A 72,089-nucleotide genomic window follows, 5' to 3' on the forward strand; every position below is an offset into this window, starting at 1 on the left:
TAGTGTATTCTCTCCATTGGGCATGGAGTCGCTTGATTCAATTTCATAAAAATTAAAACAGAAATACATGAAGAATTGAAAGTACTATTGATATTTTAATAGCTCACTGGTATGTACAATGGGTGAAAAATGAACCTCCTAGTGCTGGAAGTAAAGCTTGAGGAACTACCCATTCACAGGAAGCTCAGACACTTCACCTTCCAATTTTTCCAGCAAGAAATTTTTGTTTCCCTTCACCTCTGCAATCTTCAAGGGTCCAAACCATAAGGGATCAAATTTTCCATGCTCGCCTTTTTCGTCTCTTCTCACATCCCACCTAAGCACTATGTCTCCAGGCTATAGCAATCTATCCTTGGCTCTTCTGTCAAAAATACCTTTCATCTTTTCTTGGTATCTGATCAAGTTTTAAGTCACTTCTCCCTTGGTTTCGTGAAGATCCACAAGATGATTGATTCTCTTAGTTAGGGAATTGGGCTCTTCTTCAACTTCTTGTAGTAATTTAGACACTAGAATTACTAGTTGTATGGGAAAAATAGTAGCTTTCCCATACACTATTTCAAATGGGGATTCACTAGTCAACCTCTTAGTTGTGACTATGTTTTCCCACAAGGAAAAATTCAGTTGTGAGTTCTAATTTTTCTGATTCTCTAATATGGTCTTTTTCTAGATTCTTACAAGATTTTTGTTGGAGGATTATGCCAAGTCATTCCCTTGTGGATAATAGGTAGTAGAGTGGCCTACAAGAATGTTGTATTGCTAACAAAAGCTCAAAATCTTGGTAGATTTGAACACTTGGGAATTATTTGTGATTATCTTCCTTAGACACCCAAATCTAGCCAGGATGATTCTTCCATAAATATTATTACAACTACATTAGTTGCATTCTTGGATGGGATAGCCTCCACCCACTTAGTGAAATATTTGGTTGCAGTGAGAATCCATTTGTGTTGATCGATGGATGGTGGATGTACCTCTCCAATAAATTCCAAACCCCATTGTCTAAATGGTTCCTCCACAAAGGCAATGATCAAGGGAAAAGGTTCCAATTTCTATTTTTCAGCGAACCTTTGGCACTCATCATAGGCCCTAACGTAAGAATACACCTCACTAAAAATATTGGGCCAATAAAAACCTGTCTTGAGGATTTTATGTTTAGTAGCTTTCCAACCATAGTTCCCTCCAAAAATGCAACCATGAAATTCATCCATTACTTTGTTCACTTCCTCTTCAACCAAGAACAGTAGCAAAAATACCAAAGGGTCCTTCTAGTACAACTGGTCACTTGAAATGAAAAATATATGGACATGCAGTCTCACAGTACGATATTTACCTTTGTCAAAATTCATTGGGCATCTTAGGAAAAGCAAGTAGTGAACTATATTTTTGTACCAGTGAGATAGGGTAAACTTCATCTGAATCTCCTGAGTTGGGCTCTCGACCCCTCGTTGCTCCTTTTCACCTGTGTCTTTCTTTTCTCCTTCTAATAATAGATTAATTTCCAAATCTATGCAATTATATTCAGACATCATCTTGGCCAGCCCTTGTCCCTTTATCAGCTTAGTGGGCTTGATTTCGAAGTCATTTTCCTGAATCTTTGCAATCCATCTTCCCCTCCTACCTTCACTATCTCCTTGCACAAGAATATATTTCATTAAGGTCGTGGGGACATAGAATAATACTCTTTACTACAATACATACACTCAAAAAGCTTTCAAGGCTTTGACAAGGGCTTAAGATTTTTTTTCCAATATATCATATTTGAGTTTAGCTTCCCTTAGCACTTGGCTAAAAAATGCCACAGGTTCTCATGTCCTTCATTGTTCTTCTGTAACATCACAACTGCCACTGTGTCACGGAACATAAAAGAAAATATAAAAAAGGGTGTTATATAGTATGGACTAACTAACATAGGCACTTCAGCTAAGGCATTTTTGATTCTGACGAATTATTATTAGGCTTTTGCAGTACATTTTACCTCATTTTTCTTCTTCAGCATCTCAATGATCTCCTTAAATATCTCAGCATAGTTTGGCACAAACCTTCTTAGGAAATTTATCTTGCCCAAGAACACTTCGATCTCTTTCTTATTTCGAGGTGATGAGATGTTGTGAATGGCCTGCACTCTTTTAGGGTCAATATTATCTCCCTCCTTTGCCACTATGTTTCCAATAAGATTTCCTTTGCTTAGAGAAACCAGAGACTTTTTGGGGTTCAAAGACAACCCATACTTCCTGCATTTCTCAAAGGTATGCCTTAGGTGCTCAAGGTGTTCTTCATCTGTCTTTGAGAAAAAGGTAATATCGTCTAAATATATAGCCACAAACTTATCATGTTCTCCCACAAAAGAAAAGTACATAGCTTTCTAAAAATGGCTCCAGCATTAATTAAACCAAAGGGAATTCTTTCATACATGAATGTTCCCCACGGGGTGGTAAAGGTTGTTTTCTTCTAATCATTTGGTTGTACCAAGAGAAACCATCCATCATAGGCATTCTTATTGACCCGAACACCTTCTATAAAATGTGGTCCACCTTGGGTAAGGGGCAGTTGTCTTTCAAGGAAGCCTTGTTGAGGTTCCTGAAATCAATACAGAGCCTTATTTCTACGTTCTTCTTTCTGACTGGGACCAAATTGGCCACCCAATGTGATTACCTCAGAGGTACAATGATTTTAACCTATAATAAGTTCTTCATCTCTTTTTCAATAGAAGGAAGAATCAAAGTAATAATCTGCCTGAGATTTTGTTTATTAGGCTTCACACCTCGTTTTAAAGGTATCTTGTGTTGGATGATGGTGGTATCAAACGTTTTTAGGTCCCAATAAGAACAAGCAAATACATCCATGTAATTCTTAAACAAGTCAAGGTATTTCTGCTTATACTCACCAAGGATTCCTTTTGCCAGCTTTATCACCCTTGGGTCTTGGTCTATGCCAATGTTGTGGTCTTCTACTTTTTCATCAAATTCTTGCTTGGTTGATTTGGCTGCTACATCATTTGAGTTGAAAATTATCTCCAGCGGAATCAGCCCCCTAGGGATGGTGTTTCCTTTCAGTTGTAGGATTTTTTGCCCACCAATGGTTTCCTCCCACTTCTTCGGTTGTTCCTCTATCACCTCCTCATCTTCTTGGTCGATTACAGAATTGGAAAACTCTCCTGCCACTTCCATGAAGAGTTTGATTTTTTCTTCATCCTCAAACACTTTCCAATGTTTGATGTTGTTGGTACTAAAGGTTTGTACCAAAATTCAACTTCATACAACAGTGGTGGATTTGGGGGAAGCTTAAAGTTACTTTCAACCAGAGCCAAAGTGTCAACCATCCTATTTCCCTCTTGGGGCATAAATTGAATATTAAAAGCCAAGAAAGTTTTTTCAATTAGATACCTACCTCTTTTCAATAAGTCCTCAGTCATGGATGTTTGGCCTCGCATTGATTTTTGATCTACCTAACCACCAATTTTGAGTCTCCAAATACACTTAGGCACCCAATGCTTAAATTCCTTGTTTCCTGTAGTCCCAACAGCAAAGCTTCATATTCAGAAACATTATTTGTGGCTTCATATTCTAGTTTGAAATAAAGATGAATTAGGCTACCTTCAGGAGACATTAATAATACCCCTGCCCCATTTCCTTCCATGGAGCAAGCTCCATCAAAATACAATTTCCAAATATTATCACATTCCATAGGTTCTTTATCTAGCTATACAAAGCATTTGACCTATGTCTCTTCCAAAATCAAATCATTCTCCTCTAATAACAGGCAAGATTGTTCTATATCTTTTCCATACAGGGGTGTATTTTTAGAACCTTCATATTTTGTAACAGTCTTCACAAACCTTGATTCTCTGTACCGCATATGCTCTTATCCACCAAAAACAGGGTTAGAGGCATAAGTCAAATCTAATTTAATGGATCCTCCAATTTTATACCCCCATGATCTAGATAAAATCATCCCAAACCTTGCAGGAATTTTTGCAACCATGATATCCATCACTACACTCTTAGACGAGATCTATGCCAAATTCACCACAAAATATTTGATCAATAACAATCATTTCACCCTTTTGGAGTCAAACAAGTAAAGATCCTTGTATGGCTGCATTATTTGCAACCCCAAGTGTTCCATTACTGATAGCGACATCAAATTATGGGAGGCCCCTAAATCAAGCATGCAATTTTGTAGGAACAACTGATGGATCACCAAAGTCACATAAAAATGGCTTGTAGAAGAGTCTTTCTCTTCAACATGGGGTCCAAAAACTACCATGGGTCTTTCTTATTGCATATTTAGGATGTCTTGTATAGGATTTGTGGTAGGTGGGTCAATACACTGAGACACTTGTGCTTTGTATTTTAGCTGTCTTAATAGCTCATAAAAGGGAACAACAATTTTAACCTTTTCTAACTCCTTTTGCAGGTCAAACATAGAAGGACCCTTATCATCATGGACAATGTCAATAGGTTCTTTCATTATTTCTGAGTGGTTGGGATGATGGAAAGGTTTAACCTGATTTAGACACTTTAGGATTATGTGGGAGAGAGGTAGATGACTCCTTCTTGTTAAGTGTAGGTTGATCTAGGGACTTATTTTCTTTTTCTAGTGGCTTGGCAGGGTTAGAGGTAGAAAACTCTTCCCCTTGGTCTTGTCCTCTAGATCTCTTCCTAGAAGACCTAAGGTCATATTTCTTATGAAGTTGAGCTTGCATGAAGTCTGCAAATTTTCTACAATAGTCATCAATCTCTTCATTATACAAAGGAGCATTCAATTCCCCTTCCTCCTCCTCGAGTGCTTCAACTTTGTACTCCTCTTCTGAGACAGAAGAGAAGTGATTATCCTTAGTTTCCACATATTCTTCCATCTGCTCCTATGGGTCATCCTCCAAATATAATGGAGGCTAAATGTGATCTTGTTGTTCCTTTCTTTCTCTCTGCAAGAGTTGTAGTGGAGGCCTCCTATATTGAGGATTGAAATTCCTATTTGGGGCTGAGAGGGTTTGTCTGGGTGAATTTTTATTTTCCAACTCCAATTTCACAAGCTTGTTGGACAAGCTCTTGATCAACTTTTTCATCTCTTCCAGCTTTTGTTCTTGAGTTTCCTTCCCTTGACCTGAAGAGCTAGCCTCCTCTTTTCCTCTCCTCCTATCAACATAATCAAGTTTTCCTCTTGATTTTCCAGTGGAGGTGAAGTTAGCTTCTACCTCAAGTGCATCAATCCAGCTTTGATCAAGGGTGTGAGATTTTCTCTCCCTGAGAGTGAAACCAAATTCGAACTCAAAACCCTTGCAAAAAATACCTTGGCAGCAACTTTTGGTGGTTTAATTTCTACAAGCAAGCTGTTATAAACTTTGTTAAACCTCTTGATGAATTCAACAACGTCCTCATTATGTGTCTTCCTCATAGCATTAATTTTGTGAGTAGATTCATAATCTCTTCTCTCACCCCATTTCTACATGAACACATTTTCAATTTCCTCCCATGTAGTAATTGAGGCATTAGGTAGGGACTTGAACCACTTCCTAGCCTCTCCATCTAAAGATTGGAAAAAATTCTCAAAATCACTTCTAAGTGCTCTACATTTTGATTCTCTACAAAGGGGAAAAAAGTGTTTATAAGTTTTTGAGCAGAGATTTCATCCTCTCCTGTAAATTTTGGCAGGTTTTTGAGGTAGTCTTGAGGCATGGCATTCATAGCTTGTGGTAGATCAAGAGGAGAATACCTATTAAGAAGAAAACTAGGGTTAACCATATTTTGCAATGGGGGATGTAAAATATTTATCACAAATCTTTGTTGTAGGATTAATTGAGTCATGACTATTTGAGGCCAAACTAGGAAGCTATTAAAACTTGGTGTTGGACTACCTTCAATTATTTCTTTAATTTCTTCAAGCTCTTAGAAAATGAGAGAGGTATATGAGGGAGGGCTAGGAGGGGCCCCTTGTTATAGACTTTTTTGGGCACTGCAACCCCAATCATAAATGTCTATAAACCAAGGGCTATCTAAGTTCCTAAAGGTATTGTTCCAACCCCTAAAAGAACAACGTCAACTGATTACAACATCTCCCATAAGTTCTCCATGAAAAACTACTCAGAACTGGTCAAAACTGGACCATTTCACCTGCTCCATAGTCAAAGTGCGTTGCATCCCACCCGAATACACACAGTAGGTGCGATGCATGTTGAAAAACCCTTCTATGGGGTGTGATGGGCGAGAGTGGACAAATAGCAGGGTCAATCCGCAAGGTGGAGAAGCATGGAATCTTCCAGAAACTTCTCCTGTGACACTTGCCTCTCTGCATTCGACCAGGGATGAGTAAGAGATCATCAATCTCCAAGTGGAATCAAGAACTATCAGAGAGAGGACACTAATCAAATCTCAAAAGCTGACTCATTCCCCTTGCAAACATCTATATATGGATCCCTCATCCCAGAGATTCGGAGGCTGGAATTTTGTATCTTGTAAGGAAGTGTTGTTGGTTTCTTGGTGCAACATCATAGTGTTGGGTGATCTAAGCTTTTCATGAGGTGAAGAAGGGCTTTCTTGCTGAGAGGATGATGCTAGGTCAGAACAATTGGTTGTAATCCTCTTTTCTCTTTCTTGATTATCAATAAAGCTATTCAAGTTTTCCTCCATATTCTTGTATGATTGATGATTTATGCATTTGTGTGGTCAATGTACATCTGGTCCTATATTGTTTATGATAATAGATTTATGTTCTTGGATAGTGTTATGCTACTTTGATTCTACAGGTACTCTTTGAAGCTGGGTAGACAAGGAAGTGAGTGGCAAAGACCTACCGGAAGAGAGAGGAATCGAGCAAGGAACCAAGCGCAAGACAGAGGTTGGTCTCCTTATTCTTCTCTTATCTATTTCTCATAAAGGAAAATGAAAGTAGTTTTTAGTTTGTTTGTTTCTAAGGTAGCTACCAGCCTTAGTGGGACTGGCAGCTCTGCATAGACACTAGTTTTCTCAATAACAAAAGGGCGACTCCACTGGGGAGCGAATAGATTGTTTGTTCATCTACATTTGTTTACTTTATAAACTTACAGATGGAGCCTAAAGTCAAGCCAGCTAGCCTTCGAACTGCATTTGCTATGCAAGTGCAAAGTAGATCAACATTGCTTCAGTCTATCTCTGGGTTTTGTTTATGAATTAAATGATTGATTTACAAGCTCTCTAATTTCCCTCGTGGTGGCTCTAGTAACCTCCTTAGATCTACCCTTGTGATTGATTTACTGATCACCAATTGCTCGGCCTAAATCCCTGAACTGAACTGCAAACTGTGACCCGGAATCCAATCAAAGTCTCGTCCCTGGTCCAGCGCACTGTTTGTTCTGTGAACTTCAAATTCATCGCACTTCCCGAGTGTAGTAGGTGCGTTTCATTTCAGTTTCACTATGTTACAGGTGCGCTGATCAGACAAGGCTTTGTTCCTAAATTTTGGTTTCTGTGTTCACTCTTTTCAGCTCTATTCAGGAGTTTTGCTGCTTGTAGTCAGTACACCTCTATTGAAACCCCTTTCCTTGCTGTTATTTCGCCTCCATTGTGCAAAGAACTGTAAATGTTTTTATGTATTTTTGAGTCATTTTCAGTTCTCCTTTACAAAGAAGTAGCGTAATTGTACTGTCGTTTCTTGATTTGAAAGTGTCGCAAGTGTCGTTTTCAGTTATAGAAGAGAATTTGATTGTTCTTGATAGTCGATTACACTGTTACTCTTGTATTTGATTTGAGTTAGTAGTTTTTCAAGTGTCGAAAGCAAGTTTTCAATTCAAAATAACAAAGTGTTGTCATTGTCCTCATTTTGTTTTGAAAAGAAACTTGTTAGTAGTTGTCGCTTTGAAAAATAATTCAGATTTGCGCTTAGCTTTCTTTTTATCATTCACACATTAAGAAGGCTGAAAACAAATACATGCATGTGCATTTGCATTTAGACTGCTTGTTGGTTTGATTTAGGACAGTGCATATAGTGTGTGCTCTCTGCTCTTTGTTGAAATAACACCATCTCTCTTTCCTTAGTAGCTAGGATTTTCATTGCAAAAACAAGATTAAACAACTGCTTATCACCTTAGATTGCATTTTAGGAATTGTACATCTACATCACGCGGTGAACCTGAAAGGAAAATTTCTTAAGCAAGATCAACTATAAAATAAATTTAATGAATCTAAAAACACTTTGGAACCTAACGCACAACATTTAGAAGTCTAGGCTAGAGACGTATTCCGGCATCGTAAAGCCTGGTAACTGTTGTTTTCACTGTTGGTTGGGTGATTCCTCCACTTTGAGACGATAAGTGCCAGTACGGACTTGTGCTCCCACGTACCGTTAAGTATATTTTGGGAGACCATAATAGGCTTAATCCTTTATCCATAGGAAGTCGTGTCTGTTGCCCTATCGATCGCAATGCACTGAACACAGCATTCGGGAAGATTGACTGCCGTACCGTAAAAAGTATTTTGCAGTTTTGCGATTGGTTTGGTAATCCCTCTGTCTAGATTTCCAAAGCAGTCCCTTTCGTTCCTTTCAGACTCCTTAATGAAAAGGTCCATCTGAGCACTTGTCACTTCAGGGTCATTAAAAATCGAAGGCGACTAGAGTCATCTTTTGTTTTTTCTCGACTCTTCAAAATTGAAAAAACAAGTTGTTTCAAAGCATCTAAAATTCATCTAATTCAAAAACATAATTCCCCTTGATTTTTAGTTGATTTAGTAATCCGCAATCGTGGAAGAAAGTCAATTGAAACCCCGTCATTCACGGAGGCTTACGAGTCAACCGTCTTTATCTCCAGAGTCGAAACTGTTATGGACAAAGCAAACTTGTTTAACCGGTTCCAAATCCCCTGGTAAAGTTAGAACAAGTGTTCCAACACCATCAGAGACTCCGGTTACTCCAAACATTTATGGGATCCCTACCTTTACAGAAGAATTTCAGCAGCCACCAAAGGACAGTAGAACTGATCCTAATGTGAAGGTAAACACTTGTGTTACTGAGCCAGCTCCATCTACAGCTGATTCAGAAGGTGTTATTCCCCAAACATCTATCGCTGCAGATTTTATACCTTCTTTGGCACCAGAAATATTTTACGGACCTGACGGTCTACCTCTTCCACCTGGTCTGATTGCTATAGAAGAGATTGTGGAGGATCCTCCATCTAGTACTCCATTGCGATTTGGAGTCGGGATCACTCTATATCCTTCTTCATCAGAAATTAGTCTACCGCCATCGGAAGCTCCTGTAGAATCGCTAGGAAATCTTTTGGATAGACTAGAAATGTCTTAACAACCGTCGACATCTAGGACTGTGTCATCTCACACAGAGACGGCAGAACTTCCTACCGTCACTCCAACAATGTTCGTCGGCATACCATCTATCCCAACTAGCTCTCAATCGCTAGATGGGGCCCACTCAGGGGCTATTTCGACAGTATGGTCCGTTCCTGTTTGTTCATCTGGAATAGTATCCGGGAACTCTTATGTTGAGTCTCAGCAAATTGATCCTTCAGGGTGTCAATTTGGGCAGTCCGGTCCTCAAGGGCAAACAATTCCTTTAAGTACCGGATTACCGCCGTATGGGGGGCAGTATACCCTTTCAATGACTCCTCCGGGAGGACAACCATACGAGAGTTCACAACAAAATTCAGGTTATGCTGGAATTACATCTAGCAGTTGGGTACCAATACTACCTCAACAACCAAGAGTTGTATATTCGATGCAACACTGTTTACCTATGTCAAATATACCAACTACGCCAGCTATTGTGACGGTGTCACAAGTACAAGCGCTGCCCGTTGTATGCCAACCTCAGGTTTCTCAGGTTGTAATGCAACAGCCTCTTGTCCCTGCGACACAACCACAATCGCCAACTAGTGGAATGACACAGGCCCAAACGGGTACAATTACCCCTCATCTTGGTCAAACAGTCAGTATTGGACAACAGCACATGGCTTCGCAACCATGGCTGGTGCAATACCAACAACCGCAATTCCAACAAGTATACCAAGGATCTGAGCAACAAATATTTGCAAATAGTGGGCAGTTGTACATTCAAAACGGTCAAAATCAACCATTCTACAATGGTTATGCCCATCAACCTTACCAAAGTTACCAGCATCAAATGCATTATGCTGGTATGCAAAGACCAACTGCTCAGGCAATACCATCTTATCCTGGGTATGCTTCGCCAAACCTGAATCAACAGTTACCCTTCGTGGCAACTTTGGAGTTACCGGATCTAAATAGGTTAACAAACAACCCAATTGCTTACGCCCCTTGGTGGCCAACGATTCCGCATAAACTTCCGTCAGATATTCCTAAATTTAATGGAAATCCGGGTGAAGACCCATCGAATCATGTGATGACATTTCATCTGTGGTGTTCATCAAACACCCTAAACGATGATTCGATTAGGCTTCGCCTTTTCCAGAGGACATTAACTGGTCTGGTAGAAAAATGGTATATCGATTTACCCAGAGCTTCGTTTAACAACTTCAGTACCCTAGCCACAACCTTTTTAACCCATTTTCAGTTACCGATAAGGTACGAAATGGGAACAGAACTTCTTACCAATTTCAAGCAAACAACGGCCACTCACATATCCGATCATATTCATGAGTGGCGACGTCGTCGTAGAATGGTAAAAACGTATGTTCCTGATCAGCTTTTAGCTGAATGGTTTATTAAGTCATTATTACCTTCCATTACAGAAGATGTGGCAAAAGGAGGAGTTGTCACTGAAGAGAAAGTTATTGCTCGTGCACAATATTTAGACTTGATTTATACTCAGTCTGGCACGCTCTACGATAAAATCCCTGACGCTCCCAGACCGGAATTTTCCGTCCCCCCTCCTCCTAAATTGAACAATGACTCTCATGTCGATGATGGCATGCTTGGTACGACAGACATGAAATTGACAAAGGCTACATCTAAAAAGGCCCGTAAGATTTCCACTTAAAATGCAAAAGAAGAACTTCTCACCTCGGAAGTAAATGCCATCTCGACAGATAAAGGCAAAGAAACCAAGCAACCGGGAGGCAAGAAGAAAAACAAAGGGAAGAAGAAGAAACAGGAGGAATCATCACCTGAAAAATCTTCTGCAAACCCTCCTGGAGATAGGAAACCAAAAAATCCATGCATAATATGTGATGAGGATCATTGGACAAGAGATTGTCCACATAAGGCTGAGCTTAAAATATTCTTCAAGAATTCAAAAACCTCGGCAGTATTGACTGATCCGTTTCCAAATCCAGGAACAAATCTGGTTGCTAGTGAAAATGCTTCCCCGTCCCAAGTACTGATGTTGTCGGTTTCGAAACAGCAAAATGATGCTTTGATATCGACAAGGAATAAAGATTACGGGAATCCACAGCTGTCAAACAACAAGGATAAATATCAACCTAGTAGTTCGACAACAACTTCGACAGAAGTTGAGCCACCCATCATTCTAGAGCTAACAATAAAACCGCCAAAGGGAGTAGGACACAAGTCGACATTTAATCCTCGTGCCAGAGCAGCACAGCATTATAATATAGTGGAAGATCTGGCCCAATCGCCATCCGCTATGTCGACACTTGAGATACTGCAAAATTGCCCATCCCAAAAGCAGGCTTTATTATCAGCTATCGGTGGAATAGACCCAAAGGATTCTAATCTTGTGTCCTTTAATCATAAAGGATATGATCCTCAGTTACCAGCTCAACTAGCTTTCCTCATTCAAGTGAAAGCCCTCAACAAAACTGTTCATCGAACAATTATTGATGAGGGGGCATCTACATGTATTATGTCGATGAGTTGTTGGAAAACTTTAGGATCTCCAACCTTGTCGCGATCTTCGACAACATTAAAAGCATTTGACGGACGAACGTATACCCCATATGGTATTCTAAGTAACTTGCAATTTGAACTAGGAGGGAAAACAGTAGAAATAGTTGTCGAAGTAATCGATGGAAACCTCGATTACAACATCCTACTGGGAAGACCATGGATATATGCTATGGCTGTAGTTGTGTCGACCTACTTTAGAAAGATTGCATTTCCTTTTCAAGGAGGAATTACGATCGTCGACCAACAAACATTTCTCCCGAATAGTTCCCAAGTTACGGGAAGCATTCCGATGATCCATGGAAGCCCCCATACGCTTCAAAATATTGGGGTAGGCCTACTAAAAGACCCTATATTAATGGGGACTTTTGCCCTTCCGCCTCCAATCAATCTGGCGGAAGTAGCAACGGTAGGAACCTTCAATATGATATCTTCGATTCAAAAGATCTCAGAAAACGATATAAACATGGATCATACGCAGGTATTGCCTCCAAACCTAATAGAAATATTGTAGCAATCAATGTTTGCAGCATGGGAGGCAGACCCGAATCAACGCTCATCAATGGTTTGGATAGATAGGTCTAAGGAATATGACACCCCTTCAGATCCTTGGTCGCAAGTGCATTACACCAACGAAGGAATTGTTCAATCAATGGTAATTGAAGGGGCGCCATGGGAAGATTACCACCATCGTTCCCATCTTCCGGATTGTAAAGAAGATACTCCTGATGACCTTCATCATCCTTCAGTTTTTTATTTCCTATCAAATATTGTAAACACGGTGGATTCCCAGCGAAACTTGTCCAACATTGAAGAGACTACCGCCATAAATATCTCGACCAAAACAGATGTTGTAGAGAATATTTATGTTGGCAAATGTTGTTCTCCTTCAGAACTAGAAATATACAACGCTCTTTTTCGCGAATTCAGAGATGTCTTTGCTTGGTCATATGACGAAATGCCAGGCATTGACTCGAGTATAGTTGAACACGAAATCAAGATGTATCCAGATGTCAAACCAGTACGACAACGGCTACGGCAGGTGCACCCCAAGAAATCTGCTGCCATCAAGGCAGAAGTTGAAAAGCTTCTCCATGCTGGTTTCATTTACCCGGTTCCTCTAACTGATTGGGTATCGAACATTGTTCCTGTGATGAAAAAACAAGGAACGATTAGAGTGTGCGTCGATTATAGGGATGTAAAACAAGCTTGTCCAAAAGACAACTACCCTACACCCTTTATTGACCAGATAATTGATGAATGCGCCAGATGCGAAATCTTTTCATTCATGGATGGATTCTCCGATTATAATCAAATAAATATCCGCCCACAGGACCAGTCAAAGACTGCATTTATTTGTCCGTGGGGCACATTTGCATATCGCAAATTACCCTTCGGTTTAAAGAACGCAGGGGAAACATTTCAGAGGGCAATGAATTATGCCTTCCATGACATCAAAAACATCGTTCAACCATATCTTGACGAACTTCCAGCTCATTCACGAAAGTGGACCGATCATCCGCAGCATTTGAGAGCGATATTTATACGTTTCCGGCACTACAAAATACGACTCAATCCACACAAATGTGTGTTCTGTGTCAGTTCTGGTCGTTTACTTGGCTTTGTAGTCTCAAAGGACGGGATTTGTCTCGACCCATGTAAGGTTCAGGCAATCATAAATTTGCCTCCACCTTCAAATTTGATTCAGATTCAGAAACTCCAAGGGAAAGCAAACTTTCTCAGGAGGTTCATTCCAAATTAAGCCGAACTTGCTAAAGGTTATACATGTCTATTGAAAAAGGAAGTGCCCTTCGTCTGGGATCAAGTCGCGCAAGCCTCTTTTGATGCTTTAAAAGAATCCCTAATGAAAGCATCATTAATGTATTCTCCTGATTATCAAAAAGACTTTAACCTATATCTGGCTACAACAGATACAACCATCGCAATGGTTTTAGTTCAAGTAGACAACGGAATTGAACATCCTATAAATTATTTTAGGAACTTAAATGATACAGAAAGCAAATATTCCTATGTTGAAAAGCTGGCGCTCGTAGCTGTTCAAGCGATACAGAGATTTCGACACTATGTCCTCTTTTGAAAAACTACCATTCTGTCAGATTGCAACCCCATGACTTATATATTGTTGCGACAGTTGCTGGGGGGAAAATATTCAAAATGGATAGCAATTCTACAAGAGTTTGATCTGGAATTTGTAAAATCCAAGTCAAAGAAAGCCCTGGTTTTCGCGGAATTACTATGCGATCTTCCATCGTCGTCCAATGATGAAACATCAGATGAAACAATCGTGGATGAATCTTTGTTTCTGATATCTTCAAGAAATCCGTGGTATGGAGATATAATCATCTATCTCCAAACCCAAAAATATAGGCCTAATACCTCCCGCTCCGAACAAAAACGTATTCTATACCAATCAAAAGACTACATGATCGTCGGTGATACGCTTTACCGTCGTGGCGTCAATATAGTTCTGAGGAGGTGCCTCACCCATGAGGAAGCCGAAAAAGTCCTGAATGATTGCCATTCAGGCACGTGTGGGGGGCATCAATATGGTTACCCTACGACGCAAAAATTTTTATGAGCAGGATACTTCTGGCCAACAATGTTCAAAGATTGCATAACTGCAGTCAGAAGTTGCCATGCCTGTTAAATTTTTGATAGCAAAACCAGAAGACCACCCGCACCTTTGCAGCCAATAGTTGTTGTTGGGCCATTCGCCAAATGGGGCATTGATTTCATGACATGTAACCCCACCTCGACCGGGGGGCATGGGTATATCATAGTCGCAGTGGACTATTTTACGAAATGGGCCGAGGCGATGCCTACATTAGATAACACTGGTGAAACAATTGCCCTTTTCTTTTTCAATCATGTAGTCACCAGATTCGACGTTCCACAAGCTATAGTCACAAATCATGGATCACATTTTCGCAATCACATGATGGCCGAATTAGCTGCCAAATTAGGGTTGTCTCACGACAGCTCTACTCCATACTACTCGCAGGCCAACGGACAAGTTGAAGCAATCAACAAAGTCCTGAAGCAAAGGATGATTGGAGTCCAAAAAAGGAGTTGGCACCTGATCTTGTACTCGGCCTTGTGGGCATACCAAACATCGGTAAGGAATGCAACCGGGTTTACACCCTTCCAACTGGTGTATGGCCTAGAAGCAATCTTACCAGTTCAGTGTGAAATCTCGTCCCTCAAACTCGCAATCGACCTTCTCCCCGAAACTTCAAAAGAGGAGGCTCGTTTCTTGGAACTAATCCAATTGGATGAAACCCATCATGATGTCGCTTTGGCTAACAAAGCCCATAAGAAACGAGCCAAGGCGCAGTTCGACAAGAATGTCAAACCCCGTGTCTTCTCAGAAGGTGACTTGGTCTTACTTTATGACCAAGAATCCGATAAATTGGGAGCAGGTAAATTCAAGTCTTTATGGATGGGCCCCTATATTGTTAAACGTGTATTAGCAAAAGGAGCCTACGAGTTAATGGATTACGGCGGAATTCCACTGGCGCAACCCCGTAACGGGTTGTACCTTAAGCATTACTATGCATGATTCAGTATGGTAACCCATATGCTTTTGTTACATTTTTGTTTTCGCTAAGGGTAATCGTTTTGTTCAAGTAAATCCACTTTTTACATTTGTCGCAGATGTCAACCTATTGGAATCTTTTGTTGGATATGTCGACGGAGCAAGTCGTAGTTCGCAGAACCTATCTTCTGCGGCCTGGGCCATTTTTGATCCAAGCGGCGAGTTAGTAAGTTTCAAAGGGGTATGTATTGGTCGATCAATGAATAACATCGATGAATATAGCGCGTTGATAGAACTTCTCTCTGATGCCATCACGCATGGCATACGCCGACTTGTCATCAGGCTAGACTCACAGCTCGTCATACTACAACTCACTGGTATCTACTCCGTCCGAAATCCAGCTATCTATCGCATGTTCCTAAGGGTCAAGATTTTGGAAAGACAATTTGATTTTATTCAATATCAGCATATTTCCATAAGCTTAAACACATTAAGTGACTCATTGGCAAATTATGTGTTAGATAGACATTTGCAACATTTATAAAAAGAAGCATTTCATCAATATTTGCATTCGGATCATGTAACTTAACGAAAATAAAACTCTGAAAATTAAAAATATATATATATATATATATATATATATATATATATATATATATATATATAACTATTTATGGTTTACACATAATGTTCTGTAACCAAGACAAAATTGGTCAAATGACCCAAAACTCAAAACGCTAGGGGGCACCCTAGTCTAATGATGCTGGTGATAACAAGTCACCGCCTGTGCAATCATGCATAAAAGCCTAGTCCATTGACTTGGCACGCCAGTAGTATGTCGATGCAACCTCAGAGGCAGCTCGTCAGTCCTCACATCTGGAATACCGAGAGTGAGGCCCTCGACCTGATCCTGTAATACTGTAAGAGTCTCGGCCACATCAAGGTCGCGAAGGAGATCCCTTCCCACAGCCTCTCTTGCTGGAGCGGCAACTGGCACTCTCAAGCGTACTACTGGCTAAACGGGACCAACATCTGCATGAGCACATGAGTTCTGATTAGTCTTGACAGAATAAAGCACAAGGACATTATAAAGAGAAACGATAAACAAAAATATGGTCAAAGAATTTACCAATGGCACCCCACTGCTCGCCAGCCGGCAGTACCAAATCTGGGTCACCCCGGAAGTCCATACCAGCATATGGATACTCAGAAAAAACCATCTCCTGACGATCAAACCACCCGAAGAAGGTATTAGAAAAGGAAACCTGAGACTGACTAGCATGTCTGGACATATGGTCGACCCATCTCTGCATCCGTGGCTTAATCGGTGGAGGTAAACCAAATGAAATATACTGCGACTGCATCAGCGGGATCTTTTCCAAGGCAAAGGCGGTCAAAATAGAACCATATCCAAAGTTCTTCAATCTTCCGATTTTCACCTTGGTCAATTGTTCTTTCATCACAAAGAGTACTGCATCACACCAGTTGAACACCTTCGGTTCGAGACATTCTAAGGCATACTGCATATAAGACCGGTTGGCCACATGAGGAGCCGCACTACCAGCCATCCTACCAAAGGTGAACAGAATGGTCCTCAGGGACCTGTCAGTGACATCTTGGATGATGATCTTGCCGTCTTTACTTGGTTGATATCCCTCTCTGCAATACCTACGAATGTAATCTCTCACAGATTCACCCCCACGGGCCGAACCTGATAATGAGATAGGGGCACCCCGCGTCGATAAGCCGGTCAAAAAATAGATGTCCACGACAGTCAAGGGGATGGATTTGCCCCTAATCTGGAACACCTAGCTGATAGGGTGCCAGGCATCGAGCAAATACTGCAACAAGTTGATTTGTTGCCTCATGCTAGAGATGTGGAAAAACTTGAACAGGCCACAGTTCCGCAGTGCATTTACTGTAAACAGATCATGTAAAGCAAGCATGTCCTCTTCTTCATGCTCACATTCTCGACATGTAACAGGCATTTTGCTCCAATGAATCTCTAAAAACAAACAAGAGAAGAGTTAGATCCTGATTTGGTGAAAAATAGGCAAAAATTTCCATTGAAAACTGTGCACAAATTTCCCTCCTTGCGCCCATCGCACCCCCAGCAGTGTTTTGGGTGCGTTGCATGCTAACTATCCAGTTGGTAGGCCAACATGCAATTCACCTTTCGATATAGAAAGGGTGCGATGGAGCCAGGGCGAGTTTTTCAAACCCCAGAGGCTCAGAAAAACCAGAAATTAGGCTCAGAATGCAAAATGGAAAGGATGAAATGAAAGAGCTCGGGTTTAGCTCCTACCTAGTCCAGACGACGTCAAAATCGTCCACAAAATCTCCCGAATCAGCTGGTGAAAATCAGGGGGGGAAAGCACCTCCAAGGCTCCAACAGACCAAAGTTCAAATGAAATGGTAAAATGAGGGGTAAAAGCACTTTTAAATTACTTTTACGTAATTCAAGTAAAATATTAGTGTCTTAACTCATTTTCCTAACATATATTGTTCATTTCTAACTAGTTTGATGAAGCAAATTGAGCATGCAGTGCAATCTTTGAAGGAACAAAGTTATTAATGATAAAGTCAAGAAATGACCGTTATACTGAGTAGTTTTAACGCGGAATTCAAGCTCGTTAAAAAATAAACATAAGCAATGAGCAAGTGTTTCCCCCAGCATTTAAGCTCATTAAAAATGAACCGATTTCCGGTAAATAACCATCATGAATGTATTACTTCAGCCATTGAAGCCTTGGTCGTGTTCTCATCATCACCTCCACTCTATATTGGCTGATCATTCACCTCCACTTGATTGTTTACCCCTTTTGAGGAACAGCTACGAAGAGTGATCTTGTTAGCCATCCTTGTGACACTGCCGTGATTGGAAAATTCCAAACCTTACCTGGAATCAGCTGCTACCCGAATCTATCACTTGTTCCTCAAAAACGAGTCTCCTTTAAGCTCTTTTCAACTGACTCGTAAAATATGAAAAGATTGCCAAGCCATTGGCCTCTCCAGCTCGTTAAAGTGACCGGAAGTGCTATCCCTCCTTTATATTTTAATCTTTTTGGACCTGAGGGATTATTACACAAAAATATCGAGCGCTTGTTTTGTTCAGCTCGTTAAAATTACCGAAAATTCATCCATTTTGTATTATTTTATACTTTTTTGGACTTAAGGGATTAGATGACGAAAAAGGATTTTTGGAGTTTCCTTTACGTCCCTTTTCAGACTCTCTAAAATTGAAAAGGATCGAGTTATCTTTGTCGTTAAACTCGTTAAAACCTAATAGCGACAAACTTGTTCATAACAGACAAGAACGAGTTTCACTATCGCTAGGCTCGTTAAAACATAGCGATGGGTTTTCCTGAAGGGAAAATTATAGAACAAGAATATGTTATCCTCCTCAAGCTTGACAAAAATAAAGAGGTATTAGTCAGCAATGACTGGGGAAAGATTGGGAAGAAAACTTGAAGAAACTTTATTGGTAGCAAGTCGCTCTTGAACATGACACTTTCACTCCGCATCCGAGTTAGGTTGGGTTGTTCCATTCACTGGTCACATCACCATGGTTCCATCACACCATCAACATTTGGGGTTAATGCTACCAATCCATCATGTCAGTGTCGCCGATATGTTCAAGAGAAGTCGCTCAGTGAATTCACCTGCGTCTCACCCACTGCAATACATTTACACTCCATTCTTTCATGACCGCCACCCTGAAACTTATATTACCAGATCGTTTTCACCTCCATTAAAATAATTTGCTCCATTCTGTGTCATTGATGTGGGATTCACTAAGGCCCTCCTATGACGGATCGCTTCTTGTCGACGTCAGCTCATTATCCAAGAAGTTGGTCTAGGAACAACCCTTTCAGTACTTTGAAGCTTGCATACCTCAATGGCAAGTTTCTCACTTCCGACGACAGGTTTACATCAATGGCCTTCGACCGAAAGATTTTGCGTGGTGTTCGACGCCAAGTCCCTTATTCACACCAAGTGAATTGTACTGCAGTACCTTGAGGGTCATCATCATTATCGGTGATTCCTCTTGCGCCTGTTAACAGCTTACATCATTGGCTGGTAATCAGGCGATGTCTTTCCATGTTCGACTCCAGAACATCTCTCACATGGATCGACTTGTACTTTGAGTGAAGATCTAAAGAGATTGAAGACCCCGGATCTAGTTTCATCCATCCAGGCTGCGATATATATTCAGGAAAATAAAGACATCAAATGTACATCATTGCTGCACAGATAATCATCCAATCTAAGGGATGATGGCTCTATCAGAATCATCAGTCTACACTCAGACGATTGTCTGTCCTATGTACATGAAAATGAATTTATAAAGCTGAGCATGGGAATGCCCACCTCAGCTAGATCATGAAAATATTATGAAGATAATGTATTGTATTGTATCTTATTACAGGTCACCTTCTGGCTTGAAAAAACTTCGGATCCTCATGATAAAGCATTTCACCCGACATCAAAAGATTAACGACCTCATGCTTTAGGGGGCAACTGTTATAGAAATTTTTGGGCACTGCAACCCCAATCATAAATGTCTATAAACCAAGGGCTCCTAAGTCCCTAAAGGTGTTGTTCCAACCCCTAAAAGATCAAGGTCAACTGATTACAGCATCTCCCAGAAGTTCTCCATGAAAAACTACTCAAAACTGGTCAAAACTGGACCATTTCACCTGCTCCATAGTCAAAGTGCGTTGCATCCCACCCGAATACACACAGTAGGTGTGATGCATGTTGAAAAACCCTTCTATGGGGTGCGATGGGAGAGAGTGGACAAATGGCAGGGTCAATCCGCAAGGTGGAGGAGCATGGAATCTTCCAGAAACTTCTCCTGTGACACTTGCCTCTCTGCATTTTACCAGGGATGAGTAAGAGATCATCAATCTCCAAGTGGAATCAAGAACTATCAGAGAGAGGACACTAATCAAATCTCAAAAGCTGACTCATTCCCCTTGCAAACATCTATATATGGATCCCTCATCCCAGAGATCCGGAGGCTGGAATTTTGTATCTTGTAAGGAAGTGTTGTTGGTTTCTTGGTGCAACATCATAGTGTTGGGTGATCTAAGCTTTTCATGAGGTGAAGAAGGGCTTTCTTGCTGAGAGGATGATGCTGGGTCAGAACAATTGGTTGTAATCCTCTTTGCTCTTTCTTGATTATCAATAAAGCTATTCAAGTTTTCCTCCACATTCTTGTATGATTGATGATTTATGCATTTGTGTGGTCAATGTACATCTGGTCCTATATTGTTTATGATAATAGATCTATGTTCTTGGATAGTGTTATGCTACTTTGATTCTATAGGTACTCTTTGAAGCTGGGTAGACAAGGAAGCGAGTGGCAAAGACCTACCGGAAGAGAGAGGAATCGAGCAAGGAACCAAGCGCAAGACAGAGGTTGGTCTCCCTATTCTTCTCTTATCTATTTCTCATAAAGGAAAACGAAATTAGTTTTTAGTTTGTTTGTTTCTAAGGTAGCTACCAGCCTTAGTGGGACTAGCAGCTCTGCATAGACACTAGTTTTCCCGATAACACCCCTTCATTCTTACCTCCTGAGAAAAATAGGCCAAACAATGAACAATGGTCATCTATGTATCTAAGGACGTTGGAAATGGGTTCAGAGTGGTTTATTTTGGCCTTCTGTGAGCTAGTTGATGTTATCTCTAGGATAAAGATCCAATTACGTGGAGTGACTAGTGTTTTCTCTTTCCCAACCCTCCAGGATATGATTCTTTCTAGGTCAAACACCGAAGGGGTATTCTGTGGAATTTTATCAGAGTTGGTATGAGGCCTATTGAAAGCCATTGTAATTAGATGAGGGAACCCCAGTGGAGTTGGTCAAAATTTATTTACGTGGAGTCACCAAGGTGAGTGAAATGAAACCTTGCACTTCCCTTTCTCATCTATAAAAGGAATTCCAAAATAGTCATTATTTAGGGAAAAGTATTTTTCAAATTTGTTCACTGGCAACGGCGCCAGAAGATGTTGTGGCTGGAATCAGCCTCCAAGAGACAATCCCTAGGTTTGAAAGAGGACTAGTGCCTAGGAAATCCTAAATGAGTGCTTGCAGATTTGCAAGAGCTGTCACACACACTCAATTCATAGAAAAACAATGATTCAGAACCCTCCTCCAGAATAAGTATATAACCATGAAACTGAAAATCAACTCATGGAAACATTAACACAACTATATAACGACCTTCATCACAATGATTTGCAACATAATTAATCATTGTAGTATATGGAACAGAGGAATTAAACTTAGGAGGAAATTCAATACACAAGGCTTGTCCATAAGAATCATGTATAGTAAAAATCAGAATGAACCAAAGAAAACAAAGATTAAGAATGGAGTGTGAAGATACATAGTATGCTCTTTAATGATTTGATTTCCATGTCTGTACAGGCATTATACATCAATATTTGAATTTAACGAAACTATATGTTCATGAGAAAAACATTCAACGATACTTACGATACAATCTAAGAGGAAAATGAAACACATATGAAGGCACATAACCAAAACACGTATTATAAACCTAGATGAGATGAAATCGCCAAAAGCTTGTATTGATTTTCAGCAGAGCAATAATATATACATAATGCATAGAGCTTCTCTATTGGAAAGAACAAATATCACAAGGTTCTAAACCCTTTTAGAGTCTCTTTTCATAGTCTTTATAGGGCTCCAGGAGGAAAACCCATTACAAAATATTCCTTCTTAATTTGGTTTCAGAGAGACATCATATCAAAATTAAGCATGCCTCATAGCACAAATGTCTATAACATAAAATATAACCGACTGAGGAAATAAAATAGTTACATGAAAGTAAAAGTAAAAGTGCATGGTTGACACAATCTGAAATATCTTCAATGTTGTTGGGAAGGAGGTGGTGGCTGCATCGAGGGATCGATGATCTAGAGCATACATGGATCAAAGAACTGCTCACAACTCTGCCACAGTACTGTATTTGGGACAGGAGAATGGAAGAACCACTACAAGAAAAAAGGACATTGGTGAGGAGCGAAAAATGTCACTATAAGCTCATTGGTGATGGTCAAAAGAGCCTTCATCACCAAAAAATAAACGTCACCAAAGGTGGCATCGCCAAAAGTATAGGTGTTGTGGTAACATTAAAAGTCCGTAGCCTTCGTCCCAAAAAACTGAACGTCACTAAAATTATAGGTTTTGTAGTGACATTAACAAAGTCTATCACCAATAATGATTTATAATGATGGATAGCGACCGTCACCATTTTATATGAGCAATGGTGATGAACTATAGCCTTGGTCGCCAAAAAATGAACGTCACCAAAGGTGGCGTCGCCCAAAGTATAAGTGTTATGGTGGCATTCAAGCTCCGTCACGAATATTGATTATAATGACAGATAGTGACCATCACCATTTCATATGAACAACAATGATTTATTGTGATGGATCTCTCATGGCCATCACTATTGGTTCATATATATGGTGACGTTCGTTGATCGTCACCAAAAGCCACATTGCCAAAAGATAGGTGTTGTGGTGACATTCAAGGTCCGTCATGAATAATGACTATAATGATAGACATCGACCGTCACCATTTCATGTCAACAACAATGATTTATGGTTACGGATTTTTGAGGGTCATCACTATTGATCCGCATATATGGTGGCGTTCGTTGACCGTCACCATTTCATATTTTGGTGAAGGTCGAAAAGTGTCACCAAAGCTCATTGGTGATGATCAAAAGAGCCTCCGTCACCAAAAATTGATTGTCACCATTTCATATGGATGTCAGGGCATGATAAAATGGAACCACCAACCTCCTGCTTATAAATCAGGTGCTCTTCCATTGAGCTAGCACCCTTTAAAGATTTAGACTTTTAAAAATTAGACCTTGAAACTTCACAAATTGTAAATTCTACAACTTTCAATAAATTAAAGTCTTGACAATATTTTACTAAACAAGCAAAGAAGCATCAAAGTTGCAGGTCCCTACCTAATGTTTATGGTATTTATGAAAAGAGGGTGGAGGGAAAAATAGTTATGAAAAGAATCAATATGTTCAGTTGAATACTCAATTAGAAGTGAAAATGTGAAGACAATTGTAATCTATAAATGACCTATAACTAGCAAATGCACCAAATATTGAAAAGAAAATGCCATAAGTGGATAGCATATGGAAGAAGAGAATTGATGAAGACAGATGCAATACGTTATAGGTTGAGTGAAAGAAAAATATCAATGCTGTTGTTGTTTGGTGTTTAGATATGTGAATGATATCTAAAATTCTGTGCAAATGTAACACAGATTTTCGGAAACCATAAATGATATATATATATATATATATATCCCCTTCACATAAACCAACATGCAATTTGGAATTTCACAAGTCCGCACTCAAAACATGACAACGACCAACAAATAAAAAAAATTGACTTGGACAAAAAGCAATATCTTCACCTTCATTCTTGAATTGCTCCTGTTTATTTGAATTTGAATTGTAACATTCTTTATCTAATAGGGAATCAAAATCATCACTAGTATTAAATTCATCCAACACAGAGTTTGGATATCCCATTGACATCTGCATTTTTGTTGCCATGCTTGAAAACCACGGAGTTTCCTATTGATAGTGGAATAAGATGTGTGCCTGTTTCTCAAGAACACATTCCTTATTAACCATTTTTACTTGACAAAAACTAAAGAGACAACATAATATCGGCGTACACAAAATCCCCTATTGAAATATAATCATAACTTAGCTAAGAAGTCTAAAAGATGTTCTTAATTAATAAACCTTGTGTTTGGAAATTTTATTTCTTTAGATTTAAAAAGGACTATGTTGTACAACGCTTCTGTCCATTTATCCAGACAATTATATCATAGCATATGTCACACAGTAGTAATCTACAGTACCTAAAGTAAAAAGACAAATTTGCTCAAGGAAATAGCTTTATAAAAGAGCTTGAAAACTATAATTTTGTCATCAAATATTTAATTAGTTTAACAACAAACTAGTTGGAGTCTGAAAATCAAAATCATTCATAAGAAATGAGAGGACAATGGCCAAAGTCGTTATTCATACAAACAAAGCTAGAGTCATTATTTTCATTGCAGATAACTGAAATTTGGGTAGTGGTTTAACAGTTAGAGCTTATTTGCGGGGAGAACTCGTTAATACCATCATTTCTTTCCATGGTCTATTGTGTCTCTAAATCCAGATCAGATAGCTTGTTATTCTCAAGTTCTACCTTTCAAGTACTAATTTCTAGCTCACCCTTTAAAACACAATTCTACCACTCCATTAAAAAGGTAAACAAATTTTTGTTTCAAGTTTTCAAGTTGGGAGTAATTAATGAAGTGAAGTGAATGTTTAATTAAGTCATGTCTTTTTATGGTTACATAAAGGTGGTTGTGTAGCTTATGTCTCTCACATGAGGCATAAAATTTATCAAATATTGATTTCATCTACTTTGTCTCTACTACTGTTCTAAAATGGTTATTGGCAAAAGCATATTGTTGAAACTAGAGTTGTTTGTATTTTATAACTAATGATTTTATCCCTTGGATTTTACATATTAATTTCGGTGGTTTTTTTATAAATACATCATATTTTACACCTCACCTCATGGGCCTAGCAATATAGTAATGTCAAACTTACAAAAGAAAAGGTTTTAAAAATCAAAAAACAAAAAGAATGGTTGTTTCAACGTATCTAATATGGTATACCATTACAAAATTAATGTATTCAATAGGCTCCATATTTAATGACCAATTTAAAGATAACAGGAAAAAAAAATCAACATTAACCTATTCAGCATTATTCTTACTAGAAATTAAATCCCAACCATGTAATTGTTATAAACACTCTCGAAGTCAGCATAAAGAAAAACATTTCAAATTAGAGGAGAACATGCAAAAGTGGAGAGTGGTACCATCAAAGGTTGTGTCTGGTACACGACATACAAATTCCTTGAAATAATTTGCAATAAACATACGTTGATTATCTTGGCCTCCTACCTCTGAATGGAAAGTTCCCCATGGCCTACCTAGATGCATTTTTCCTTTGCCCGCAATTTAAAAAGACGAAGCCTGAGTCTTCTGACGCATACATACTCTTTTGAGCCGTAAATGCACCATGAATTTTAGGAATGGCATGTAGCTGGCATTTCTGCCGCCAACAAAAAAAATGTATTATTATTAATGAGCACCAAGCGATATTGAAACAAAAAAAAAAGAAATCGAAAGACAAATTTTCCATTGCCTGATAGAGAGATTTTCCATTGCCACATACTAAGTCGATAGCACCCTCAATGTAATAGTTTTGAAAATAATGCCTCCCACTGTCGTCTAACAAGGTGTCCTGATATCCCAGAAATATGCAATTGTAAAACGCAGTGCAACTATCTCCTGAAACCCTCAACGCCACACAACTTGATCGTCTGCACTCTCATCACCCGGACCATATGAATTCTGCACAACTCTATTTTTTTAACGTAAAGTCATCTCATGATTTACTATGATTATAACTAACTACTCTATGGTATCAACTTATACTAGGGATCCCAATGTTTTTCTAGCCAACTTATACTAAGGAGCATCGTCGCCTCATAGTAAGTGGATGGATAGATCAACTAGCCATCCTTTCTCACTCAGATACTAGGGATCCCAATGTTTTTCTGATTCTTGCATTAAATTTTAATTTTGTATGTTCAGATATTAATAGTTTGAATGTTGGATCAGAAAACCACATTGTTACACATGGAAATCCAACTAAATATTACAATGATAATGATCGTGTGTAGATTAGCGCTCTTTCAAAAATTAATATGAGAAAAAAATAAAACACTTCTTAAATTACTCCTTTTGTTTTGCAATATTTATGCCGATAGGCATTCTTTTTTAATCAGTTCAATTTCTAGTTTCGTCTCCCCATTTCATCTGCTTATAACATCTGCCATATGCTCTTTTACCAGATTAAATGACATCTATTTGATTTAATTTAACGGTGGCGCCATTCTCCGCATGCAGTGGCACAACTGGAGCATCAGGCGTAGGATGTTGTGAAAGAGTTCCTGACATAGAAAGGGTCTTTTTGAAATCAATTTTCTTATCAAACCGTCTCTTTGATTGATTGAAACGACCCAAATTGCATAGGAAACACCCAATTAATTCAAGAATTCTTCGTACAAGGTTCTCACAACGTCAATTAAAACACCCCCACACTTAATAAAATAAAACTTCATAATAAATATATAAATCAATATGATCCAAACGGTCCATGGAAAGTGTGGTAACTGCAATTTTCACCTTTATTAGGATTGCAGTGATTACAAAATAATATTCAAGCCATTTCGAGCAATAAAATAAAAATAATTTCAAAAAGTAAATTAATTTTTTTTATAATGTATAAATTGAAAAATATATTTTAATTTTTGGTCAAACACCAAATTAATTTGCTGTCAACCCATTATTGATTGGTGAATATTCGAATTCAAGTGGACATTTAGGGATTAATAAGTGATTACAAAACCACCCATTAGGCACAACGAATAAACCACGCGGATAAAATATTATTAGCAGTAGGTACCCTCCCAAGTGCCAATCAGAACATGGATGCCTAATAAACCTGGAGTTACTTTTGAGACGTGAAAATCAAAACGACTTCAAACTATGAGGGTGCAGTTATCTTACTAGACAGATTGAATGGCTATAGATGTTGTATGCCAGAGTTCAAGCATTTGTGGCAGCGCAATTTCTTGAATGCATTATATACTTCCCAGTTACAACCAAGCATTAAAACAATTCAAACATTATGCAAATGTTTGGTGTTGGGCCAATTAGCATCACATTGATTTGCATGAATATTGAGATCATTTGAATTAGGAAGTGAGTATATCAGCGATACCTAGACATATCCGTGAGATTTGAATGCACTCCAACCCATATGATTGCACAATGAAGTAATGAATAGAGATATAGATCTAGTCGTTGAGAATTTGGTTTAGAAAGTGTGATTAGATTTATTTCAATGCAAGAATGTGGAGCCTTAAAAATGCTCTGATGAGTTCATTCAATGAAAGCCATTACACATTAGTAATAGTTTCAATAAATTCTAGAAGTCACGCGAGATTTTGTCTTCTATGAAGACTGAGTTCAGGTTCCAAAACCACACTAGATTGGTCTTAAGGTAATTGATTGCACTCTACTTCTCAGACCCATCCACATTATAAGGATCAATCATTGATTTGTTATTTCTAGATAAAGGATAGAAGGCCAATTCCAAATTTGATAGGTTTTGTATTCTTTATAACATATGGAAAGACGGTTTTATATCTCATTGCATGAGGAATAAAATTTCAAGCCCATGACCACAAGAATTGAGAGCCAAATTGTCTTTGTGATAGAGAGATTTGGTGTTTGGCCTCTAATTTTTTATAACCTTCGAACCACCATTCATTTGTCTTTGCAACCAATTTCTATAGCTCTACAATCATAGTCTGTGAATATTTGATGCACACATGCTACAACCATGGTTTGGTGTATATAACCTACTATGTTGATTTTAACATCAATTCCAATCAACACAAATTCCTATACAAACTTCATCCTCAATTACAATTGTATATACTCATTGGATACTAATTTCTACTTTTGTTTCGATGAATCAAGTCGATATGCATCAATGTTGAACTCAATTTTAAAATTTGTGATGTGTTGGACAGAGGCTTCATCATTGGTTCCATATAAACGATGAACTAGGTAGAATTTACATCGTCAAGTTAGATGAATAGCTCACTGCACAGAGAAAAGTTCCCCAAACTCGACCTCGAACATAATTCCTTTTCCCTATTCCATAAAACACAATACTTTAATGTTGCACTTCCATTTGGATGTGATTCGACCCAATTTTGCTTACAATTGACAGGTTGAATGGATAATATGTATTATGCAATTAACACCATACATTGGCACATTAATGCAGAGACATTGAACTCATAAAACTGGGAATAAAATATACCAATTTCATTAATCCAAACTTTGTACAAGAATTTTGTAAATTAATAATTAATATATGGATGAATTACATGTAAATTTTTTGGAATCCTTATGCTTATTATAGATTCATAGAATATCCTTAAATATGAAGAATAAGAGAGAGGGGTCAATTATTTGATCTCTTGACTTTCAAATTTCAGGATATTTCTGGAATCCGGAGTCAACATAAATTCAGCACAATTATTTTAATGTTACTCTGCTCAGGCCACCTCTACCTCACCTTCAAACGTAGTTGTCACCCACAACAAAGTCATAAGCAATGAGCATACCTGATGCAACAAAACGTGTTCATAGCGAAACACAGATTTGTAAATTGATCATAGGCTGAAAGAACAAATTCTAGGATATCCAAGGTGAATGTTCTCTACAGATTACTTACACATAATCATGTATCAAATCCACCTGCGTCAAGAGCTGTGAGGCTTCAAATAGAAAAAGGTCAAGCTTTCAATGTGTGTCCAAGTCCATTGTTGCATCTCAGATTCGCAACCAAATTTGACGGCCTCAATTCTGATGATAGTAATGACATGGCCAAAGTGTTGGAGAAACTGTGCGGCTGTACTAGAAGAAATCAATCACATATTTGCTAGATCAAATAAACTATCTGAGAACCAAGAACCATTAACCAATCATCAATATGCACTGAGATCTCCTCGATCTAAATCCTCACCCTTAAATTATGTTTAAAATGATAGATCTGGGCCACAAGACACATAATGTAGAAATATTCATACAAAAATTAGGTTTTGGAAATTTGATTTGGTCATAGAAGGAACATATTGTCGTATAAGGTATGGATCATTAGATTCAACAAGGGTGTTGATTGATTTCCAAATGTCAAGCATTACTCAGCACCATTATTAACAGAGTACATGTCTGCAATATTTTTCCTTTCAAAAGGAAAGTTTTGTCTTGGATTCCTTTTGTGGTCATTGGATTCCTTTGTTATAATTAATGATTTTGAATGCAAATGATTCCTTAAATACTCACCAATCTGTTTCAAAATGCCTGGATCAAACCCAACCCTTTTTTAATAATAAATGAGAACTCTGGCATCGATCTATAGATCCATTCGAGTACCATTTGCTTGGACACTATACCCTTCTATTTTATCTTTTAACAATTGCCATAGAGCATTTCCATGATGTCATTCAAGATTGTGGAAAACTATCATGTTATATGCTATATGCCATCTGTTTTGTCATTTTAATTGTTGTGATAGCATGGGATATAAAGGAAAGAGTTTGGGACAACATATTATTTCTATAACATTTTTATTTTTTGAAATAGGATTTTCCAAAGCAGCTAATTTTTTATGGATCATAAGCAACTAATTTTTGATGGATTTTCCAAAGCAGCTAATTTACAGCAAAATGTCTTTCAAATTCAAAGCTCAACTGATCAAGGAAATTATTGCGTTTAGGAACTTCAATTTCAAAGTTCCACTTAATGTAATTGTTTTTAGAAATTATGGAAAATGTCTTGCACTTCAACCATGGATATATGGTTGAAGTGTCTAATGAAATAATTGGAGTGTATTCATTCATGGAGATGATTACTATGTGCAGATTAAGTTAGAAAGGGAGCCCATGAAATTTTTCATGGATAATGAGATTGAAGAATTGCAAAGAAGCCCTTGGCTGAAATTGAGAGTGAGAAGGTTAATAAGGACGATATAGATGTACGCCTGAAGTGGTTGGATCTCTTTCACCGAAGAAAGCATCAATGTAGGTGCCCTAATTCAATTCCTCTAGGCTATGCCTTCCCCTGAAGTTTTGAGTTTTTTTTGTTATTTGATCACTATGAGCCGAACGATTTTTGGTTCTTTGTTGGTTTTTGAAGATGGGAGATTCATGATGACACTTAAGATTCTGAATGGAGTGACTACCAGTCTCCAAACTCGATTTTTGGCAAGCATGATTGAAAAATATGGAGCAGAGGGATGCACAGATATAACGACTCGGCATAATTGGCAGATTCATGGAGTTATGCTGGATGAAGTACCTACCATATTGAAAGGGCTGAAGGAGGTTGGACTGTCAAGCTTGCAGAGTGGAATGGACAACGTTAGAAACCCTGTGGGCAATTATTTAGCAGGGATTGATGTTGATGAAATCATTGACACAAGGCCATATACAAAGGTTCTGACTGACTACATTGTCAACAATGGCAAGGGGAATCCATCCATAACCAACCTGTGAGTGCTAAAGTAGATTTTGTTGGTACCATTCATTTTGGATGTTGAATTAAATTGTGTAATGGTTAGCTTCTTTTCATTTTGTTTTGGGAAATAAACAAATCTTTTCTAGAGAAATAGGTATATTTTTTTTGAGTTCAGGACAATGTTACATAGGGATCTCTTTTTTTGAAACTTTTGTTGGTGAGTCTCCAAATTTGCAGATGCGCGTGAAGGAAAAGGAATAAGATCAGGTCAGGCAGTGCTGGATTTGCGAAGCTCTGTTTCCACATCCATAGCTTGGTCGTACATTATAGTCCATTACGCTCTATTCCAAACAAAATAACACTCCATTAAACCTTGCGTCACATTCTATTCAAATTTGTTCTCTTCCAACTACATTTACCACATTTACCAGCTAACTTATGAATACATCAAGACAATATTCAAGAATCACTCTAGGTGCTGCAAGAAAAAGAGGTTGGTCTATTCAAGGCCTCGTCAACTCTTCTCCATGTACCTCAACCATCAAACATGAAATAAGGAGACATGTTTTGTATATATAAAAACCACACAAATCACCCCCTTATATATAAAAACCACACAAATAACTTCAGATGCTATATGTTTGAATAACCTTCAATTAGAAAAATGAGTTTTCCTTTTAAATATATATATATATTAAATATCATCTATATAACATATATATGGTGGAGCTTAATAGAAGTTTTCCTTTTAAATGTATATATATTAAATTATCATCTATATAACATATATATGGTGGAGCTTAATAGAAAAACTAAACAAGATAGACTGGTTTAACAAACATTGTTTGTGAGTTATTATGAATTGTTGCAACAAGAGAGTGACTGTACTTTAAACTCATGCAAGTGTACTTTAACACGACTAGGATCGCCTTTCCAAGGGTTTTATGCCTGACGCCATGCTTTTGGTTGTCTATTAAATAGCTAAAAATACGCCATGCTTTTGGTTGTCTATTAAATAGATAAAAATGCATAATTTCTATGGCGTTTAAAAACGATATTGACCTTTGTTTTCTTGCCATATCGTTCTGTTTTTTATTTGGTTAAGGCATTTTGTATTTGTTTGGTTAAGGATTGCTGAAAGCTAGAAGTTTATGGTTGGGTTAATCATGTAAGATTCTTACTCGTTATCAGTTGTAAGTTTTTCATTCAATAATCTGACGGTTCTGGTTAGATTTGATTCTGAGTTTGTTTTAGGATAACTCTCATTATTCTGAATTAAAAAAAATAATCTAACCGGCATGATCCCCGAAAACATTGGCAATTTAGTTAAATTGAATTTTTTTTTGTTAGCTTACAATAATTATCTCACGGCAAACATACCTCCTTCCTTCGAAATGTGTAGTGAGTTATAAGCCTTAGATCTGTCAAATAATCGCCTCCAAGGCTTCATAACTCCGGAGCTAGGGCGCCTCCAAAGTCTACAATACCTGCATTTATTCAATAATGCCTTGACGGGCACCATTCCTTCCACTCTCAGCTCCTGCAAAAGCCTTCTTGAGATTGCTGTGTATAAAAACAGCATCACAGGTTCCATTCTGGAGGAATTTGGCGAACTTTCTCAGCTACAAGTGTTGTTGCTCTACAAAAACAATTTATCTGGGAGCATTCCACAGTCTTTCTCGATGCAACTTTCTGGTTAGATTGGAACTCTCAAACAACCTGCTAACTGGAAGCATACCATCCGGGCTCGGATCCATTCCATCCTTAGAAAATCTGTCCCTCTTCATTAACAGATTGACAGGACAGATTCCTGCCAGTTTGGGGAACTGCTCTAATCTTACGATTCTCGCACTATATAGTAATCATCTGTCAGGACCCATCCCTGAAAGCCTCGGGTTTCTCTCTAGATTACAAATGCTTACCATCCATGCCAATCAACTTTCGGGTTCCATTCCTCCGACACTGTTCAATTGTTCGAACTTGGTTAATATCTCAGCCTCCAACAATCAGTTGACAGGGAGAATACCCCCAGAAATTAGCAAATTGAGCATGCTCAATTTTCTGTCAGTTGGGGCTAATCACTTGTGGGGAGAGGTTCCACCCGCCTTGCATAACTGTTCACTCCTCCGGAAGCTTGACATTTCCAGAAACAACTTCAGAGGCTCCCTGCTAGGATCTCGTAACATACGATGTCCATCTCACCTGTACCAGCAGAAATTGAAGAGAGCGCCAAAGAACTTGATGGTAAGCTTGCTATTGGGCTTGAAAATGTCCTTCAAAGAGAAATAGTGGGCTCCCATATCCTACATTATTTCCTGAATTTTTGAAATAGAATTAACATTGCCCACGGTTTCTCTATGTGGGTCCTCGTTTTGCAGCACGTCTAGATCACAGAAAATTAGTAATTTCGTCTTGTTCCTGCATGTAGATAAGAAAAAATAAACCCTAACCTCTAAAGCACGCCCTCATTCTGGTGAATTCAAATCTAAAAAGGTAGATGCATACATGCATAGAAGCCCTGTGCCTGGGTCATGTATTGAATGAAGCAATGATAGATATGGAGATGGTATGAGGGTTTGATTTCAGAAGCTGGTTGTGGAGATGGTATCAGGGTTTGATTTCAGAAGTTGGTTGTGGGTAACGGACGGAACCAATTTCAGACGCTGGTTGTGGAGATGGTATCAGGGTTTGATTTCAGAAGCTGGTTGTGGAGATGGTATCAGGGTTTGATTTCAGAAGTTGGTTGTGGGTAACAAACCGAACCAAAACTCTATTAAACCACTGACAATGTCTTTTACAATCACGATAAGAAATGAGAGAAGCAACACCTCTCTGTATTTCTTCTTCGTCGACTCTGTTTGCCTTCCTTAGCTGATTGTGCACGGAGGTAATGAGGGGTGGTTTTCAAATGTTTTGTTTCTCACCCTCATCAATTATGCGTGGAGGTAGTCTTATAGAAAAGTTTTAAACTTGAAACCACTTTGTTTCCTTCCTTTAGCTCATTGTGCACGGAGGGAATGTGCGATGGCTTTCAAATGTTTTGTTTCACTCTTATCGATTATGCATGGAGGTGGTCCGATAGAAAAGTCGTGTTTTAAATTTGAAAGCACTTTGTTTCCCTCTCTTAATTGATTGTGCACGAAGGTAATGCTTGGTCAGGGAATGTGGTTTTTAAATGTTTTGTTCCCCACTCTTATGGATTATGTTACCGGGTTAGATAATGGTTTTCAAATGTTGTAAATAAGGGTGGAGTTAAGTCATAAATCATTTTGATTTTTAAATTTTATTTTTATCAATTATGTTACTGGGTTAGATAATGGTTGTCAAATGTTGTAAATAGGGGTGGAGTTAAGTCATGAATCATTTTGATTTTTAAATTTTTTTGCTTTTGTTTTTTGGAAGGATAAAATTCTAAATTTCAATTTTTTTTTAGGGATAAATTACTTCTATATGCCTAGTCATATATGATAATTTATCTCATTTTAAAATGTGTCTGGTGTAATTAATAATATATGTGGATAAATTTAAGGATTTAATTAAAATCAAATTAGAATAATAATATATTTATATTGAAATTAATAATTATTTATTTATTTTGTTTATAAAGGGTGTGTATTACATTATATCTTAGAGTTTTCACAATTAAGTTATTTGGTTGTGTTTATGTCATGCCTACACTATTGCATGCATCTCTTCTCTCAATAAGAAGTCATTGAGCTCTCATACAAATGAGACCTCTAACATTGCATCCTAATGCCAAATACTCCCACAAGCATTAATTGTCCTTCATGTGATCAAAATATGACCCTCCAATGACAAGGAGCTTTGCTTCTTCTCCACCAAGTTCCTATGCTTTTCCTTCAACAATAGTCTTCCAACAAAGTAGGTCAGGCCTTGTGTGACATAAATGCTTGTGTCGATGGGGTGAAACCACAAGGAGAGCACCCATCTTATGTGTGACCTTGTTATATATATATATATATATATATATGGGAAAATTCCATAGACTTCACCACCATTGATGGATGGTAACTTAGGTAGACCATCACTGCCCAAGTTCCAAGCATCTTGCCCCTAGAAGACCAAGGGAATTGAACCTCTGACCTCACCAAAATGGGGAGAGAGATCTCACATCTTACTCATGGCTACTAAAACTAACCCTCAAGACTACAAGATGCTTAGCCCATCTTTGGAGAATAATCAATGGAATAGTACATTAGTGATATTGTGTTGATCCACACTCACACCTAATGTGGATTATGTCTAACCCTCTACATTAGAGCCACCCAAGGGTGCTAATTACTTTCCCTCCCCCGCAAAACTTAGAATGTGACCCTCATCCATGCATTTGATGAGCTTTGTAAACATAATCATTGTCAATGAAAGGGAAGCTCCTCACTCCAAGGCGTTCTTCTCAATGCTTATGTGCTTCATTTGTTGTTCAACCAAACTCCAATCCTCTCTCCTTTACTTTGTATTATATCCTTCATAACAAAATTTTATTACATAAACATTGAAGATAAATGAAACATCTGCCCACTTGTGTTCCATTTGGCATTTCAAGCCTCCATGCATTCAGCATGGCTCTCCAACCCAAACTTATTTTATATCATAAACACTATGTTTTACCATTGTTCTATTATATTGATGTTGGCGGAAATAGAAATAAATGGGATTCAAGGATGTTCTTTTCACCTAGAGAATGTGGCTTATTACCCAAGATGTTACCCAAAGGCCACACTTTCTCACTATTATATTTCAAGAATTTGGAATTCATCTTAGGCTAGTTGATTTCTACTCAAGATACCTCCTTCATCACACCACTCATTTAGTGTTCAAAGGAAACAATTAGAAATAGTTGTAGTTGTCATTTTGAGATCTTGGGTTTCATTATCATGGGTTACCATTCATTGGGCCTTATTTTCCTTTCTTCACCTTTTTTTTATATCTAGGACTTAGGGAATGAGGCTTTCATCAGTTTTGAACAACTCATAGATATAACATTTACATGAATTTTCACTTCAACCTTAGAGTTTAAACTTAGATACATCACACTAGTGTATCTTTAATGATTTTGGCTTTCAATTTTTTCTTTTCTTTCATCACAAATGACAAAAGGGGAAATAATTTGCCACAAATCTATGAATGCTTAATCATAAAGGTGTCACCTGAGGAAAATGAATGAATATCCTATAGAATGACATGGGATAAAATTTGACTAAGGGAAATAAGGGTACAATAATATTGATGTGTAGCACCTATTCAAATCACCAAGTATATTCCCAAACCATCAAGATGACACACTTCTTTGAGTAAAATTATGAAACACCATGGGACAATCCAACTTAGAACTTATAGCCAAGAGTTAGAATAGATTGCTTAAGTGATCACAACAAAAATAATACACATTAAATATATCATATACACATGGATCATACATATCAAGCTAAATGTGGTAGCTAAAGCGACCTCTTCCTACACCTAGGGTCCTAGATAGCCAAGGAAAGGCGTCATCAAACCAATGATAAATCCATGAGTTACATATAGATGTATATACCTCAATTGGAAAATGATCAATGTGAAAATAATCCCAGAGGCTAAGATGACAATGAAAATTTATAAATTTCTTCTAAAAACCCATATATAAAGCGGGGTAACATGTCCTATGACATCCAACCTACAATTTTCAATGGGAAATCCTCAAAAGTCTCTTTGAAGAGATATGTACCATTGAGGGCCAAGATGAGGTATGAGACCTCACCAATTTGATAGTTGAAGAAGTTTTAATCTTGGTTTGTCAATTTTGGCCCTAAGTAGGCAAGGAAACATGGAAGGAAGTGACCCCCTTAAAAGAGTTCAAATGGGGAATGGCACATAAGGCCTTATATAAAGATCTAAATCCAAGGACCTCCCTCATAAAAAGAGCTAGACATGTATTGAAAGAATGTAGACAATGAACCATCCAAATCTTGATAGAGACAATATAATGTCCCTTGAATCTCATAATAAATGGGGCTTCTACATATGAGGTGACCCTCTAACTCTATCTCATGTATATGGAAAAGCTAGTAGATGTTATTGAGAAGAGGAAGATCATGATGATTAGTTTCAACTTGATGCTAATGTAAACCCACTTCAAATGCAACAAGGGGAATCTAAGAGAAACATCCAATGCTTTGGTGCGTATGTGGGTTAAACAATAACACCCCCTCTCATTTGCATGAAGTGTACCTAGTACAAATCCATCTTAGAGTCGAGGCCATGAAAAGATGAAGTCCAAGTAAACTGAATGTATTGTCTATAAATAACCTCTCTAACAACGTGACAGAAGCATCTGATAATGACATTTACGTTCAAGGTGTATATCACTTGACTTGTGTTATAACTTTAATCTCTCCCCCACAAAGATGTATCATGCTCCCTTGTGATGATGCATCAACCTTACTAGAGAACAACCTCATGATGTAAAAGGAAATTAAACATGATTTAACTTTAATAGTGTTGCACATTCAACCCCCGTCTCACACTCATGGCTAATGTGAGGTTATTTAAAGCATTTATGTGGATACTATCATTTTATCTGATCTTATGTACACAATGTTCTACATTGACACAATTGAGTTTTTTAAGCAAACAAAATATTTGTATCAAGGGTTCACTGCTTATGCATTAGGGCTAGAGAGGCCTTTTCTTTATGAGTGATCTATTGATTATCGAATCCTATATGGGAGAGCACTACAAGCTCCATCTCAACATGAAGTGTAGATATTGTGAGCAATTCAGACCAAGGATTTGCAAATTATCCAGATAGGGGACATTACAAGGGTCATCTTGAATGAGGATAACCAAAAGTTGTTGGTTTCAATCTTCAAGGCAAGTCCATGGGAAGCATCAAAGAACATGGAACAATATAAGGGTTGAAGCTCGAATGGTTTCATGGGACACTTCTATAGATAGCATCAACCAATGGTGAGTAGATATCTTCTTCATTTCCATCCCCTAAACACATCCTTTCTTGCACTAAACCAAAAATAAATGAATCCTGTTGGTTTTGATAAGTGTCATTTAGTGTCATTGTGCAATATTTCATATAAGGTCTTGACAAAAATCATTAGCAACCACTTAAAATTCCACTCAAGAAAAATTATCCCATAAGAGAAAATGGGATTTTCTAAAGGGAAGTATAATCCTATAAAACATTGTAATGGTCCAAGAATACATTCAAAGTAGCCAAATAGATGGAAATAGTGGAATGGCCATAAATTAAAAAAACAAAAATTATTTTTGTAAGTTTGGACACTCTTTCTTATTTCTTTTGCTCCACCCATGCAACTCTTCTCTCAATTATGTAATAAATAAATCTAAATACCTCCCTCATAAAAAGAGCTAGATATGTATTGAAATAATGTAGACAACGACCCATCCAAATCTTGATAAAGACAATAGAACATCCCTTGAATATCATAATAAATGGGGCATCTGCAGATGAGGTGATAAACATATCCTTTCTTGCACTATTACCAAAATAAATGGATCTTGTTGGTTTTGATATATGCCATTTAGTGTCATTGTGCAATATTTCATATAAGGTCTTGACAAAAATTATTAGCAACCATTTGAAAGTTCACTCAAGAAAAATTATCCCATAAGAGAAAAGGGGGTTTCATAAAGGGAAGTATAATACTATAAAACATTGTAATGGTCCAATAATATATTCACAGTAGCCTAAGATGAGTTGTAGTCAGTTCTTAGGTGAACATGGCATAGTCTAGTTGTAGTAGTCGTAACTTGGTCAAGTTGTTGTAGTCGAGGCAAGACTTGGTTGGGTTCCCAAGTCCCAAAAAAAATAAGGGTAGCTGTGAGGGCATGATAGCTAAGGAGTGCCAAGGCGTGCCAAGGAATGAAAAGGCTTGCTAACACATGCCAGACAATGTCAATGCATGTTGAGGAGTGTTAGGGAGTGCCAAAACATCACAAGGGAGAACTAGGTCAAAATGCATGGAAATGAATGAATAAGAGTGTGTGCCAAGGAGTGTCAACGAATTCCAGGTGTCTCAAGGATAAAGTATGTTAGGATAAGGTCAGAATAAGACTTGTAGGAGGCAAGCCTATGGTTACAATAAGGGCCTGGACAATGTAGTTTCAGACAAAGGGATACTTTGGGTTGGGCACAACATTGTTTTTCCAATGACTTGGTTGGGTTCCCAAGTCTCAAAAAAAGTAAGTCTGTCTATGAGGGCATGACAACTAGGGAGTGCTAAGGTTTTCCAGGGAATTCCATGAAGTACTAACACATGCTAGATAGTTCCAAGGCATGTTTGGTATGCCAATACATTCCAAGTGCTAAGGCATGCCAAGATGTGTCAGGCGCCAAGGTGTGGCACCAACACATTCTAGTGTGTGTTAGGGCCAAGTGCCAGGGAAACACAAGGGAGCACTAGTTTCAAATGCATGGAAATGAATGAATAAGAGTGTGAAGGGGAGTGTCAGCAAGTTTTAGGTGTGAAAGGCGTCAGGGAGTGCTAGGATGTGCTAGGGAGTGCCAAAGCATGCCAAGGAATGCAGGGGATTTTAACATGTGCCACATAGTGCCAATGTTAGACGTGCCAAGTGTTATGGCATGTCAAGATGTAAACTATGTTGCTTAGTTGTTTTATGACCACGATTGGATGTGAGCCTTGTCTTCGTAACTTGTTAAGTTGTATGATTTGAGATTCGACATGAGTAGCCTAAGATGAGTTATAGGAAGTTATTAGGTGAACAAGGAATAGTCTATTCATAGTAACTGTAACTTGGTCAAGCTGTTGTAGTCGAGGCAAGATTTGGTTGGGTTCACAAGTTGCAAAAAAAGGTAAGGGTAGTTGTGAGGGCATGATAGCTAAGGAGTTTGAGGGCATGCCAAGGAATGAAGAGACATGTTAACAAATTCCAAATAGTGTCAATTCATGAGTGTTAGGGAATCACAAGGGAGAACTAGGTCAAAATGCATGGAAATGAATGAATAAGACTGTGTGTCATGGAGTGTTAGTGAATTCTAGGTGTCCCAACGACAAAGTGGGTTAGGAAAATTTTATAATTCTAATGTACACCTTCAAGTGAGAGTACTAAGTCTACCAAAACAATTTCATTGATTTACCTCATCTCTTGCTAAGTGCAAGTAGTCTTTAGTAACATGCATGTCCAGGGCTCACTAAAGATCAAAATTGTGATTTTAAAATTTATGTGTGGTTATTAGAAGATTATTAATATTTTTAGATTGTTAGATTTTCACTTCCAATCCAAGAAGCCACTATTGTGCAAAAATATTGTGAAACTGCCAAATTCCACAACATGACAAATCAAGCTAGGGTGCCTTCAGAATTTTATATGCCAGAACATAGAGAACATATGGTGAAATATAGAGGTTGATAGCTATAGTATCTTATGATAAACAAGATTACACAATCAAATTCCCAAGAATAATCTCTAAGCGTTAGTTATTAAGAATCAACCACAACAATTTGTTTGGTTTGGCACTTTTCTCCAACTCTAGAAACACACATAGGCTTAAAATAAATTGCATACCATGTTCTCATTATAAATCCAAATTCCAATCCTTCAAGTCTATAGTATGCTAAAGAAACCAAACACAAATAATAGAGGAAGCTTTACATGGAATCAAAGGTCTGAGAGTTAATTATCTTGTTTGCAATCATGGCATTACCTCAACAACAAAGCGAGCCCAGATCTTGTCACTGTGAGCTTCCATGACTCCCTTTAAAATCATAAGCCCCAAGCCTCAAATGATGTCAGCTATTTCAAGGAAGAGCCCCCGCTCCTCACAAAGCATCTACAATATTGGTGAAAACCAACAGAAGATAACATGATAATGTTAAACCATGTCTCAAAATAACAAAAATGAGTTATTGAGTGCAATATAAAAACCCTGTTAATACAAGAAATTAACTGACCTCTATAAGCAATTCTCATGGCTGACTCATATTCTCCACTATGATAGGGCACCCCATAGTTTGAAGACCCAATTCCACTGCCCAGCTTGCACCACTTTCCAGGTTACCTTTTGAAAGAAATCCACCATCCTTATCAAGCACCTACATAGTTTCCAAGGTAATAAACAATTATACTTGACTTAAAAGTTTACAGTGATATTTTTCTTTTTTTAACTACTAGAAGAAGCAATTTATCAGCTAGAGCAAAACAATCACTCCATGGATGGACAGTACATAAATAAGCACAAGAAGATCGGAATTGTAAATGTAAATCCCCAGTATATCATAATGGCAATGTAATATTTTAAAGTGCTAGTAAACACCAAGAATGGAGATGAAATACCACTCAGTATTATCTCAAGGACTAGCAGGAAAATGCAGAATTATTAGATTATGCAGTCTCTTAAAGATAAAACCTTTAGGAAATAAAACAAGAAATATTAAGATTGAAGGCAAATATTATCCTACAACACTGTTGGCATAGAAACTGAGAAATGAGAATGACACTTACATTTTTGTAAATGTTCATCCTTGTTTTTGCCGACCTGCATGGAGGAAAATGCAGAATGATTTAGTGTGCACATTTTACTTAGCAGTGCTGCCCGAGACTAGTTCCCATTATGATTTTTCACTTTAAGGGCAAGTTATATTAGGCTCTTACCTTGCTTGACCATCATAGGCTACCCAAGAGTTACTTTCAAGTACATGTACAAAACTACTGTAATTCAATTTGCTATTTTACTACATGAAATTTGTCATCAAGCATATGGCTTCTCAGAGAATTTATTTGATCATTTCAACTTGTGTATCATATTTTGTCTATTGGTTCAAACATGTGACAACTATCAAATCTGAAAAATCCTTGTAGTAGAACTGTCTAAAATTTAGTTGTCGACATCTTTGTCTTTATGAAAACAAAGTTATGGATCAATGCAGCATGTAGATCCATGTGCATGCAATACTTTGTGATATCATGAAACATATATGAAGACACGTGCTTGGCCTCCAGCATTGTTCATTATACCTTGTATCTTTTACATGGAAAATAAAATCAATATTCTCTATGCCAATACAAGATGTAGGAAGAAAAAATCTTAATGAAGCTAATAAACAAACCTTCTTATAGAATTATCTACAATAGGCATGTTTCACATTTTTGGATAATCTCTCAATGGCTATTACCTTATATTCTCTTATAGATGATTATAGACTAGTACAATGGTTTAAATTTTATGTATTCTAAGGCAGCCATGTTGCATGTTTATCTTAATTTGAATCATGGGATTCATCCTACAACTAAATTAACATAAATTTTATCCAAAATTGAAATCAAGAAAATGCTTTATAGAAGTAGTAGCTATATTGTAGTTGTATGTTACAACCCATGCTAATTAGGTAAATAAAAGAAAATTAATTGTGGATGCATAAATGGCTAATATGGTGTTTAAAATAATTAATGAAAGTTTTGATAATGGAAAAGGGACCATATTAGTCTTAGAAGGAACCCCACACATGGATCATCGACCTCCAAATAATTCCAATGTGATTGAAGGTCATTAGTATTATGACAAGGAAAGTTGTAAGGACTCGTTCCCTTTCTTTTGAGTAAAGGATTTTTCATAATGGTAATAAAATTACAGATTTGGAAAGAGGATTTTTAGCTGCTTTAACAATCTCTATTTCAGCCTAAAGGCTCACTGCAAATTAATTCATACTTGGGTTGTGGCTAATCTGGAAAATACTGCAAACATTTTCACTGAAGACATGCTGGTATGGTGCTGCCATGCTACTTCCTTTTACACTAGAAAATAGAAAAGAGATATGCCCAGAACATGTCATGAATGGTCAGCATTCTGAGGTCTTGACTTGTAAGTCCTGACTGGGCATGTTTCTTCTTTTTGAAGCTTAAGGAGCTAGGAGTAAATAGTCTCATTGATGCCAAGTTATAAAGCAATGATCCAAGTTCCTTGACAAGCAAATTTGTGCATATCCATGTGAGATGGTAACAACCACCATTTTTCCCTTTAAAGGATCCTTATTTATGTTTCATATCATTGTAGCAATGACAAGGACGTTGCCTTATTTGCAACAAGCAGAATTGCTAACTATTGATACATTGACAAAGATTTTTACCTCAGAGATGTCCTCTTGCAGGCATGGTATGTTATAGAAATAGTCTTCTAGCAGGAAAGGATCACAAGGATCCTTGATGAGAAGGTTCTTCAATATATGGAAGAATCTTAAAAAGAGTATATTCCACTAGAAGTTTATGGATGTAGTCTGGAATATTATGGAAGCAAGCATCAAAGAAGTTTACTAGTTTAGTTGCAACATGAAGGCATAATTGAAGTATTTTATCATCTTGAGAAAGGAGACTCATCATAGACATTTTGTTCAAAGAAAGAGGCAGTTCGTGAAAGAAGTTGACTAGATGACAAGATGAAGGAAAGAGGTATGCACATCTTTAGATAAGAGCTCTTCTTTAGAAAGTAGAATTCATGTATTTTGAGATATGGTAGGATATATTTGGAATCATGTGCATTGTATGTCTTGGTTAAATACTAGATGAAATAAGGGATCTTCCATATGGGTACTTGATGTATAGAAGCATGACGATTATGCATAAAACCTGGTGATATTGATCAACATCCAATATGGTCTCTTGAAAAATTAAAATGAGCCATGATAACTTCATAGGGAGATGCAAATACCTTGATGGATATGATGTTGAAGCTTGCTGATTGATACGTTTTAGGAACATATTGATTGATGTTTGTAAGCTGAAGATCATGGAAAATGGAACTCTGAGTATTATGTGAAAATAAACCAAGTAAAGGGATGTTGATCTTAAATGAAGCAAGTATTATTATTTGATATCATGACTATAGGTTTCTATGACTTGGTAACTCTAATATTGATGGTTTTTTTGAGATGTGATTTGGCTACATGTTGTAGGAGTACATGCTAGAAAGATAACAATTGAGATATATATTTGTAGTTGTTTGGATTAACTCTTAAGAAAGGAAACTCAAGTCTTGGAAAATCAGAAACCTTGGATGCTTGAGCTAATTCATAGCCATATTTTGGAGAAAAAAATGGTTGAAATTATGTTATGATTGGATGGGTTTGTGGAGAAGTGTAAATTGGAGAAAAATTCTCTTACTCCTACCCATACAAATTTATGCTATGCATCATAGTCCACAGCATATCTTCAATCTGATATGTTCAAAGCCATGTATGATGTAACAAAATTGTCATTTCCAAGGACCAAAACAAGAAAACTTGTTGATTTCTTAATTGACATAGTTTTCACAACTTAAATAATCAGTTGTCTCTGTTAATGAAATGATGTTTTATTTATTTACAAGTGAAGTAATAACACATGCTAGATAGTTCCAAGGCATGATAGGCATGCCAAGATGTGTTAGTGCCAAGGTGTGGCTTGAATGCATGCTAGGGAGTGTGAGGGCCAAGTGCCAGAGAAACACAAGGGAGCACTCATTTCAAATGCATGGAAATGAATTTTCAGCGAGTTCCAGGTGTGCTAAGGAGGGAGTGAAAAGGTATGCTAGCCAGTGACAAGGCATCACAAGGGAGAACTAGGTCAAAATGCTTGGAAATGAACAAATAAGAGTGCAGTGTGCCAAGGAGTGTCAACGAATTCCAGGTGTCCCAAGGACGAAGTGTGTTAGAATAATTTTAGAATATGACTTGCAGGAGGCAAGCCTATGGTTGTGACAAGGGTGTACAAATTAGTTTCAGACAAAGGGAGAATTTGGGTTGGGCACAACATTTTTTTTTTCAATTACTTGAGTGGGTTCCCAAGTCACAAAAAAAGTAAGGCTATCTATGAGGGCATGACAGCTAGGGAGTGACAAGGTGTTCCAAGGAATTCCAGGAAGTACTAACACATTCTAGAAAGTTCCAAGGAATTTTAGGCATGCCAAGACATGTAAAGTTCTAAGGCATGCCAAGAAGTTCCAAGCGCCAGGGCGTGGCACCAACACATTCTAGGGAGTGTTAGGGTCAAATTCCAAGGAAACACAAGGGATAAGTAGTTTGAAATGCATGGAAATGAATGAATAAGAGTGTGACAAAGATTATTAGCTAGCGAGTACGAGGTGTGTTAAGTGTCAGGGAGTGTTAGGATGTGCTAGGTAGTGCCAAAGCATGCCAAGAAATGTAGGGGATGCTAACACGTGCTACATAGTGCCAAGGGATTATTAGGCGTTCCAAGTGTTATGGCATGTCAAGATGTAAAAAAAATTCTTAGACATTTAATTTTACGACCACGATTGGATGTGAGCCTTGTCTTCATAACATTTTAAGTTGGATAAGTTGAAATTATACATGAGTAGCCTAAGAAGAGTTATAAGAAGTTCTTAGCTAAACAAGGCATATTTTAGTTATATTAATTGTAACTTTGTCAATTTTTTGTTATATTCAAGTTGTTGTTATAGTTGAGGAAGGATTTTTTGGGTTCCCATGTTGTAAAAAATGTAAGGGTAGTTGTGAGGGCATGATAGCTAAGGAGTCCCAGGGCATGTTAAGGAATGAAAAGGTGTGCTAACACATGCCGGACAATGTGAATGCATGCCAAGGAGTGTTGGGGAGTGTCAAGACTAGGCACAACATTATTTTTTCAATGACTTGGTTGGTTTCCCAAGTCACAAAAAAGATAAGGCTATCTATAAGGGCATGAAAACTAGGGAGTGCCAACATGTGCTAGGAAATGCCAAGAAGTGCTAACACATGCTAGACAGTTCCAAGGCATGTTAGGCATGCTATTGGGGCCTTTGTTTTGAGTTTTTGCAGAAAGACAAGATAGGAATAGGTGGCGGGGATGACCATTCGAGTTGGGGAGCTGACAGCCGAGGGGGGGAACAGGAACCAAGAGTAGTTTGACAATTGTGGAAAGGTGGTGGGGGAGAGAAAGAGAAACCAAGCAAGTAGAGAGAAAAGGCAGCCAAAGGCAAAGTCAACCAAGTAGGAAATAAGTGGAACTAACAGTCTAGGTGTGGAGCATAGGATAAAAGGAAAAATAAAGGATGGGAAAGGGTTGGTGATTACTAGATATTGATGAACCAAGCGAGCCAGGAATCAATGTAGCCTTCCTGGGTTGCGAAAGGTGGGTACACCCTTGCTTTGTTGGTCTCTGATCTATGGGTTGGGTCATTCTTGTTGTTGATGATCAGGCTTCGAGCCTTCTGTACTTATTTATGTATTTATTTCTATGAAGCGTAATGAAAGAGATAGTTTGCACCTATGATGTATTGTTGAGTTCTATATTGGTTCTTTAAAATGTTTAAATATCTGTATATATGCTATATGATTTCCTAAGGTAATGTGAGTAGAATAGTGTGGTTGGATTATAGTAAGTGCTTGATTGCTATGATTTAAGATTGGTTGTAGGTTGTGGTTCCCTTGGTGCCTCATTCTACCCCCTCACACATCAGTCACGGCATGCCTCGGGTGAGACTCCTTATCGTCTCTGGGCAAGGTGAAAATTCCAACATTGTTCTAGACTACAATGAAGCCTTATTGGCCCCTTGTACCTAAACCCAAGGTCTCTTCCCTATTCCCATTTTTGTGCCAACACATGCCAAGTCATGCCAAGATGTGCCAGGTGTTAGGTTGTGGTGCCAACACATGCTAGTGAGTGTTAGGGAGCACCAAGAAACACAAGGGAGCACTAGTTTCAATTGCATGGAAATGAATGAATAAGAGTGTGTGATAGGGAGTGTTAGCGAGTTCCAAGTGTGCTAAGGAGAGAGTGGCAGGTATTCTAGGTAGTGCCAAGGCATGCTATTAGGGAAGCATGCCAAGATGTATCAAGTTCCAAGGTGTGCCAATGTGTACTAAGGCGTGATAGTGAGAATTAGGGAAACATAAGGGAGCACTAGGTCAAAATGCATGGAAATGAATGAATAAGAGTGTGTGACAGGGAGTCCAGCGAGTTCCTGGTGTGTTAAGGAGGGAGTGACATGATATGCTAGGCAGCACTAAGGCATGCTAGAGTGTGAGGGCGGCATCTGACCAAGATGTGCCAAGTGCCAGGGTATGCCAACGCATGCTAGGAAGTGGTACAGAGTGCCATGGAAACAAAAGGGACCACTAGGTCAAAATAATGCATGGAAATGAATGAATAATAAACTGTGACAAGAAGTGTTAGTGAGTTTCAGGTGTGCCGAAGGAGTAACAAGATATCCTTTGCAGTGCTAAGTCATGCTAGAGGTCATGGCAATGATATGCCAAGGTGTGCCAAGTGCCAGGGTGTGTCAATGCAAGCGAGGGAGTGTTAGGGAGTGCCATGGAAACACAAGGGAGTGCTAGTTTCAAATGCATGTAAATGAATGAATAAGAGTATGTGACATGGAGTGTAAGTGAGTTCTATGTGTGTTAAGGAGTGAGTGACAAGGTATGCTAGATAGTGCCAAGGAATGCTAGAGTGCAAGGGTGACATGCCAAGATGTGCCAGGTGTTAGGGAGTGCCATGGAAACACAAGGGAGAACTAGCTCAAAATGCATGGAAATGAATGAATAAGAGTGTGTGATAGGGAGTGTCAGTGAGTTTCAGGTGTGTTAAGGAGGGAGTGACAAGGTTATATGCTAGGCAGTGCCAAGGCATGCCATATTTCTAGGGCATGTGAGGGAGTGCTAGGGAGTGCCAAAGCATGCCAAGGAATGTAGGGGGTGCTAACACATGCCACATAGTGCCAAGGGATTGTTAGATGTTCTAAGTGCTATGGCATGTCAAGATGTAAACTATTTTCTCAGTTGTTTTATGGCCATGGTTGGATGTGAGCCTTGACATGGTAACTTGTAACTTGTTAAGTTGGATAAGTTGAAATTATACATGAGTAGCCTAAGATGAGTTATAGTCAGTTATTAAGTGAACGAGGCATAGTCTAGTTGAAGTAACTGTAAATTGGTCAAGTTGTTGTAGTTGAGGCAAGACTTGGTTGGGTTCCCAAGTTTCAAAAAAAGTAAGGGTAGTTGTGAGGGCATTATACCTAAGGAGTGTCAGGGCATGCCAAGGAATGAAAGGGCATGCTAACACATGTCTAACATTTCCAATGCATGTTGAGGAATGTTAGGGCATAACAAGGGAGAACTAGGTCAAAATACATGGAAATGAACAAATAAGTGTGTGTGCCAAGGAGTGTCAATGAATTCCAGGTGTATCAAGGACAAAGTGTGTTAGGAGAAGGTCATAATAGGAATTGTAGGAGGAAATCATATGGTTACAATTATAAGGGGTTGGTCAAAGTGTTTAAGACAAAGGGAGACTTTGGGTTGGGCACAACATTTTTTTGTTAATGACTTGGTTGGGTTCCCAAGTCACAAAAATAGTAAAGCTATCTATGAGGGCATTACAATTAGGTAGTGCCAAGGTGTGCCAAGGAATGCCAGGAAGTACTAACACATGTTAGATAATTCCATGGCATGTTAGGCAAGCCAACTGCTAAGGCATTTCAATATGTTCTAGGTTCCCAGGTGTGGCATGAATGCATGCTAAGGAGTGTTAGGGCCAAGTGCTAAGGAAACACAAGGCAACACTAGTTTCAAATGCATGGAAATGAAGTGTCAGTGAGTTCCAGGTGTGCTAAGGAGGGAGTGACAATGTATGCAATGTAGCGCCAAGGCATGTTAGAGTGATAGGGAAGCATAGCAAGATGTTCCAAGTGTCAAGACATGTTAGAGTTATAGGGAAGCATACCAAGATGTGTCAAGCGCCAAGGTGTGCCAATGCATACTAAGGAGTTTTAGGGAGTTCCAGGGAAACATAAGGGAGAACTAGACCAAAATGCATGGAAATGAGTGAATAAGAGTGTGTGACAGGGTGTGTCAGCGAATTCCAAGTGTGCTAAGGAGAGAGTGACATGGTATGCTAGGTTGTGCTAATTCATGCTAGGAGAGAGTGACAGGGCATGCCAAGGAATGAAAAGGAATGCTAACACATGGAAAATAGTGTCAATGGATGCTTAGGAGTATTAGTGAGTGTCAGGGGAACGCAAGGGAGAACTAGGTCAAAGTGCTTGGAAATGAACAAATAAGAGTATGTGCTAAGGAGTGTCATTGAATTCTAGGTGTCCCAAGGATGAAGTTTCTTAGGAGAAGTTCAGAATAGGACTTGCAAGAGGAAATCCTATGGTTGTGATACAACATGGAAAAAGAAATTTAAGAGAAATGGAGACTTGGTTTGGGCACAATATTATTTTGCTAATGAATTGGTTGGGTTCCCAAGTCACAAAAAAAGTAAGGTTATTTGTGAGGGCATGACAACTAGGGAGTGCCAAGGTGTTCTAGTGAATGTAAGGTTCCCAAGTCGTGGAAAAATGTAATTCTAGCTGTGAGGGCATGACTGCCAAGGTGTGTTAGGGAATGCTAGGGCATGCTAACATGTGCCAGATAGTATGAAGGCATGTCAAACAAGCTAAGATGTGCCAAGTGCTAAGGCATGTCAAGATGTGCAAGGGTGTGACAATTATGCATGCCAGGGACTGTCAAGGCAACAAAAGGGAGGAACAAGTTAAACTACAAGGACATGAACACATAATAGGGTTAATAAGTCATCAATTTACCTTTTCCATGAGGGGCATGCTAGGCACACCAACACTAGGTGCCAATAGGTGCCAAGTGCCAAGTGTCAATGCATTCTAAGTGCCAAATCTTACTCCGTTGCTTCTCATCTACTTTCCAATAATTGATCTCAAATAACTTTAATATTAAACCATGCCAAAGCATACCAAGTCATCTCAATGCATGCCAAACATGCTAATACTTGCTAAGTGCCAATGTGTTTCAGGGAGTGTGATGCATGCTATGAAGTGGAAGAGCATGTCGAAGAGTGATAAGGTGTGCTAGAGAGTGCTAATGCATGCTGAGGAGTGTTAGGGAGTACTAGGACAACACATGGGAGCACTAGGTCAAAATGCATGGAAGTGAATGAATATGAGGGTGTGTCAGGGATTGTCAATGAGTGCTAGTTGTCATGCCATGGAGGGAGTGACAAGGTATGCTAAGAATGGGCAAGGCATGCCAGGGAATATCAGGGCATGTCAAGAAGTGCTAGAGTGTGCTAGGTAGTTCCGAGGTGTGCTAACATGTGCGAAATAGTGCCAAGGCATGTCAGGTGCTAAGACATGCTAGGATGTGTAGGGTGCCAGACTATGCCAATATGCGTCAAGGAGTTTCAAGGCAACAAAAGGAATAACCAAGCTAAAATGTAAGGAAATGGAAACATAAGAGGGTTAATAAGTCGAGACTTTATCTTCTTAAAAGGAAGCATGTTAGGCACACTAATAATATGTTTCAATACATGCCAAGTGCCAATGTTTTCCAATTACTAATGTTTGTCAATGCAATATTATGCCAAGATTTTCCAGGGCATGCTAGGGACCACAGGGCATGCCAACACAGGCTAGGGGAGTGCTATGCTATGCTAGTGCATGCCTACATGTGCTTGGGAGTCCTACTCATGGCAAGATGTCCTAGGTACAAATATGTTCCAAGACATGCGAGGTGCCAAGGAATGTTAGTGTATTGTTCCAAAGCATGTTAAGGCATTCCATGAGTGTTGAGGAGTGATAGGTCTCTCTCATTAATAGAATTGACAAAGCTTTATTATGTATTAAATAATATAATTCTTACACACACTAGTGGAACTTTATCTAAAGGAAATTTTCTAGATAATAAACCTAATAGAGATGAATCATGTGTTGACTCATAGGAAAACTATATTCTTATGACTTGAGGGAAATGTGTTGGGCAGCAGATCCCCACATAACATGTTTTTGGGGCTAAAAGCTCGAGTTTTGGTCAATGTAAGGTAAAGACTTCGTGAAGTACAGGCACAGAGTGCAAGAGTCTAGGGTTGTCCGCCCTAAAATAATGTAAAATAATGTAAAGTTGAGTCGGCCTACCCATAGTCTGTGGACCATGGGATTGTATAAATAGAGCGAGGCTCTAAGTGAAAAGATAGTTTTTTGGAGTTTTTATCAAGTAATAGATAGATGTGAAGGCATGGCTAGGAGATAGAAGTGAATCTGAAGTGTATTGGGTCGTAGTGGTAGGTAGAGGCTCTACAGCTGAGTGCGCAGAGGCCTAGTAGAGTCCGTAGATGAGTGCACGGACCCCTGCAGCTGAGTGCGCAGGGCGGAGTCGGGTCTGTAACTGAACTTGAGTATTAATAAAGATAAGATTGATTTAGATTATTGTGCATCTATTTGTAGATCTATATTTCTATGTGTTGGTTATCTTTATGCATTTATATTGTTTTCGAGTACGCGCGCTTATCTAAAAGTTGAATAAGTAATGAGAATATTAGGCTCGCACAAAATAAGTTAAGCACTAATATAATAGAACAATAAGGATCATATCAGAATAATACTGTATTCACAAAGGTGCCCATGGGTTACGAGGAATAGAAAGTTGCACAGAGTAGCGCAACGCACAGATTAGGATCACAAACCTCCAGAACCTTCATCAAGACATCCCTAGGGTGTGGAAACCTGGTTCCAGCACCCTCCCATACTACATAGGGTGAGACTTTAGTCTGCGCTCTGCGGACTGTTGCCGAAAGGGCCAGTAGTACTGGGATTTGCTTGGCTAAACTCACTGTTGAACCTGGGTCAGGCCCCACGTAGCCAACAAATGGTTCCGTTGTTGGGGCTGGGATCTGCCTAAGGGATGTCTGATGTCGTGCCACTGGAATCCAAAACAGAAGGAAATTGAAGATTGGTTGGACAAAAATATTCACGAGTTCACGACACAGGAAAACAGAACTCCGCAGGTATCCGAGAAAAGGTGTCTAGATCGTTACATGTATATGGAAATCCACAAGATTTTCTTTGCATCCTTTCCCTTTGAACTGTATGAGTGGATTGCGAGATTAGCTGATAGCCAAGGAAGGTGTAAGCTTGACCAACACATAGTGTGGACTCTGGAATTAGTGCTCTGACTAGAGGCACCAGAAGATAATATCACGCGAGCTGTGGACCATTGGCTCGACCGGATAATAGGGGGATTTATCACTGAGTTTGCGGTAGACATGACCATGAGCTACAACGAAGTAGAATGACGTTTTCTCAAGGGACCGCGAGGTAAGTACATTAAATCTTTGAATACCTGGATTAAGATGTTGTTATGTGAAAAGCGGGTTATGTGAATACATTAATGTTTGGAATGACGCGGAGTGAAAATATCTACAAAGGTAGCGAGGAATTAGGAAACAATCCCTTAATTTCACCTTCGTGAGAAAGCGATGAAGATCTCGCTCGGGTCTCTCTGAGAAGTGCGGTTAGTTTGATAAGACAGTGCATTCTGCAGTTACCACCTCCACCCACGCCACCACCCACTTCACCTCCTTCACCTCCATCTCCACCCACTCCACCTCCACCACCCCCATGGTTCAGCATGGAAAGTGCAATCAAGCTACCCGTATTCAGAGGAGTAGGGAATGAGGATCTAGACTAGTTCTGGTTCGTGGTAAGAGAAGTGTGGAAAGTGCAAGGGGTCACAGATGATAACATTAAGAAGGCTACATTGGTGAGTGCGCTGCAGGATCGCGCATTGACATGGTATATCAAGCATTCTAATGACCACCCAAACGCGGTGATATCAAAGATCCAAAATGTGTTGAACAGAGAATTTAGCTGGCCGAAATCGGAAACATAGTCAATCATTGGGTTTAAAGAGATCGCGATGCTTCTAGGCGAGACCCCCTGGGATCTAGATTAGCGGCTGAAGAGTATAATTCGTGAGGCTAATATGACGCTCACGGATGCACAACATCACGCATGGTTTGTGGCATCCTTGACACCACACTTGAGAATGGCATTGTCACAACAGAAAATTTCCACCCTGGCCAAAGCATTGGAAATGGTGATGAGGTTGCATGAGACCTCGATACAAGATCTTGGGTTGGGAGTTCAAAAAATCCACATGCAACTATAGAATCTCTGCCTAGAAATGTAGAGCTGGAAGCAGGATATGGCACCACGGCCAGAGGTGCGCGAGGAAGTATGGCACATAAAATGCAAAGGCCAGGGCCATGACAAGGACCATTGTCCAATATTTGCGAACTACTTGGCAGGAGGGGGACAAATGCCATTGGGACTAGAGGCACAGATAGGGTTGAGTGTGATGCCTGCACTATGGTTCGTGATATGTTAGATAGGAGGGAAACACACGATGGATAATTCTCATTTGTTGCAGAAGTATTCACCGAGTCCTCAGCATTTGTTTTGTAATTTCTGTAGGTCGGTAGGCCACGATGAGCGCACTTGTCGTAGTTACGAGTTAATGATGGATCAGACCCTAGCCTATAGGATGCAGACCGAAACGCAAGGCCTCGACCCAGCTGCGGAGATGGCGCACGCTGAATTCCAGGGGCGAGGTCGAGGACGAGGAGGAATGGCACCAGGAAGGGGCTGCAGATAGTTGATTTGTTACAATTACGGAGGACCAGGGCACTACGCCCATGTTTGCACCAACTCGACGAGGATATATTATTCGTATTGTGCTCAATTTGATCACGAAGCAGTAGATTGTCTTATGTTGATCACAGAGATGCGCGAGAAAGGGGTACTCCAGCCTCCTCTGACTCAGAATATACAAATGATGAGGTCTGGACCACGTGAATAAGACCTAAATGTGAAAATGATGCTCAGAAGCGGTGCGGCCACCAGGGAAGATAAGGGGAAGTAGCCTGAGGAAGATACATGGGTTCGCAAGGCTCTTACAAAGGAACTTGAGTTTGACTTAGAAAGCGTAAAGGAGATGTTCATGGAAGCTAAGAAGAGCTTCGTGGAGGCCTCCACTTCAAGTAGTAAGGATCAACCAGAGCCAGGGATGGATCCTTCCATGCTCACTACCTTCTTGGAGACATGCATGAAACTGTTGCGCGACACAAGGCTGTTAAGGGACTATAGGAGCCGATCACTAGGTGTTCGGGGTCAGGGGAACTGCGCGTAGTCCAAAAACTGGGAAAGCATGCATTGTGCACTGGGAGGGAAATGAGATTGATGACGTAGATTGGCGAGTATGAAATAGATCACGTAATCCTAGACCTGGGTTCAGACGCAAATGTATTACCAAAGCAGACATGGTAACATATGGGCAGGTTCACGTTACAGTGGTCCCCTATTCAATTACAAATGGCGAACCAACAGAAGATTTTGACCATGGGGAGGTTGCAAGGGGTAACAGTTGAAATCGAAGGCACGAGCACATAGACAAACTTTGAAGTAATAGAGATTGTCAATGACAACAATCCTTATCCCGCGTTTCTAGGAATAGACTAGGCCACTGATATGAATGGAGTCATCAACCTGAAGAAGCGGAAGATCATATTTGAGAGAAAGTCCCTACGCATAGTAGTCCCACTAGACCCAGCCGAAGGAGCGCACTACAGCGAACCAGTGCGCGACAATGAGCTGGATTGTATTTACCAGATAATGGCACAAGACCAAGAGTGAGTGAACCCAACTGCAAATGGGAGAATCTCATGGGAGTGCGACAACTCTTGTACTTTGGATTCAGATGAAGAAGTAGAACGCTGGTAGAACCGGTTACACGAAGTGACAATGCTGAATTGCAACATGATGATTAGATCACTACGTTGTGTGACAACAGAGGCAAGGGAACTGCCAACATATGATGGAGTGATAGCAGTGGATGAATTCCTAGAAAATTTGTAAGCGCAGTACCGGAACAATAGCGGTACGGTGAGCTGGAATGGGCGTTGCGCGCAACACCCGCACGATGGTGGAGTATACATCAAGAGACCATTGTAAACTAGCGTGAATGTAGAAGATGGATGCACTTACAGTTTGGAAGCTGCCAGCGACGAACAAGAGCTGGGCAACCAGGACGAAGCAGCTTGCGTGCCCACCTATGTCGATGGGTGCAGACATGTGCCGTGCAGTCCCCACAAGAACACCCCCGACTAAGGATCGAAAATCAGAACTAGATACAGTAGCAGGAAAAGTGACATACACCACAAATATTCCACATCGAAACATTCAAAAAGCTATGCAGAATCATGAACATATTTCACCAGGTGAGACGAACTGATTGGGACTTGCGCGTACTAGCGGTTCGATGGGCCTATGAGGCCATGAGCAAAAGATTGAGCGTGGAAATGACTCCAACACTAACGAGAAGAGGCGAGACCATAAGAGCAGAGAAGAATCCCCATAAAACATCTCCCACAGTTGGGACATCACCCGAGGTCCAGAACGAAGGGATTATACATCCGCGCGAGGACGAACATATGCAGATTCAAGAAGCCATTCAGTGAAGGAACCTTGAGCTCCGCAAACTCGAAGAAGATTTGGTATGACTGAAGTAGAAAAGCATGTTAATGGATGTGGAAATCAGAAAAATGGAAACTAGAAACTGAAATCGCACAAGCATGTCACGTCGATAGAAGGATAGGAAAAGATATGGGCAGCCATACCACTGCATTAGAAGATTGTTGTTGAGAATTTCTAGCTCTGTTACCATGTATGTGACCACACCTTATTAGAAAAAGTAACTAGGGGAGCGCACCGCATAAGGAATAACGTGAGGCGCTAACTGGCGTGAGAGTAACTGAGGAGGGCCTATAGATCAGGTTGGAAGGTGACTTGAAGCCTCACGCTGGTGGTGAGACCACCTGACTATCCATGGGAAGCATAGTCTCAGTGCTCCAAGTAGTTGAAAGAGAGCATGGGACTATAAAAGAGTCTGTATGGGAGCTACGCAACAAGGAGGATGCGCGCAGGATCAATATGACACACGGGTCGCGTCCGCGCCACAAAGGGTTGCGCTGTCATGTGGGTAGGATGGGAAGTGACCGTTGGTGTCACTGATCATGACAAGATGTCCAATTTAAGGCAATGAGGAGCAGGCAACAGGTAATTAGGACACGAAGTCAGAACTAGATTTGGGACTATCTGCCGCCAATCTTGCATTAATGAGCTGAATAAGGGGGGAACGGTCGAATTTGAATTAAAAAAGGCCTATAAATCATAGGTGGCTCTTCACCGAACAACCCTTGGCATTTTGAGAATTCAGTTGTTGCGCTATCAATTAGGTATGGACCTGACGAATTATGAGGTTGTGAGAGCAATTTCAGTGTTTGAGACATTGCCGAAGGGGACCCAAGATTTCCTGATCAGAATGATGTCAACAACCGAGGGGGCCACGCAGAGCCCTACACCACTGGTGGGGAATGCACCAGGAATTCCTAAATAACCCTGGATGCTGAGGACCGGTTTGTATGTCTCTGTGAAATCTGCAGTTCGGTAAACTTTCTATGGAAGACAAGGGCAAGACTATTAATCTTGAGATAGATGACGAGGTGGAGGATCTCCAAGTTTTCGTAAAAGAAATCGAGGCAGATGAAGAAATTGAGGAAGACATTCATCCAGTGCGCACTAAAGCAAAATTGCCCAAGTATGTCCCTCCACGGAGAGGGAGAGTAAAAGTACCCAGGGATTTAGATGCCATTAAAAGTGCACTCCAAACCCCATTTCTCCCAGATGGAATTCTGTTTAAAGGATCGGTTCTGGGCTGCATGCCCACGATGAAATTTGAATATTGGGACCTCGTGGATAGCGAAAAGTTCCCACATTTGGAGACCATCCAACTCATGAAACAGAGCAAGGAGGGGTCAGTTACAACACTAAAGCCACATAAAAGGCTGCGCGGTGTGGAGGAGGTCGGGCTAGTCCACCTACTATGGATTCCACACTTTCACGGGCACTAATAACGATCTTTGTCATCAGGAAACTACTTTTCCTGGTGCACGATGGGTACTTGTGGCTAGAGGAGCCTATTCCTATCACGGTAGAGCTTATTCATAGGATTTCTCGGCTTCCCTGTATGGGAAGGGACCCCGCGGAAATAGTTGGCAAAAGCGGAGATTTGGTGTTCACAGAGGCCATGAAGAAGAAATACCAGTTGGAAAAGAAGCAGAGAGGTTATGTAATCAATAGCATTCAGGACAACGGGGTGCGCGTAGCAACCCAGTTTCTCGCTGGGAAGGTGATGAGAAAATGTCGCGGAAACGAGGTACCAGCAATGGTCATCAATGCGCAGAGGCGGTACAATTCAACTGGGCGCAGTTCCTCTGTGAGGAGTTTCTAACGAACTACAAGGAGGCCCAGGAGTAGGGTAAGACCTTCCACTACGTGTGGTTTCTCTTATCTATCTTTTTGGTTGCAGAGGAATTGCCTGAGGATAGTCAATTTCTTCCTCTTGACTAGGACTTGCCAGAGGCAGCAAAATATGCATTGCTCTGGGTGACAAAGGACACCACGCAAATCTGTGAGACCAAGAACTTCTGCATACTCATGGAGGCAAGCGTCCAGATGTGGATCAACAAAAGGCCGCACCTATCCTCCATGGTGTACGACAGCCTGTGGAGCTTTGCAGACTTTAAGGTGGATATGCACAATGTGTATATCAAGGCGCGAAAGGATCCAGAGCAGAACTAGACCAAACTCCCTTTCATCGCAATTGATGATGCTGTTTTCGCAGTGCTCGACTCGTGGCAACCTGAATTGCATGTCCCAGATCTTGCAGCGTGCGATGAGGCAAAGATACAAAGACAGAAGGATGTCACCAAGATGCTGGCACAACAGAGCAGAATGAGTAGTTCGTCAAGGAGGTAAGGGCTTCCCATGAGGCAGCAAAGGCCGTCGTAGAGCAGACCAAGGCCGCCGAAAAAGCAACAGTAGCTGGGGCCACCACGACATAGGAGGAAAGAGGCCCAGACCTGACCACAGGACAGGGGATTGATGACATGGCAGATGGCGCGGACCCAAGCACAACATCTACACTATTGAAACGGCCGCACGGTACATAATGAACAGGGCCATGGAAGAAGACCAAAGCTTCCAAGCTAGATGGGGAACCTATTACACTGACATAGGGTGACCTATACAACATCAGCAACACAATTCTCAAGGTCACCAGGGAAGCACTCCAGGAAGCAATGACGCAACAGCAGAATGTGTTGGGGGTCCTCAGGGCGCAATTGCAGGGACTTCAGGTGCATCCCCCATAAGAAGGAATGGTAGTCACCTACAGTTTCGCGAGTACATCAGCAACATAGCAGCTGTTGCAGGCCAAAATGGTTAACATCGTCATGCTGCCGGAAGGAGCACTGACAGCAGACAACACGGAGGACATAGCTGCAGTAGGCTGGATCAAGGGACTTGGCCTAAACTTGGCTGCCCTTCTGCGGGATATATTATACCAGCTGTAGGATGGAGCGACAACATAACTCCACGGTAGGGAAGGACACGCAGTGCAAATGCTCAGTCAACAGTAAATCAACATCGAGCAGCTTAGCCTACAACACGATGAAGCATTGGCGCAGAATCAGCAGATAGAGTAGATAGTAGAGGAAGCATGTCGCCGTGCCTGAGAGCTAGAAATTGCGACAGACTTACTAATAGGAGTGCAGATTCACAAATTTGCAAGTGGATTCTGCGAGGCAAAGGAGGAACCAACGAGGATCCAGTTGGACCTCAACCTTCAGATTGCTGAACTCTGATTAAAGGAACAGTCATCCACGCCCCTGGAAGTTCGGGAACATCACACTGACACTATCCAAAAGGGGCTAGAGGAAATAGGACAGGCAGTGCAGACCTGTACAACGATGTTGGAAGAATCCTTCGCAGTCCTCACTTCCATACAGGAGGATCCCACCATACAACACTTGGAAACAGAGGCGCAAGAGCTTCAAATGGAATATGATAGTGTGCACACGACGGCAAAGATAGTGGTCTTGACTCAACGGCTCGTGAAGCTGCAATGAGTGAAGGCATTGAAGGAACAAGTGGATGTCGTGCACCAAAAAGACGCAGTACTTAAAGCACACGTCTAGCCTTGGATTGATGAGGCCTTCCTCATCACAGCTGACAACGAGGGAAAACTTACACAGATGAAAGCGATGCATGACTTAAGATAGGGATTTGACCCTGACAGTGAGCATTCAGCTGAGCGAGTAGAGCAGATCCAGTGGACAGTAGAGCAGTGCGCTGCAGACCTTCGTGCAACCCAGACATAGTTGGAAGGGCTTCGTGCCAAGATTGCTGCACCAGCATAGTGACTTGGGACGAGTCACAATGATTGTGTTGGGGGCCTGTTGGGCAGCGGATCCCCCGATAGCATGTTTTTAGGGCTTAAAGCCCGAGTTTTGGTCAATGTAAGGTAAAGAATCCATGAAGTACGGGTGTGGAGAGCGAGAATCTAGGGTTTTCTGCCCTAAAATAATGTAAAATAATGTATAAATAGAGCAAGGCTCTAAGTGAAAAGATACTTTTTTGGAGTTTTTGTCAAGTAATAGATAGATGCGAAGGCATGGTTAGAAGATAGAAGTGAATATGAAGTGTATTGGGTCATAGTGATAGGTATAGGCTCTGCAGCTAAGTGCCCAAAGGCCTAGTAGAGTCTGCAGCTGAGTGCACAGATCCCTGCTGCTGAGTGCGTAGGGTGGAGTCGGGTCTGTAACTGAACTTTAGTATTAATAAAGATAAGATTGATTTAGAATATTGTGAGTTTGTTTGTAGATCTATATTTCTATGTTCTGGTTATCTTTATGCATTTATATTGTTTTCGAGTATGCGCGCTTATTTGAAAGTTGAATAATTAATAAGAATATTGGGCCCACACAAACTAAGTTAAGCACTAATATAATAGCACAGTAAGGATCGGATCGAAATAATACTTTATTCACAAAGGTGCGCACGGGTTGTGAGGAATAGAAAGTTGCGCGGAGCAGCGCAAAGCGCAGATTAGGATTGCGAACCTCCAGAACCTTCATCAGGACATCCCTAGGGTGCGGAAACCTGGTTCCAGTACCCTCCATACTACTCCAGGTGAGACCTCAGTCCGTGCTCCGTGGACTGTTGCTGAAAGGGCCAGTAGTACTAGGATTTGCTTGGATAAACTCACTGTTGAACCTGGGTCAGGCCCCATGCAGCCAACAAAATGGTAGACACTAATTACTTCTTAAAAAATTCATTGACTATAACCACTATGACCTTGGACACATAATGAAAAGGACTCCACAATAATGGTCTTAAATCATTATCTTTTGACAAAAAATATAGTAACAGGTACATAGTGTCATCAAAAACTCATTGGAATGATCAATGATGACGAACATTTTTTGACCATCACCAAAAGTAACCAAAAAGAGCATTGGTGAGGGTAAATAAAAGATCGTCAATAGAAGTGTCACCAAAGAGAGAATTAGTGATGGGCCTTTAACGACCCTCACCAAAAGTATTACCAAAGAGAGAATTAGTGACGGGCCTTTAACAACCCTCACCAAGAGTGTCATTGAAAATGGCTTTGGTGACAAACCTTAAAGCACCATCACTATATACACTTACAACAATGTTTTTTTAAGGACCGTCACCATATGTGACATTGGTGATGGACCTTAAAGGTCCGTCACAGGCATGACCCTCACCAATGTCCTTTTTTCTTGTAGTGAACAACTAATGTGAGATCTTCAAACTGGTGAGTTTTGATTATTCCAACCTTGCCCTAAATAAAATTTTTCTCAGTCAAAGTAGCTGAAATTATTTCTCATGGGAGGAGTTTTCTCTACTTTTGGCCTCCACTAGTCATTGTTTGTACTAATCCTAGGGGCTTAACTCACCCAATTCCCAACAGCTGGGAAACCATTCCCTTATTAGTGCTTCAAACTCCTGATTGAAAGCATTCACCTTCCTTACCATAGCTGCAAGGAATTCTTCAGCTCTCACTCTAGCTTCCTCCTTTTGGAACATCTTAGTAATTTCCATGATGGCCCCCACTCTATCCACCACATCAATAAGCCTCAACCCACTGAGTGTCCTATCATTCATGAACTTGATGAACTTTTCAGAAATTTGGGAGTTCTTTACCCCATCCTCCTTAGTTGTCATGATGGAGTATTCAAAGTCTTTAACTGTTATTTTTTTGTTCGTGCATCATGTTTATGAACTCCCAGTTCTTTTCCATCTCCTCAATAATCTCATCCTGTACTAGTGTTTTGGCCTACAACAGTGACATGTTTCATTTTAACTTACCCTTCAGCTCTGAGATTTGTTAATTGGCTTCTTGTAGGTATTTATTGAGGATCTCAACATTAGTTTTGTTGATCTCTACTTGTTTCTCCTTCTCGGCCAAGTTTTCCCGAGCAATTTCTAGATCTCTTTGTACCTTTTTTAACTCCCACTCTGAAATCTAGAGTTTAGTAAGGGTCTTGCTTAGTTTCTCAGTAGGATTTTCGGGGTCCACAAGGACGATGACCATGCATGTCTGAGTCAATCTTCTGTTGTAGCTTAGTTATCATTTGCTTGGGGGTTATGACCTCATTGTTCCTATCAATGATTTCATTGATCAAGATCTATTTTTGTGCCTCTACCTGTGCTAGATCCTTGGTCTAGACATGTTCACTAGCTGGCATCTTAAGCTTCTATCTTATCTCTTGAATCTCTGCTTTGTAACCCTTGAGAAGGTTCTCTACAGCTGACATGTCTTTAGGATTCACCCCAAGCTTCACCATTAGCTCCTTGTAGTTTTCATTTTATATGTTGAGAGCATGAGAATTGGCTTTCTCTTGCATCATTCTATGTGCAGATTTCTCCATTAGTGTTTTTGCCTCACTAATGGTCAAGGCTTATTCAACTCATTGTATTACATTTCCCCACCCTGTTTGTGGAAATTGATTTTGTTTGGGAGGGGAATACTTTCCATATCGAAAGACACATCCAGATTTTTGAATTTGGATCTTGAGGGCAAGGACTGGGCTCGAGGATGCTACATGGAAAACCTCATTGTATTCCTCTCCAAATCCATTGCTGCCAACAACCTGGTGTGATAGGGGGCTGAAAGAGATTCTACCTGTTGTTGCATATCTCTTACTTTCTTATTACTTTCTTCAATGGCCTTGAATGCAGACCATATTGACCCTAGGATTGATGTGCTAGCAATTGCACCTAAAACAACAACTAGTGAAGAAGATGAGGTAGCAAACTGAGCCATATCTTCCAATGAGATATGAAAACCTGGTTGATTTGGACCTTTCTCCACTAGGCTTGTTTCCAACTCTTCTTCTTTTTCCTTCTGAGTCTTAGTCTTTTTGGATGAGGAAGCCCCTACCATCTCGATATCTATAATCTAGCCCATAGGCCTCTTTTGTGCTTTTCCTTTATTCGCCGGAGTTTCAATCTCCATCTCTGTCTCAAGATGCCATGATTCATAGTAAGCTTTCCATTATACCTTAGGTTTAGACTCATGCAAATAAGTCGAAGTCGTTATCTTTTCTCTCATCTGAGTAATGACACCATGATGATCATAGTACCAAACCTATCCTATGTCAAAATTCATCTCGTTGAGAAAGGCCTCAATAGCTCTAGAGGCTTGCTTGGAATTAACAACAAAAGGTCCCACATGAATTCCTAATTTGAGCAGATGCCCCTTCTTTGCAAGGACAAAGTGAAGTTGGTCTGTAGCTAGGCTTTAACTAATGAACTATAAAGAAAATATTGTCATGGGCATGAAGACATGGAAATGACACCATGAGCGTCATAGTGCCAAACCTCATGTCAAAATTCATCTCCTTGAGCAAGGCCTCAACAACTCCAAAGGCCCGCCTGGCATTAGCAACAAAATTTCACACAGACATTCCTAATTTGAACAAATTCCCCTTCTTTGTAGGGAAAAAGTGAAGTTGGTATGTATCTATGCTTTGTCTAATGAACTCTAAATAAAATATCTTTATGGGCATGAAGACGGGTAAGTAGTAGGGGGGAGCTCACACCCATAGATCTCGATCTCTATGTGGTCTTAAAACAAATACTAGTCCCCCCACCCTAGTGTTATTAAATAGTCGAAGGAGTTGTTTCTATTGGGGGAGAACTTTGGGAGGAGGCACGCCATGAATGATCCTACAAGAAATGGCCATATAGGTGGAGATAAATTGTGAAAAGTTATGATAATATAGTATTTTTCTGACAGCCACATCCCAATCAAAAATTGAGTTCCTCTTATTTTCCCTAGAGACCAAGTTTAGGCCCAGACACTAAAATTATTCAACATGAGATTATAGAAAAAGATAAAATAGAAAGGAGGGGTATTTGAAATATAAGGTAGTGGAGAATTGATGCATCTGGAACTTGATGGCTTCAACTAGGTAAGCTAGGATGTGTAGCAAACAACCAAGCTGCAGAATTTTCTTGAGGAAGCCTAAGGTGGCCTTATTGGCTATGGTGGCATCTTCTTCTCCCAGCAGATGAGTAATAATGGATAGGATAGGTTGAACTGGCTCTGCAAAGAGGGAGAGGGAGAAACTATCAGCAACAGGTAAGGTATCTAGCCCAGGGGCTAGGATCATTTTCAAGAAGGGTTGTTGCTTAATGGCTAGGAGAGTGGAGTAATAGTACATCAAGGTAGTGTCAGTGAACTACATTAATTCTGGGGGAGAAGGGTACATCAAGGCCTTCTGAATTAGTGTTGGGGTGATTTCTAGGATCTTAACCCCTTGGGAAGAAATGAAATAGTTGTTCTTATCGACATAGGTTGCTGCCAACCAGGAGACAAACTCATAGGAAGTAGTGCATGGCAGAAGAAATCGGGTAGTACATGCTCGAGTCCACCACTCGGAAAGGGTCTTCTCCCCTGACATACTAGTCAAATAGGTTAGCTTGGAGGCTTTCCAGGTCATAGGCGCAAGCTAGGTCAACGATTTTCGATTACATATCCATGAGGGGGTCAAGGCTTAGTGAGGGTTTAGGTTCGCGAGTTTTTGAAGCCTTTGGGGGTTTGGAAGACCTTGATCCTGCCGTCATCTCTCTATTATTTTAAACTTTTACCCTGCAGAAAACATGAAGTATAGGTGAGAATATTACCTAATCACTACAGAGGAGGATGAAAATGCCACTGGGGCAAGTTTTCGGGGCGACAGGGGTGTGCAAACTGCATTTTGAGCAGGTCAGAAGTGGGAGAAGCACTAGGAAACAATGAAGGAGTTTTGAAATTTGAGCACGGGAAGTAATTTTTATAGGGAGTGGGGGCCAATGGTTGGGTGACGTCACGATTTTGGACACGTGTTGTGACAAGATTTGGCGATGGGGTTTGAGGTTACAGATAGGAGCAAGGGGATGATGGGGTTACAACTACGAACTTCAGACTTTACCTCTTACTATGCCATCGAATGAAACCCCACTAGATGGCATGGTCCCCACCTGGTTCTGGAGGTCGAGTCACGATGGGATGAGGATCTCTTCAACCCCCCTAGAATGAATCTCCACTGTTGGATCAAAAGTTGACTATTCAACTCCGAAGGGGCATAGAGATTTATTTTTTGCGCAGGTTCCCCCCCTGGACTGCTTCCGGAAAGAAGCAAGGTGAAGATGGATGGTGATCCACCAAAAAGTTGTGGACTTTTTACTGGTAAGTTTTCACCAAGGTCCCAGGGTCTAATAACAACTTTATGTGCCTATCATTTGCCACAATGCATTGCAAGGGGAACAGACAGAGAAGTATGACCTATGGGTCCTTGAGAGCTTGTCCCTTACCTTCGATATGCATTATATTTACCTCCAATATGATATTTAAGCTTCTTATTAGGTCCTCCTTCCCAAGCATGAACCGTTATGCCTGCCCTTTGCAAAAATCAGGTCTCCAAGCATGATTGCAAGGGGATGCAGAGTAGGTGACAACACCATATTGATTGGATAACACTTACATGAATCCCCAAAGGAATTATCTCTAAAATAAGGAAACTATGTGGGAAATTCCTATGGGTTGGAGCAAAGGAAGAAGGAGTTCTCCCTTGGGTGACATGGGAAAATATAGCCCTCCCAAAGGCTTGGGAGGCTGGGGTATAAAGGATCTTCCTATATTTTCCACATCTCTTGCAACAAAGTTTGTATGGTGCATACTATTGTTGAAAAATATATGGATTGTTGTAGTAAAAAAGAGATATACAATCCTCTCTCCATTGAGGAATGGGTGAGAATGTAGGACAATAAATCTCCAAATGTGTTAGTAATATGGAAAGCTACAATGGAAACTTTTAGTGTTATTGAAGAGGGCCTAGTGTGACATATAGGGAGAAGAAAAAAAGTTAGAATTGGCATTAACCCTTGGGTAGGATGCAGATAAGGTTATGAACTACCAAGGGAACTAACAACAACCTTAAATGATCAAGGAATGCTTTTTTTAAATCATGTAGAAAATGATGAGGGTTCTTTGATCTGACATCAAGTTTGGAAATCGGCCGAACAATTTCATTTGGATCCTAATATTGAATCTGTATGGAAAGATTACATCAAAGAACTACAAAGAACACAGGTCAGGATTAGGGATAGGTCTGATGAGCTCAGATGGGTCCATGCACCAGCTGGTTTCTATACACCTAAATTTGGTTACAACTATCAAATGGACAATAGATCCCAGGGTGTATAGGCATTGTGGTGGAAATCACTCTGGAAATTGGAATGCCTTGCAAAGTCAAGGCTTTTCCTATGGTGCATTCTCATAAATAAATTCCGTACTTGGGACAATCTTCAGAAAACAAATGAACATGGTCCAGGATGGTGTGTGTTGTGAAAAATTACAGAAGGGTTCGTAAATCATCTCTTTTTAAGTTTCCCTTTCACCTTAAAAATGTGAGAAGCATCTTTGAGTCTTATGGGACTCAGCATGACCCATAGAGGTTTAAACATTAGGGAAGCTTGGAAAAATTGGTGGAATGTTGTGCGAGATGAAAAATTAAGGAACATACCACCAATAACCCTCTGGGGAATATGGCTGGCAAGAAGTAAATGCATCTTCTGAGACAGTTATTCGGCTCCCTCTATCATAGCTATTGAAATTTCCGCCAATTTTTTGATTACTCCCAATAGTATTTTCGACTTTGGTTCCACGAATTATCAGAGAAGAACAAATCAACCCACAAATTATATGGCCATATTTTGATGGAGCTTCTGATGCTCAAAATAGATGTGGTGTTAGTCTAGTTATTTACACCAATAGTCACATAAATTTAAGATCATCAATAGGCCTTGGAACTGGAACAAACAACTATGCAAAGCTTCTCTCATTGAAATTATTATTATGTTGGGCTTGGGATACTGGTTTAGCTTCAGTGAAATTTTTTGGAGATTCATTAAATGTTATTAATTGGTTTAATGCAGTACAAAGATGTCAAAATCATACTTTGATCCCACTCATTGAAGAAATTTTAACTCTCACGCAGGATTTTGATTTTATCTTTGTTTGCCACATATACAGGGAATAGAATGTAGAGGAGGATCTCTTATCTAAAGATGGTGTTCAACAAGTTTTTGGTAGATGGAATATTCAAGAGACAATAGACAGGAGGATTCGGGATTTTGATCACCCTCCATTCATCACATGACATTTTTTTCCACTACACAAGATGCAACTTTTTATCCAGTTTTTTTTCGTTACAATATTTTCATCAGCTCATCATAATTTCTTTTATCTCTTGATGATATTATGATATAAATATATTATGTGTCCAAAGTCTATTTCTTTTACAGTCTTTGTGACACATTGATTATATGTCTTTGAACATGGTCTTAAGAAGGTTGTTTTCTCCATACATGGAGAAGCTCAGTCTGATTATCTTTTTGATGCACACAACTCATTATGGATTGTCATAGACTATACATGTTTCTCTTTGTTTCCTGAGGACACGTAGAAACAGTAATGTTTTTGCATCTGCAAATTTTTTTCAAAAGGACTCCAAACTGGACAACAAAAATTGGGTTTTGTAGGTATATACCTTACATAACCAACCCACCAAAAAACAAAATTTACTGTGATGCTATTACTAATTGATAATGAAATCCTTCATAAGTGTACAAGGCCAATCCATTTAGCTCTATGGAATAGGAGAGGGCTTGAATTGACCATTAATTTTCAAATTCTCAATCTTAATTTACACCCTTCATTAGCACATAAGCTCACATATTTATTGAATCATAGAGAACATGGAAATATTCTATTCAAAAGAACCCTTCCATTGCTTTCCTAATTCTTTTCATAAGACTTTCTAATGTTTTGTCCCTCAGAGATGAGCTCTTCACCAAATGTAGAATAAGAAGCAGGGAGTCTCTCAAAACAATGAGAGAAGCTACCTGATTTTCTTTGGATAACTAAATCCCTTGGTAGAGAGTATAAGCTTCAGCTTAGTTGTTTGTCATACATCTTAAGCCCAATGAATATTTTGTAACTTTAACTTCCTTGAAACCATAAAACCCTTCCACCATTCCTTTTTTAAAAAACTATATTAATAAATTATAATATTTTAATTTTAATTTTATTTTCTTAAATTTCCTTCACCAATTTAATTAATAGAACTTATAACTAAACTTATAACAAAAGTATAGATAAAAAATATCATCTTTATTTTTGAAAAATAAAATAAAATAATTAAATAAAGAATAAAGAAACTTTATTATTATTATCATCTTCATGTGTAAGAAAGGAAAAGAAGTTAAAAACCAATTTATTATCCTGAAACAAAATTAAGAGAGCAATGTTAGTCGAAGGGAAATTTCATATCGATTTTTTTTTTCTTATAATTTTTTGGTAAGTTAGTTTCATTCCGTTAACTTAAATATAAATTTATATCACATTACTTTTTATTGCTTCTAAGAAAACCAAAGTAATAATAAAATTAAAAAAGAAAAATCCATAATAACAAAATAAAAACATCATACTAACTCAATTTATACTAACAAAATCTACTCCAAAATATAGCTTTGACCTATCCTAAACTGCTCAAAATCTAACAAAAAGATATAATCTTACTATCCATAACAAACTGAAAACAATTAAAATTCAAACACATACTACGGAAAAACACACATTATATAAATAACCAAATAACAACTTCAATCTAATGGTCATTAACTTTAATCTAAATATATATTACTTTAAAAACTATAATCATAATTAAAAAAAAAATTGACAAAAAGGTGTTTCTAGAAAAATATATGTGGTTACTAAAGTATTATTAAAATATATATGGTATTACTATAACATATATATGGGCGGTAAAGTTGAGGTTATCATTGACAATAAGTAAATATTATTATTTTGAAAAATATTTTTATGAATAAATTTAGAATAATAAATTAATTAGTGTTTGTTGTGTTTTATTATAGTAATTGTTTGTAGTTAAATTTGTTTTTAATATAGTGGGAAAATTTATCATGTAGTGAGGATAATTATTATTTGTTGCTATTTTCTAAATCACATTGACTCATCATAGTTATTCAAGAAAACCCAACCCACTTAGAATTATATTATTGGTTGTCCCTAAAGGAGTAGACTTTCATTCTTACAAGAGGCCTATGGGTATTGAGTGAATTCTTGGTTGTCCCTAAAGGGGTAGACTTTCATTCTTACTAGAGGCCTATGGGTATTGAGTGAATTCTTAGTCAAATAGAAATAATTTTAAGACATAGTTGAATGTGATCTTAAAACTTTTAGCATTGATTTTATAAATTTTCATTTTAAAAGTTATTGTAAAAAATAATATTTTCAAAATATATATATATATTTTTAAATTGTTATTAATACTAGTTGAAGTAGAATTATAGAAATGGAGAAATTTTTATAAGTAAATTTAAAATAATAAATTAATTATTGTTTGTTATTTGTTATTATAGTTACTGTTTGTAGCTTGAATGTGATGTTAAAATTTGTAATATTAATTTTATAGATGTGTTCTTTTCAAAGTTAATATATAAGATAGTATTATTAAGTGTATTTATTTTATATTTGTCATTAAATTTTTTGTTAAAGTAGGATTATAGTAATTGATTTCCCGGATGATTATTAACTTAGTATTAATTATTTCAAATTACTATATTTAATTTTAAAACACATATTTAATTTAAGATTATTTTCTAATAATAAATAAAAAATCTTACTACAATTTTTATATAATACAATATTATTTGAATAACTGTCTCCTATCATTTTTGAATAATTGTCTCATAATTTTTATCATATTTTTTCTTATAATTACAATTGTTTCATAATTTTTATCATATTTTTTCTTATAATTACAATAACTATGCAGATAAACATTTCTTTTAAATCAGTGCACCTCTAATCCTTCTCCTTTCTCGTGTTGGCTTTACATCTTTTACCCTCTCCACTTGACATTGGGCTCTTGACATCACCACTAGTTTCCGGTATATTTCCCCTGCCTGCTCAGGGTCCATCTGAAAATACCTGCAACTGCTGATACACCTGTCATTTCACTAGCTGCATTTTCCGCAACCACTGATACACCTGTTGTTTAACTAGCTACATTTTCGGAGGGCTTTCTACATGCAAGTTCATATTGTTGATTTTTTTCGTGCATGACCAACAACTTCGTATTTCCTGCACGTGTGATGCCTATTATCCATCTTTCTCAATTAGTTGATACTTTTTTTTTTTTTTTTTTAATTTTTAATTTTTATCTTTGGGTAACCTTGTTACACAAATAGAAACATGCAGTGTGAACAACCGAGGTCAAAGTATCATAGCCCACCTACAAATACCAATGAAGGTGGGCAAGTGCAAAGCCTTGTCTGAGTTCAAATTTGTTCAATTTTGCTGTTGTTAAAACATCATTGTTCAATTTTCCATGATAAATTTATGTATAACTTGTAATTTGCTTCAGTTTTTTGCCCCTCTATATGAGGGTTTGAAATAACATCCCCTACATAATGTGAATCTCTGTTTGGTTCCCTTTTAGTCTCCTCCATATCTTCGAATCTGGAATGGTTATTGTCATCAGTACCATTCTCAAACACTTTGACTCCTTTCCAATCTGTGACTCATTTCATTTACTTGTTAAAACTTCGAATCAAATCATAATTAGGAATTTTTTAATTGCAGTGACTGAGGACATGCTTGGTATGGATGGTCTCTATGTCATGACTATAATACATTTCTTTGTGGTTGCTCCAACATCATCTTAACATGTTTATGATACAATTTGTGTTCCCTAGTTTTTTTCCTTTGTCAAAGCATGGATATATTAGTACTGAATTGTTATTCCTTTAAATCGAAATCTGAGCAGTGACGAGTCATGGTTTCAAAATAGAAAGCTTAAAATCATCCAATGGAATATATGATACTTGCCTGTGAAGGGGGTTGGGGACAAATGTGCTACATTAAATCATTTTTAGTGCTCAAACCTGGGTTCAAAGACCCCCGAAGATATGTTTTAGTGTAAGAAGACCAACTTAATTAATTATGCACTGGGTGTAAGCCTTAACAACCTTGAAGGCCCATGGATGCCCTTTTATATAAACATAAGACTGGTATTTATGTTCACTGCTCAAGGATAATGATGGTCAGTAAATAAAAAATAAGCCTCTCTAGAATAAGAAGTGTGTATTGGGATTTTCCTTGTAATTGTCATAAAGGAGATTTACTCCTTTTTTTGTCTTATCTCTAGAGTTTACAATAGACACAGGGCTAAAATCTAGATGCTTGAGCTAATAGTTAATTTTTTACCTTGTATGACTTGCAAATCAAGACCCAAATTCTTCTTAACGTCAGACCACACTTTCATAAATTCATATGTGAAGCATGCTTCCATATGTGTGAATCATGCTTCCATAGGTGTGAAGCATCAGTAGTCTCTGGCACTCTGATCAATAGCCCTTCTATCAACCTTCCTACAAACAACTCAGTACAAGGCATTACACACAGTTCTTTCATTGGATCTCATATTTTTTTGGTTCTATTGAATGCACTCTCTGTAGCCCATGAATACCAATGAAAATGGTAGTTTTTCGGAGGTTTCGCAAAATGGTGATTTTACACAATTTTGACTAGCTTGTTGAAACACCCTTAACCCCACTATTGAATGGCGTAACTCCCTTTATTACCCAATTTTTTCCCAGACAAATTGTGCATAACAATACCAATATGAGGTTTATCCTTGTCTACCATCTTCAATAGTCTTAATCAATGGTTTAGAAAATTCTATAACATCATTGTTGTAACATCCTCCTCGCACATCTACCTAAGTAACTGACCAACCGGGGTAAACATGTGACGAATATTTACTATGATATGATTCAAATCCCTATTTAATAGTTAAGTAAGTGGAACCGACGGAACACATACAATCTAACCTTATACACATGCAATAGAACCCCCAAGAGCCATCCAACCATCCCGGTGACTAACCCCTGAGACAAACTGAATTTTTGTTGCATTTAACCTTAATTTGCTCCCTTGACATGGGCATGCATGCGAATGGGACCCTCAATTCACTCCCATAGCAAGGCATGCATGCAACTAGGGACTCTTCCAGGTAGTTCTATGCCAACCACTATAGATTCTATGCCACTTTTTCATAGCCAAGACTCGGGCCACTGCTTAGAACTCCATGAAACTTCCAGAAATGAAAAATAACATTGAAACAATGATACATATGCAAATACTTGAACAAGAACTTGAATAGACCCCTACTATCCATGACAAGAATTTTGTCAAACATGTCACAAATATGCATCCTACAGGTTTAAACAACAAATCTGAGCATAGGGGTCTCATACTTATCTGAGAATCACTAAGAAGCATTGATGCCTCATTACAATGACTACATTACCATATATTAAGCCATATATTCATTGTACATTCATTGATTAACCAAAACATGAAGAGAACCATACATTATTATTGTCGTCAAACTCATACATAACTAGCATATAACCAACAAAAATATCAAGGATATAACAACCATATAAGCCACATATAAAAAAGTGTATTTACCCATAAAATGACAAGGAGAAAGAGAGATATTATTGATGAATTCAAAGGCCAACTAGGTTCGGGACTTCCAAGTTCCACCCGACCATAGATTGGTTGAACCAAGTCTCTCTTCAGCGAATCGCCCCTGTGCCATATTCCAAGCATGAATGTGGGTTCTCATAGAACAAAATCCATCAAAATCAAACAAGGGATTCCAGAGGCCAAACTACCTCAGCCCTCAACCAGTGAATGCACCTCATGGTCAGACATCACTAACCATCACAAGATTGGTCTTTACCCAAGTTGTCTAGGGCTCTAGAGCGTTTCTTCCAACCAAGGCTCTAAGACTAGTAACTCAACCCATAGTTGTTGTTGAGCTCCAAAGCGTTTGTCCAACAAAGGATCCAAGTCTAGTAACTCAACCCACCAAGGGCTCCAGAGAATTTTTCCAACCAAGACTCCAGGACTAATAACTCAACCCAAGCTAATATAGGTCTCGAGAGTATTTATCCAACCCAGGCTCCAGGAACTAATAACTCAACCCATATCCAAAGGAACATGAGAACTAACCAGAAAACAACAGGGAAAGACTCCCACAACACCATGGCTATTGATGAGCACCAATATTGCATCAAGAATGCTGCAACTCCTGGGACTACCAACTTTACTTTATCAACCCGGGGTTTGTAAAAACT

The 72,089-nt window shown here is 39.0% G+C and overlaps 1 pseudogene; it reads left to right on the top strand.

Moving 5' to 3' along the window:
* The first annotated feature begins 29,814 nt into the window (after positions 1-29,814).
* LOC149152838 (ferredoxin--nitrite reductase, chloroplastic pseudogene) lies at positions 29,815-30,642 on the top strand (annotated as a pseudogene).
* Positions 30,643-72,089: the final 41,447 nt, after the last annotated feature.

The sequence above is a fragment of the Pinus tabuliformis genome, chromosome 9 (genome assembly GCF_031772625.1).
Source record: "Pinus tabuliformis cultivar Carrire ecotype Pingquan chromosome 9, CPIR1, whole genome shotgun sequence".
Taxonomy (NCBI): domain Eukaryota; kingdom Viridiplantae; phylum Streptophyta; class Pinopsida; order Pinales; family Pinaceae; genus Pinus; species Pinus tabuliformis.